This window comes from Humulus lupulus, chromosome 2, assembly GCF_963169125.1.
Source record: "Humulus lupulus chromosome 2, drHumLupu1.1, whole genome shotgun sequence".
NCBI lineage: Eukaryota > Viridiplantae > Streptophyta > Magnoliopsida > Rosales > Cannabaceae > Humulus > Humulus lupulus.
The window spans coordinates 89,158,842-89,230,930 of NC_084794.1; the positions used below are offsets into that span (position 1 = coordinate 89,158,842).

At 36.9% G+C, this 72,089-nt stretch overlaps 1 protein-coding gene and 1 long non-coding RNA gene across 2 annotated transcripts; both read right to left on the reverse strand.

Annotated features, from left to right (window-relative positions):
* Nucleotides 1–16,628: 16,628 nt before the first annotated feature.
* LOC133816169 (uncharacterized) lies at nucleotides 16,629–25,320 on the reverse strand. Its single transcript, XR_009885049.1, has 3 exons — nucleotides 24,470–25,320; nucleotides 21,303–21,364; nucleotides 16,629–16,928 (listed from the first exon to the last, which is right to left on the reverse strand). It is a non-coding gene; the product is annotated as an uncharacterized LOC133816169 (long non-coding RNA).
* Nucleotides 25,321–33,171: 7,851 nt separating this feature from the next.
* Nucleotides 33,172–34,646, reverse strand: LOC133816170 (structural maintenance of chromosomes flexible hinge domain-containing protein GMI1-like). The gene is made up of 2 exons (XM_062248811.1): nucleotides 34,533–34,646; nucleotides 33,172–34,167 (listed from the first exon to the last, which is right to left on the reverse strand). Exons 1-2 carry the CDS (start codon nucleotides 34,629–34,631, stop codon nucleotides 33,922–33,924), a joined length of 345 nt encoding a protein of 114 aa, XP_062104795.1. The 5' UTR covers nucleotides 34,632–34,646; the 3' UTR covers nucleotides 33,172–33,921.
* Between the last annotated feature and the right edge of the window lie 37,443 nt (nucleotides 34,647–72,089).

Below are 72,089 nucleotides of genomic sequence, written 5' to 3' on the forward strand. Positions count from 1 at the left end.
AAGTCCTCTCATAAATCTCCATACTTTAGTTGATTCGGTACTAATCAGATCCAGTGCGAATATGCATAAGTGATCAAACTTCCTGGTATATTCCTAAACACTCAAATTTCCTTACTTCAGAGTCGTATACTCTACCACCTTGTGGTCAATCACGGTACGGCTGTAATACTTAGATTTGAACAAGACTAGGAATTCTGGCCATTCTATTTTGACCACATTATGACCCTTCTTTGCAGCATCCCACTAGATGCAGGCATCTTTTCTCAACATATAAATTGCACAAACCACCTTTTCATGCTCAATAATTTTGATGAAATCGAAGGTCCTTTCTAATATGCTAATCCACTCTTCTGCCACCACTGGGTCAACAGTACCTTCAAAGCTGGGTGGGTTCTGGCGACCAGACCGTTCAGAGATGGGTTTCTATTGGGGAACCCTTCAGTGTCTCAACCTATGGTTCAATCCATGCCCCACTAGTCGGTGGATCCTGGTTCACTACTTCAACCACAACTACTTCTAGTTCGTTCCGGTTGTTAGACGAGGCTGCTGGGAGGCGTTGGAGTAATGTTTGAAACATCTCTGTTTGGCGAGCATCAGAGTCCACCTATCTCTTATAGCCCTTCTCAATGTGATCATTCTAAACTTCAATGTCCCTACAGATCTCCTCTAACTGAGCAGCAAGGTCAGGTCCTTGATTCAGCCCCGACCTCGACCTTGGCCCTTCACTCGGCCTCAACCTCAGCCTCGGTCTCTACCTCGACCTTGGCCTCGGCCTACTGGAGCTTATGGGTTCATAGCCTATTTCTCTACTGGGTCTTGTGTATTATCAGCTTGACGGCCTGCCCTGGCTCTAGAATTAGGAGCCATGAAAAGTTCCTACATATATATAGACAACAATGAGTGATTACTAAAAGTAACAAGCTAGTAGCAGCATAAGCATGCTACTCGTTACAAGTGATCAACAACCAATCATATAACTCAACGATTAGACAAAAGATTGCATTTAAACATATCAAACCATAACATAGTAGTTGTAGAGTCCCAGAATTTACTTAGCTAGTTAGATAGTAATAGTAGTAGTAGTAGTAGTACTAGTAGTAGTAGTAGTAGTAGTAGTAGTAGTAATAGCTAGTATTAGTTATAGTATGTTCATTACTATGGATTTTGGTTCAAGCCGGGACTTAGTTGGAAACTCCTAGCAATAGTTATGGATTTTATAAGTTTAACCTATAGTTTAAGAATATTAATTATAACATAAGGTTTGATTAATATTGCTGGTTATTAATATGATAATTATTATAACCTAAGGTTTAGATAGAGCTAATAAGAATATGACACTTGTCATGAGCATGGTTATTCCTAAGGTTATGATTATTAAAGAATTATTATTTTAATGATAAAATAAGAGAAATATAAGACTTAGTCTTCACCAAAATCTGAGAGGAGCATGATATTTGTCACAATTTTATTTATTTGTGGATTAGGATGTAAATAGATTTTTCGTAACTTTAGGGTACTGTAACTTCCGACCTGTTTTTGACCCAGTTATATTATGAATTTCGAAAAATATTATTTTTTAAAAGTTGTAGATAATTTAATTAGCTTTCTAACGGTATAAAGAGAGTCTAAATCAGAGTTCTACAACTCCAGATATGTTGATTTTACTGAAGGGGAGTTTAGAGTTACGAGATTTAGGGAGTTAGAAGTTAGGATTCTATTTGTTTTTATTATTTTAAAAATCAAGCTTTGAATCCTTAAATCTTTCTAAAATTTTTGACCAATTCCTAAGCCTTTGGCTGAAGGATATTCAAATATTTTCAATTAAATTTATTATTTTTATTCAAAGCCAAAAAGAAGATTTTTATTCCTAAAACTCTATAAATAGGACCTAGCACCAAGTCTTTTCATTCATTCTTCAAGCATTGATCAGAGCCTTCCATGTGCTAGTGAGACTATAGAGTGATAAACACTTGGATTGGGGTTATAAACTTAATCATTATAAGCTTAATAAACACTTGGGAAGTAAGGTTATAGTGTATTTCAGTTTCGAGGTATAGTTCGGTCATAGAAGCATTCAAGGTATTCCTAATTCTAGTTCCTTTCTGTATTGATTCTTATAGTTCTTCTCTACTCAAATCCTAACTCAGTCTTTTCTATTCTTAGGCATCTAAGTTCTTCGAACTTAAGGTTTTCATTGATAAGTATCGTTTCAATGGTGTAGTTTATTCTTTCCATCTCTTTTCTTTAGTATACTCACCTCTATATTATGGTTTTTAGGAGTGTTCCAAAATCCCGACTTTGTTCTCACCATCTCGGTATATTGGTAAGGAAAATAGGATAGGATTTATGTGTTATATGATTTTATATGTTATCTTATGAATATGTGTTATGAAAAATGCTATGTTAAGTATGTTTGTAGACTTGGGCATATGACCTATACAACTAACAAGCCCCAAATAGATTATGGGCATATGACTTGCTTAGCTAGCAAGACCCCACTAATCTAATGAGCATATGACTTGTTTAGTTTATGGGACCCCAAGTAATAATGGCCATTATAGTATGTATGTGACATAAGTGTTATGATATGTTTTATGTTACGTTATGAGATTTATGTGTATGGTTATATGTTAGATTTTCCTTGCTGGGCATTAGGCTCACTCCTTTTTGTTTATATGTGCAGGAAAATAGTTTTAGTGGCGGGGAAGGTTCTTGGAAGCTTGGGGAATGTGTATTGAGGCGGAATGGATTCAAAGAGCCGAGAGTTTCGATTCGAGGATGAAGTCTTTATTTATGGTTTATGTGTATTTTTCCGCACTTATTTATGTAATCTCTTTTTATTATTAAGTTATGTTTTTCCTTTTTAAAACAATGGGATCCCATATCCTAACTTAAATTTTATGTAAGTTTGACCTTTGTTTTTACAAGTTTTAATAAAGTTATGATCTTTTCACTTGTAAGTTCTATTAAGGATTTAGGGTCTATGTGTAGTTTTCATTAATGGTCCAAAGTCTAGAGTACTTGGGTCATTACAGCAGTCAACGGAAAGCTTGAAAGGAGTTACAAGGTAACTAGGAAGGGAATCTAACCCTAGTCGGGGCTCAGGGTTTCTAGCATAGAACCCTTAATCAAAAGTGATACAAAACAGTGAAATTTGAAAACCATAGTGTTTTTCACAAAAAATAATAAGACGAACGATCACTATCCTAATCGACATGCATGTCCCCATCCAAATCCTCATCTGAACTCTCAGGTACTTCCCAATCCATGCCATTCCCAGCTGCCTCGTGTTCCTGGCCCTCAGCCAGATCCTCATCGAGGTCTTCTTTGGGATCTTCTTCTTCTAGTTCAACTTCAGCCTCCATGACCACTCCAGGGTTTTGATCTACCACAACCCTATCCTTAAGTTATGCCCATCGATCACCCTCTACTGCGTTATGAATGCGTTGCACTATCAGACGCTCACATAACTCCACATACCATGTTGATACGTCATCAAATGGTCCAATTGCAAGCTCAATGGATGCCTGAAACTCTAGCCAAGAGGTAATGGCCAGTCTCAGATGCCTTATCTGAAACCATCGAAAAGCCTCATCTCGCTGGTAAAAGCTGGCCAATCTCACCATGAAGCTCAGAGGAATCTCCATTTCCTCAAAGATGATTGCCAGTGAATGAGTCCAAGACCAGTCGTCATGTCAACTTCCCCAGTGAATATGCAGGGACGAGCGCTATGGAAACTCTGATAAAATCACAGTTTTTGCCCTAAGGTATATATTATAAGTGGATCCTCTAGGAAGAGGTTATCTACATCGGGTTGCTCAGCCATGCAACCTAAAATTTATAGAATTCAACTAGGTATGCACATAGAAATCGCATGAACGAAACTTAAGACATTACTTATAGTGAGTGCTGGTCTATCTTTGCAAATGTACATGTGGGTTTATTTACAGAACTAGTTTAGCCTGGTGCTCTAATACTAACTGTAACGTCTCGTAAAATATTTTAACATAATTTGCGAAAAAACATAACCATTTTCTAAAATAAGGTAACAGAAAATTCATATAAAAACATTTCAAAACATGAAAGAGTTCGAAAGTATGCGCATACTTAAAAGTAAATTATAGTGTCACAATTTTAACACATTCAACAAGCCCAAAATAATTTCTTAGTTATCATATGGGTTCTAGTCCCCAAAACATAAATTCCCAAAAGTTCGGTTAACATGTACATCCTCGCAGATAAACTCCAGCGCTCACTAATCCACTTTGCCTTTGAGCTTACCTGCAACACGAAACAACTAGGTAAACGAAATGCTTAGTAAGAACAACTTAACAAACATAACCACATAAACGAAGCAAGAACTTAAACTAACTATAACTAGGAAAATAACCAACCAAGAATAGGATTCTGATTAAACCGAACCCTAACATACAATTTAAGAACATGTGAACGTCCTGGAAAACTTATGGCCATGCATCATACCTAAAATTCATATCCTAAAGGTACAGCTGCACGCAGAAATACCCAAAGCATACATATAGTCTTAACTGGCAACATACATACTTACTTACTCAGTCATATCTCAACATACATACTTACTTAATCATTCATATCTTAACATACATACTTAGTCATTCATATCTTAACGTGCATACATACTTACTTAGGGTTTTGGAGGAACCTTCAACATAACTTAACATATATTCACATATCTTAGCATAGCTTAACATATCTTAGTACATCTTAACATATCTTACCATAGCGTAACATATCTTAGTACATCTTAACATATCTAACCATAGCGTCAATGGGTGTAAACTGTTGGGGTTTTATGCCCTAATTAAAACCCAATTTCTTTGTAATCTCATTTTATTATCAATAAAAGAATAGAAATCAATTTTTGAAATGGTCAATCACTTTGCTCACATGTGTTTATTTTCATGATTATTTGTTTAATATAACTTCTATTAAATCCTTATCATATAGCTAATCATATTTATAGTGACGTAATCACATTGGAATATAAATGTGATTATATGTTCAAAATAAGTTAGTCCTAAGAATAGTCAATGCACAAGATTTAAACTGACTTGCCAATCTACGATATGATCTACTTACACATCACAATGTTATGTTCTTACCAGAACATTGGCAAAGTAGAAAAGATCGGATGTATTTGTTACATCAGATTGGACCGATGTTGACAATTGATAAGTTAACTTACCATTATTATCTATTCTATTCATATCATATAGTTGACCTTAGGTCAATTCAGTCTCAATTATGAGTGGTTAGTATTCTAATTGATTGTATTATTTGAGTTTTTTAACTTGTTCGTTACCGGCTTACCCTACGGACTAGCCCATACTTACATCTTGGGAACTCGGTAGTATAATTGAATGGGAGTGTTAATCATAGATATGAACATCTATAGCTTTTGATGAAGAAGTGAAATGATGGTTTCCTTTTATTTTGGTTCAAGGTGCTAAATGATAGAGATCTCATTTCAGTAATTAATATTAGTATACTGAAATATCATTTCCAAAGAACTAAGAGTTTTAAGGATAAAATACAATGATGGGTAAAACTGTATTTCAGTCCCACCTTTGTAGACCCTCTATAGAGGATTGAGTGACAATTAGGGTTGTAACAATGGTTAAGTAATAATGTATCTATATTGCTTATAGTGTGTTCTATGAATTCAATAGTGCAATTCTGAGTCTTTAGTGGAGTCACGACGAATTAATAATAAGTTAGTAAATTTATTTGTTAAATTTATGATAACTTATTGGAGCTTGATTTCATAGGCCTATGGTCCCCATTGTACCTTGGATAAAATCATCTAGATAATCTCAATTAATTGATTTAATTATCAAGTAGAATTATCAAAGTTGACCAGGTCAATTTTGGATAGTCTCACAGAGCTATGTAATTTAAAGAAGAAAAGAGAATGGCAGATTTATTAATTGAGATAAATTGATATCTAAATTAATAAATAAGTTTAAATCAAGGTTTAAATTATGCCCTTATAAGTTATAAAGGGCCCACATGCAAATCTAATACTCACAAACATGCATGTCACATAGTCATATAATCATATTAATCATGCATCTAAACATTTAAATCACACATATACCAATTATGCCCTCCTGGCACGCTAATCAAGGCCCTTAAGCCTTATTAGCAATTTTGGGTCGTTAAAAATCTGGTAGCCATGCTCGAGTCCATTCGCATCATTTTATCCATAGCAGCTACTCTCGACTATGAGATCTGGAAAATGGACATCAAGACAACTTTTCTTAATGGGAAGCTTGACGAAATCATTTATATGGATCAACCATAAAGATTTAAAGTAGCTGGACAAGAAGGAAAAGTTTGCAAGTTGAATATGTCTATTTATGGACTTATGGAAGCTTCTTGTTCCTAGAATCTAAGGTTTGATGAAACAATCAAAACCTATGGCTTTAAACAAAATATTGAAGAGCCTTGTGTTTACCAACTGAAGGCAAATAAAATGGTGGTATTCCTGGTTCTTTATGTAGATGATATCTTACTCATTGGAAACAATGTTAAGAAATTATTAGATGTGAAGAATTGGCTGAGCACTCAATTCCAGATGAAGGATTTGGGTAATGCAAGTTATGCTCTATGAGTCCAGATCATTAGGAAAAGAAAGAACAAACTCTTAGCTCTATCTCAAGTAGCTCACATTGATAAAGTGCTTGAACGTTTCTCAATGACAAAATCCAAGAAAGGACGTCTACCGTCCCGCCATGGAATTCATCTTTCAAAGAAGCAGTCTCCCCAGACTCCTGAAGAGGAAGATGTAATGAGAAAAGTTCCTTACGCATCTGCAGTTGGAAGTCTGATGTATGTTATGTTGTGGACTAGACTAGATATCTGCTATGCAAAGGGAGTAGTGTGCAGGTATCAGTCAAACCCAGAACCGGAACATTGGATAGCAGTTAAGCATATCCAGAAGTATTTAAGGAGAACTAGGGATTATATGTTAGTCTACAAGGGTGGTGTTCTGAACCATGTAGGCTACATCGATTCAGATTTTCAGAATGATATCGATGATAGGAAGTCTACTTCTAAAATGGTGTTTACTCTTGGGGTGGAGTTGTGGTATGGAGAAGTGTAAAGCAGTCTGTGATCTCAGATTCCACCATGGAGGCTGAATACATAGATGTGTCAGAAGCAGCTAAGGAAATAGTCTGGCTAAAGAAGTTCTATTTAGATCTTGGTGTTATTCCATAAATGGATAAATCGCTTGTGTTGTTTTGTGATAACACAAGAGCGATAGCCAACTCGAAAGAACCTCAAAGTCACAAGTGGAGTAAGAATATAAAAAGGAAGTATCAAATAATTCGAGAATATGTGGCTAGGGGAGATGTGAAGGTTATGAAGATTACATCTGAAGATAATCTTGTAGATCCGTTTACAAAGACACTACCATAAGCTACATTTGATAAGCATATCAAGAAAATGGGATTAGTAGAATTAAGGCATTAGTTTCAATTAGTGCAAGTGGGAGTTTGTGGGGTTTTATGCCCTAATTAAAACCCAATTTATTTGTAATCTCATTTTATTATCATTAAATGAATAGAAATCAATTTTTGACTTGGTCAATCACTTTGCTCACTTGTTTTATTTTCATGATTATTTGTTTAATATAAACTTCTATAAAATCCTAAGCATATAGCTAATCATATTTATGGCGACGTCATCACATTTGAATATAAATATGATTATATGTTCAACATAAGTTAGTCCTAAGATTAGTCGGTGCACAGGATTTACATTGACTTGCCAATCTAAAATATGATCTACTTACACATAGCAGTGTTATGTTCTTTCCAGAACATTAGTAAAGTAGATAAGATCGGATGTATTTGTTACATCAGACTGGACCGATATTGACAGTAGATGATATAAGTTAACTTACCGTTATTATCTATTCTAGTCATATCATATAGTTGACCATAGGTCAATTCAATCTCAATTCTGAGTGGTTAGTATTCTAATTTATTGTATTATTTGAGTTCTTTAACTTGTTCATTACAAGCTTACCCTACGGACTAGCCCATACTTACATTATGGGAACACAGTAGTACAATTAAGTGGGAGGGTTAATCATAGATATGAACATCTATAGCTTCTGATGAAGAAGTGAAATGATGGTTTCCCTTTAGTTTGGTTCAAGGTGCTAAATGATAGAGATCTCATTTCAGTAATAAATATTAGTATATTGAAATATCATTTACAAAGAACTAAGTGTTTTAAGGATAAAATACAATGGTGGGTAAAACTGTATTTTAGTCCTATCTCTGTAGACCCTCTATAGAGGATTGAGTGACAATTATAGTTGTAATAATGGATCATTAATAACATATCTATATTGCTTATAGAGCGTTCTATGAATTCAATAGTGCAATTATGAGTCTTTAGTGGAGTCACGACAAATTAATAAGTTAGTAAATTTATGATAACTTATTGGAGCTTGATTTCATAGGCCTATGGTCCCCACTGTACCTTGGATAAAATCATCTAGATAGTCTCAATTAATTGATTTAATTATCAATTAGAATTATAAAAGTTGACCAGGTCAATTTTGGATAGTCTCACAGAGTTATGTAATTTAGAGAAGAAAAGAGAAATTATGGCAGATTTATTAATTAAGATAAATTGATATCTAAATTTATAAATAAGTTTAAATCAAGGTTTAAAATATAAATAATTAATTTGATAAATGATTTAAAATAATTATTTAATTAAGTAATCAATAGAAAATAATACGGGTCTTGATTTTAAGTCCAACGGGCTTATAATTAAATGGGAAATTTCACAGGCCTAAAGCCCATGATAATTTTGACCATTAGCTAATATTATCTATTATTTTATTGATTTTTAATTAAAATAAATGACCTAACTGAGCCTATAAAATGAATGCTAAGTGAGAGTTGAAAATAGATGTTTGAGATTGCAGAAAGACCATCTGACAGAAAATCAGAAGATCTATTCTTGATGCTCTAGTGTTTAGATTCTCTCTACAGCACAAGTCATTTTCTAAGCCTCAATATTCTTTTCTCTTCTTCTCTCTGTATCTATCTCATGTGTTGAGAATCGCCCACTCTAGTCTAGGTGATTCTAAGGAAACTTTGGAAGGCCATGAAGAAAATTGAAGAATGGTTCAGTTTCTTGGTGATACCCCGCGACATAAAGGATACAAGGGTTAGAGAAACTGAAGGAATGACTCAAATCATTCTGCTGCGTATAATGTAAGTGTTCTTATCATTATTTCTGTTTGAATTCAATTTTAGAAACATGTTCTAGGTTTTCTTATATTAATTTGTTTAATATAATATTTACATGAAAATAAACTAGATCCTGTATAAGATTTTCCCAACATAAACTAGTTGCACTGGTTACCCAGACTCCCAGAAGAATTCGACATACTTTCTTAGTCATAGAGATTTGATTCTGGAACTTACTTACTTACGTGTCATGGGGTTTAACCGGACTCTTATGTCACAGGTGTTAAACTGGACTTCTTACATGTGTAGGAAATACATATAACAAGATCTTTGTTTGTTTTCACTCAATTTACATAATATCAAACAAAGATGCAAATTCATAGAACATGATTCTATGAAATTGATACAAATAAAGAGTAAAGTAAAACACATACATTATGCAGCAAAAGTGGAATAACTCCATCCTTCAATCGCTCTAACCCTTGATTCCTTTCTAAAGTAGAGTATTATCAAGAGATTGAACTAGATCAACAACACAGTCTTCATCACCAAGCATTTGATCAACTTAGACCTAGTGTGGGCTGGTTCTCAACACATGAGATAGAGATCTAGAATAGAAGAAGAGATAGTGGTTAAGAATGAATTAGATTGTCTAGGTTTTCACTTACTCAATGAATCAAGTGAGATTGACTTCTGAAGCCCTAGCTATCATATTCCTTATATAGGCAACTTAATAGGATTTATTTAAATTTAAATTAATTAAAAATAATAAATAAAAATAAAAGCCTTGGGCTGCCATAAATAGACATGGACTCAATCTCTTTGTTTTGAATTTAAATTCAATTGGGCCTAAAATCAAAACTTTTTTTATTTATTTATCTTTTAATTAATTAAATAAATTCTTATTCAAATTAACTAATTATAATTTGAAACTTGATTTAATATTATTTATTTATATTGACACCAATTTATCAATATTAATAAATTTTCACAAAGATTCTCTTTCATTCTCTAAATCTCGTATCTCTGTAAGATTTTCCAAAATTGACCTAGTCAACTTGAAAAAATCCTAATTGATAATTAAATCAATTAATTGAGACATTCTAGATGATTTACTCAAAAGTTATGTGGGGACCATGGATGTAGAGCACCAAATTTATTTATTAAATTGTGTTTTATTTAATTTAATTGTTAAGTGTTGTGAATTATTTTATTTATTTGTTTCAATTAATTGTTGGAATTGTTTGGTAGAATTTTTTGAATTTAATTATTAATTGTTAATTGTTAATTTATTTTATTTATTTTTATTTTGTGAATAAAATGAGTTTAGATTGAATGCATCAAGGTGCATGATATGTAGTGATGCACCCTAGTGATTGAATGTGTGCATGTGCATTGTTTCATGGTGCACTAGAATGGAATTTTCTACACACTCTTGTTTTTCTTTCATTATAAATATTTTTTAGATAATCAAAATGAAAGAAAAAAATAAGAAGAAGAAATAGCTTGGGCGTGTGAAGCATAGTGGGGAATAGAGTGATTCTATTCCTATTTTATTTGGCAATTAAATTGAAGACAATAGCTATAAAGGGTATGGGAGGTTGTCATCTTTGTTTCCTACCAATTAAGTGAAAATAAAATTAAATAAAAATTAAAAGAAAATAAACACAATGAGGAAACTTACCAATTTTTCCCTTAGGCAATTATTAGCTAGGATTAGATAAAAAGGGAAGAAAGAAAATAGAGAGCCATTATGCTCCTTAGGCTAGCGTGCAAGAGAGAAGAGAGAGAGAGGGAGAGCACAAGAACTAGAGAGAGAGAGAGAGAGAGAGAGAGAGAGAAGAGAAAGAAGGAGAAGATAATAGGAGGATTTTGAATGTTTTGGGTAAGTGTTCTTAAGTTTATGGTTTGAATCCTCTAAAATATATCTTTATTTTCTTGATGCTAAGAACTCCCTCCTTCTCTTTGTTTTGATTTTCGAAATCCTTAGGAGAGCTTGATCAAAGGTGGTGGCCATTGTTTTGGTCCTTGAGTTCTAGCAAGAGAGGTAATGGGTAAACCATTTTTTGGTCTTATGGTTTTGTTGTTCTTATCTTTTGTTTCTTGTGATTTGAGAATATTTTTTGAGAATGATGATATATTGTTTTGTTCTCCTTTGATTGATGGTTGTTTGTTAGTTTTGATTTATGTATGATTGCCTATAGGGATTACGGCAATGCATGTGCAGGGGATTCAATCATATTTTTTTTTCATGTGCTATGTTGGATTCATGCTCTAGGGTTCTTGTTTTCTCATAAACTTTGAAAATCACACCTTTGGTTTTGAGAGATGATTATTTTTTTTTAAATCATGATGAGTTTTAATAATGAATCTTGTTGTATGTTCTTGATGTAGACCTAATGATTTGGTTCTTATAAGGCATGAGAATTTGGTGATATATTTTGTTGATTGAATCCTAGGTGTGTTTCGGCCTAGGGGTATGTTTAGGGATTGTGATATTTTTTTCATGATCTTGTAAGATGCAAAAAGAAAACATGAGATGATGATGAGGGATTTGGCTAAAAGGGTGTAATGCATGATGAGTTGTTTGATTTTTGAGGCACCCATGCATATTAGGAACATGCTAGGGTTTGTGATTTATTTGTATAGATTTAAACATGTATGGTTATTATGTAAATCTTGTGAAGCATGATGTAAAAGATGAATTCTTGATTTGTTAAGTTTGCTGATTTTGGTGTTTAAATGGTTTAGAATATGATGAAAATAATGATTTTGCATGCTTAAATGATTTTGCAAGTGCTGTGATGTTTTTAAGAAATTAAAGGAAATTTTAATATACATTAAAATGGTGTTTTTTTTACTCAAATGAATACCTACATGTTTTTTTATATATTTTTAGAGGAAATATGAGATTTTAATTTCAAGATGGTGATTTTTTAGAGTTTATTTTGTTGCTGGAATTTCGGTAAAAATATTGGAAAGTCTTTTAATTAAAAGGAAAGTTGTGTGTTTGTGAAATAATATAACACCTAAACTATGTAAATATTAAAAATTATATTTTAAAAGTAACCATGAGTGTTCATTTTAATAGATATGATTTTCTTTATTTTAATTAAAAAAATGTTGAGATTAATTCACTTGTGATTTTTAAATAAATTAAATGGTGGTTGAAAGTTTAGTTAATAAGTTAAAATTAATTATTTGATTATCAAATATGAATTTACACTACTTAAAATTTATTCTTAAAATAAGAAAAGCAAAATATATTTTTCTCACTTCTAAAATTTATATTTTTCTCACATCAGTTTGTAATTTTATTAATTTAAATAAAATTGTTATTTTATAAGGAAACATGATAATTATAAGTATTTTAAATAATTTCAAACCTTTATTATTTCTATGTAATTTAAAAATAATAAATGGATTTATTATATTTTTAAATAGCTAAATAAATTATTTTTATGAAATAAAAATAATGTTTTAAGAGATTTAATCAACTCAGTGATTTTAAATAGATAAATAATGGTAAGAAAGTACGTTGCTAAATCCTTATTTTGAAAATGATAAAAATAAGCACGTAGGAATTATCGTTTTTAACAACGTTCCCACGTATGCATGTCGCATGCAAATGCACATTTACGTTAAAAAATATGTCTAATATTCAACCATATGATTTTTAATTAAAATCCAAGCATGTAAAATGGGTATAGTTTGCATTATTCTTTTGGTAATTTTATGTGTAAATATGCATGTTTGGAAAATATGTGTAGTTTTCACCATGTGTGCATGCCCATGCACACATGGGGTATATGAGTTGGGCACAAGAAAGTCTTATGTGATGCGAAACAATGCTATTTGATTATGGTTATAGGCTCATTGTGAAGTTTGTCAATTTTTGTTTTGCTTGGACTTGAGGTAAGGAAGTTAGATAGAATTCTATTTGTTTATGCTATGAACGGTAAGCTTAGCTTGTATAAGGATAAATGATATATATATGATGATGTACCATGTATGAAATGCTATTTTGATATGATATGATGAATGTAAGAAATCATGTATTTTTCCTTGGCTTTGATATGACTGGATTGCATGTATTTATGTATGTTAAATGATATGTAATGGTTGTTAGCGTGTTGAACGCGACACAACAAAGGGGTTACTAAGGATATGAAGACGTAACCCGTGTTACTAAGGATATTAAGACGTAACTCATAGGATCGACACGCCGAGGCACTACAAAAAAAATACTTTCAATAAGACCAAAAAAGTATTATCAAATATATACCATAACACTTTTTGATGTGTTAAGGAAAGTGGTGTTATAGTAGGTCGGAGAACTTTGCATAACACTTTTCCATGGTTATAGACATATGTTATGGTATAGCCTACGATAACACTTTTGTTGTGTTATTTTAATAGTTAGATAAGTATTTCATTATGCTATTTATAAATTGATTATATAACACTTTTTTGTACTTATAAAGTAGTGTTATGATACACTTTATAATAACACACTTTCTGCATTATAAAAAATAGTTTGCATAACATAATTTTATACTATAAACCAGTGTTATTGTAAAAGATACAATAACACATTTTTTGTATTATTCTAATATTTGGATAAGCTTGAATTATTTTTATATAAACCTGTACATTATAATTATTTTTTATTGCTTTAATTCAAACCCGCTTCATTTAATATACTTAAAGACACCCTTAACATTGTACAAATATATTTTTGAGTACCAAGTATATGGTTCATAACACATATAACCAAATAATTGTGTCAAAATACATTCAAGATTATCTAAAAAATAATCCAAAAGTCTTAAGATATTCAACACTACCTAACTAACATAAACAAAACATTCTCACAATAGTCAACAAAATAGTCTTAAATAGTTGCATATTCAAAAGTAAAGGTAGGAATTCATGATCTTCCAAATGTCAGCACACCAAAGCCTTCCAAATCATATTTCTTTTGCACTTCACCTGTTGAATCCGATAAATAAAACAGAAAAGAAAAACTAATGAGGTCATGAAATATCATACCATTCATCTAAAATAGTCAATAATATCATGATGCATAACCAAATTTACAATAATTGAGTTTGAATAATAAACAAGTTATTATATTACACACATTACTACAACTATCTATACTCAAGTGACCTTAGAACTTTAATTAAATGGTGCATAATATTAATTCAAATTGGCCCAGTTATCATTTTGTCTTTCTCATCTTCCCTATCAAATCAATCAAATAATACTATCATAATCTTGGATTGCATATCGATTAATGTTGAACAAGCATTTATATAACTTGTTAAGATGGATCCAAGTTTTATCCATCTGCATATCATAAGCATAGATATAAAAAAGCTAATCACAACTTATATGTATAATGTTTTATCATTCAAACCCTAAGGTTGGGGGCGTGAATACTACCCTTATTCACACCCCAGGTGAGATATCTATCAATATAATCAAACCCATTCAAGAAAACACAATTTATTTGTAAGAAGATAATACATAATTCTATGTAAAATCTGACATCTTTCCCATATAAAAGTTACTAACCATCTATCAATACCAAGTAAAAAAATTCAAACAACACACAATAATTTTTCTTCCTTATATCACCGCAACACACAAAAAAAAATTCCAAAACCTACTTCTCTAAGACACACAAGTTTTCAACCTTCCGTAATCACCGCAACACACAATTTTAATCTCGGAACCTAGTTCTCTATGAAAGAATATTAAAGATATTCAAACTCCTCTAACATTTGTATGATATTAATAAAAAAGTTCAGAAAACATATTTTTGTACCTCTTGCAATTAATAATCAAGTTACTTAACTTTGAAATGCTCCTTTCCAATTCGATCCACAACCTAAAGAATATAATCAATACCTAAAAGATTAATACAAAATTAAAATTAAATGATACAATAAGTACAAAAATTCTTTATATATTAAATTTTGGGCAGATATGGTTATCATATTATTAATTTTTCTCTTAATATATATTTTGTAAGAATATATTCCATGGTCATATGTTATCATAAGCACAAGGCTTCGTTCCTTGGTCGTTGGGCTTGTAACAGTAAAAAATAAAAAAGGAAAGGATGATGAGTTAATAAAATAATTAGCAGTGGCCGAGTGTGTGTGGATGACACTCTGTGAAGCTCTTAATCCTTCTTAATGCTGGGCCCACAGAGATTCTTAATCCTTCCTCCTCTTTTCTCTCTTTCAAACATATCCTTGCTGCTCCCCACCCTAACTCACTCTTTCCTATGTATTTTATTCAAAATTGAATTCAAAATCGAATCAGAATCAGAAAAGAGCCAGAATTAGAATTCAAAAGAGAAAAGGAAGAAAAGCTAATCAAAGAACTTAACTGTAACGACCCAAATTCGCTAATAAGGCTTAAGGGCCTTGATTAGTGTGCCGGAAGGGCATAAATGGGATTAGAGTGAATATGATTGACTTAAATGTGTGAATATGTGATTAATAATGATTATATGATTATTAATGATATTATGATATAATATGAAATATTAATGTGATATATGTGAGAACCACATTATTATGTGGGCAGGTTCTTAGAGCACAACTCGAGACGATCCTAGGGTCAGATAGCGAGAAAAGTCACAACGAGACTTAAGATATGACTTTGGTCAAGTCAGGGGTATTTTAGGTATCGGGTAGCGATTTAGACTATCGGGTCATGAAAATAAATATATGAAGATATATTTGAGGTTAGGATGTCTAGGCGGGAATATTGGGGGATTTTACCATTTTGGCCTCGGGGACGGTTCTGGCATCCCAAGCCTTGGGATAAACTTAACGAGTAAGACAAACCTAGGAAGCCTTTAGAAAGAATTAGATCGATATTATTTTCTACTCAGTTGGTTACTCTCTCTCTCTCATTCTCAAGGGAAGAAACATTCAAAGGAAAATTGGGGAATTAGAGCTGAAGAATTGCTGGAAACTTAGAGGAATTCAGGAGCAACTTTGAGGATTAGCTCAGTGGACAATCAAGGGTTAAACCAGGGCTAAGGTAAGCATGAATTTCTTTCTTTCTGTGGTTAGAACTTGAGTTTCAGCTGAGTTATTGAGGTGTGTTCAATTGATGGTTAGGCTGGATTTGAGCTTGGAAGATCCTTGGAATCAGCTGGGTTTTCAGCTTGAGGAATGGTTCTATCAAGAAGGTAAGCTTTGTCTCATGAATTGGTGATTGGAGTTTGAGTTCTGAGTGGTTAAATTAGGTGTTTATGTTCTTAGGATTTTAAGAATTGAAAGTGAGATTTTGTAATGACCCAATTACTCTAGACTTTTGGACCATTAACAAAAACTATACATAAACACTAATCCTTAATAAAACTTACAAGTGAAAAGACCATAACTTTATTAAGAAACTTGTAAAAATAAAAGTTAAACTTACATAAAATTTAAGTTAGAATATGGGATCCCATTGTTTTAAAATCAAAACATGACATAATTAAAAAGAGATTACATAATAAAATGCGGAAAGATACATATAAAAACCATAAGAAAACAAAAACTACATCCTCGAAACCGAAACTCTCGACTCCTTGAATCCATTCTGCCTCAATACACATTCCCCAAGCTTCCAAGAACCTTTCCCGCCACTAAGACTATTTTCCTACACAAATAAACAAAAAGGAGTGAGCCTAATGCCCAGCAAGGAAAAATCTAACACATAGTCCATATACATAAATTTCATAAAAAAACATAAAACATAACATAACACTTATATCACATACATACTATAATGGCCATTATTACTTGGGGTCCCATAGACTAAACAAGCCATATGACCATTAGATTAGTGGGGTCTTGCTAGCTAAGCAAGTCATATGCCCATAATCTATTTGGGGCTTGTTAGTCATATAGGTCATACGCCCAAGCCTACAAACATACTTAACATAACATATTTCATAACATAAAAACCATAGGATAACATATAAAAGCATATTACACATAAATCCTATCCTATTTTCCTTACCAAAATTACCGGGATATGAGGACAGAGTTGGGACTTTGGAACACTCCTAAAAACCAATTGTAACAGAGTGAGTATATTGAAGAAAAGAAATGAAAAGAATGGAAGGACTATACCATTGAGAATATACTTACCAAAAACTTATGTGCAAGTTCTTAGATTTCCTAACCAAAATAAAGAATAAGGTTAGAAGGCTGAGTAGAAGACTATGAGAACTTAAATAAAATAATATCAATTGAACTAGAGTGTGGAAATACCTGAAGACTTATAAGACCAATCTAAACATTGAACCGAAATGCTATAAAACCTTACTTCCCAAGTGTTTGATAAGCTTATGATGATCAAGCTTAAAATTCCCAACCCAAGTGTTTACACTCTCACACTCACCTAGCAACTTGCAGCCTCTGAACTTAGAGTAATAGATGAATAAATGGCTAGGTACTAGGTCCTATTTATAGAGTTTAGGAATGAAAAGATCTTCATTTCACTTGAATAAAAATAATGGCTTTTTAAGTGAAAATAATTTGAATTATCGTTCAGCAGAGGCTGAAGACTCGTTCAGAAAGGTCCTGGACTTATCAAGAGGTTGAAGGTTTGAATGGAGAACGATTTCAAAAACTTTCAAAATGTGCTGAGAGGGGAGATATATCGCCCCCTGTAGGCGATATATCGCCTGGGCCAGTATTCCTGAGGCAATCGTGCATCGTTTCGTGTTTTTCGTATCTTCGTGCTGCGATATATCGCCCCCTATAGCTGCGATATATCGGCATACGCTGATTATTTAAACACGAAATTACACATTTTTAGCTTAATTTAAATTGAGTAAACAGCCTTGACTAAGCCCTCTAACATTTTCAAAGATGTTGACTGACCTTAGAGTATTCAAATTTTAACCTTAATAAATTTAATCCTCAAAATACTTAATCAATAATAAACCCATACATAACATGTGCTATTATCCTATTGGTTCTTATTTAAACCTTATAGTATACTAAATATTATCCTCAATATCAGTTATATTAATCAAACCTTAGGTTAAAATTAATATTCCTAAACTATAGGTTAAACTTAGAAAACCTACAAGTACTACTACGAGTGTCCAAATAAATCCCGGTCTGAACCATAAATCCACAGTCATAAAGATAATACTATTATTACTATTATACTACTATCTAACTTAGCTAAGTAAAGTTCTTGGACTCTACAGATTTCTATGGGTTATTGAGATGAATTTCTGTTGAATGGTGTAGCATAAGTTGTGTAATAAGTTATGGTAATGTTGGGTGTTGTATTAGGGAGTTTAGGGGTGGTTTTGGCTGAGGTTTTGAGCCTTGAAATAGTGGGTTTTCTGGGTTGAATGGAAGGGCCGCGGCTCTGTTCTAGAGGGCTGGGGCCCTAGGATGAAAAAGGGCCAAGGAGGCTCGGCCAAGGGTGGGTGCCGCGGCGCCCAAAGCAAGGGTCGTGGCGTGAGTCTTTGTTCAGGTTGGCCTTAGTTCTGTTTTGAGGCTAGGGTCATGGCTAAGCTTCAAGGGCTGCAGCCCTTGGTTGTGCACATGAACTTTTGAGGATTTTAGGCATGGGAAGGTGGTCTAGTTTGCTCGGGATTGGTTTCACCACCGTGCTTGGTGGGATTCGGATTCCCGGGAGTTAGTTTTGTGACCGGAAACCCTAACTTGAGTTTTAATGAGACCCTATACTTTGGTTGTGACTAGGTGAAAAAGGCTTAGGCTTGGGATCAAATCGTGCTTGAGGGGCATTGCTCATAATCCAAAACCGTACAGACTAAAGGTAAGAAAACTAGACCCCGTTGAATGTTTGAGCGGGACTAAGGGCTCCCTGATATATATAAGACTGAAAGAATGGTATTATGCCATGTAAATTGTAAACCAATGGCCTAAGCGTGCCACGGTTAACTTGTGTAATTGGCACAGCTCAGACACTGGTATCCGAGGATAGCTTATTATGCCCTGAGCTCGGTTTAAGCGGGCCGAAGTCAGTGGGTTAAACAGAGGGTGCGGCCTAAGGTGTCGGCCCTAGTATTTGTGTAAATTGAATATTGTTTTTGGCTATAGATGAGATTGTTGAATAATCTAAGTGTAGTTGAGGTTGTTTGTACCTTGGGGTATGTTTATATGCTATGGATTGAATAATTGAGCATGCTTACTAGAATGTCTGTTTGAGATTGTTGTATATGTTGTGTATGTTGTTCTCTTGCTGGGCCTCGGCTCACGGGTGCTGCGTGGTGTAGGTAAAGGCAAAGGCAAGATTGAACAGCCCTGATTGGAGAGCTCTACAGGGTGAATGTACATGGCAGGTTGCTCAGCCGCCACGGTTGAGGAGGTTACAGGGACAAGAGGACCAGAACCTTGTATTTTGCCTTAGTATGGCTAATGTTTGTTTTTAACTGTTGAGTTTTGCAAACCAGTTTTTAAACTCTGATCTTTTGGGGATCCCTTCTGTAAACTTTTTATAATTTATAAATGTATCTTTTGAGACCAAAACGTCTTTTAACCCTAGAACACTTAAACTAATGACATGTTTTTAAACTAATGACTTGATTAGCAAGTCTTGCACTTTATAAGTACACAGTGTAGCAGTCTTGGCTATCCAGGGTGTTACATTAACCATCTTGAAGTTCATATTACAAAAACACTAGACATAAAAGTGAGCACTTTAAATTGCCAATCCTATTTGCTTATAATGTCTGTATAGCTAGTACTTCTGGTCTAATTTTCTTTTCTTCTTCTTCTTTTTATTTTTATGTACAGTCAAAACAAATAAGGGAACTTGATCTTGCTAATATACATTTGCAACTTGAGGACACAGGACCATAGTCAATCCATACTGCTTTAGAGGTGAGAGAAGTTGAATTAAAAAGTCTACAAGAAGTCCTAGACATGCTTTGCTTTGGAAATAAATCATATAAGATAGGAGCTATGGAGTGGGGCTTATTAAATAGAGTAAAAACTCACATGTCAATTATAGCAAAGTGTAATGAGATATGGAAGAGTGAGTAAAGAGCATCAAAATTCTACTCTGCTGATACCATTAAAACCAAACACATAAAACACCATCTCCCCTGTTTGGTCCTAAATCTGATTATTATTTTGCTGATAAATTGAACCAGTGACTAATACAATTAAAGAAGAACACATATATACTAAAATGATCAAGTCCTATCATTTTTTATGACTTTGCAGTCAAAAATAAGAAGTTGAATTCAACTGGGGGTCAGAAACTCTGAACTTGTTAGATTAATTAGAGACCAAAATAAAACAAAACTCATCAACTATTATATTGACCAGTTATAATAATATGAGTATGAACGATTCAAAGACTCCCCTGTTTGGTCCATATTCATTTATCAATATTTCATGTGGAAAAGAAGAAATAGATGATGTTCAATATGGCTGGAAAAATATGGTTGAGGTGGCTTTATTGACTAGAATTGTTCAGAATCTATACAAAGGTATGTCACTGCATGCATCACACTATTATACTTGGATTTTCTACATGCATAGCGATCTTTCATTCATGAAAACATGCATGATGGATGGTTCTTATTTTCTAAACAAGCTTCAAAACATTTGGACGTCATTAGTACTATTTTCTTGCTTGATATACATGTTAAAGTTTTAGTTGGTCTTGTTTGAATGATGTCCCTATTATGTATTTTTTGCTCATTTTATTATACTTGGAAGTTCTTTCGAGCTTTGTAATTAAAAAAGAAAGAGGTAAAAAATAATTAGAGACCAGTTATAGCTAAAAGGTAATACTTTGTCTCATAAGAAAAATATTTCATTGCCCCAAAAAAAGGTAGAGATTAGCTAAAAGCTAACCTACTAACTAATTCCAATAAAATATTAGAAAATCTAATTAGCTAAGCAAGCTACAAATCAATTCAAAAATAAAAAAAATAAAGGCAGAAAATAATGTATGACATATATATTGATATGTATATTCAACATGACAGTGCTTTTATGCAAGACATAAACTAGTCATAAGTGTACTTACTTCTCATGGAATATGAGAATTTCTTACAATACTACCATGATCCAGATTCGTGGAAATTGAACCTACAAAAACCAAACACATCAAAGTTAAGTCAAGAGATAAAATAAATCCAATATCCCAGAACTCAAAGGTAATGTGAAATAATAGATAAAAGTGGAAGAGCCAAAACAACAAACATTATGAAGACTAAATATATACATAAATCTTAGATTTACATTTTTTCTATATTTGAAATAGAGGGGGATCCATAACAATAGCAAAAAATACATCTAAGTACAATATCTGTGAATGTAATGAACTAGCATGAGCTTTTTTTTTACCTGTAATACAGGACCAGAGTAAGAGAACAGTATAACTAGCCTAAAAAAATTCAAAGCTCCACAAATATACAATATATAAAGTCACTTTTAAAAACTCCATAATCTTTAATATTGTCTTAGTTTAGACAAAGTTCGAGCAAGTTTATCTATTATCGAGAGCCATAAACAGAGAAAAACTAGGTGTTTTATATAGGCGCATTAAAGATTATGCAAGTGGTGGGAATGAGGTACACGCAACACACACAAGAGACTAGGAATCACTAGTACAAAAATATATTATACTATTTTGAACAAAAGCAAAGCCTATATATGATGCAAAAATATACTATACTCAAACTAAGATATGGACAAATGAATATTGATGTTCAAATTTGTTTACAAGACTATACGATAAAAAAAATATAAATACCAGAGTGATAAATACACAAGGTGGGGAAACTTAAACAACTAAAATAATGTTCATTCTAAACATGCTAGCTTCTTCCATTCTTTTAAGGATGTAAAATTTGAGAGACTTAAATATCAAGGTTAATGCATGTGTTAATTTAGAGTTGTTCAACTTATTCTTTAATATAAAATTAACTAGTAATGAGGTAACTAACTAGGCGTGGAAGTTATAAAACTTAGTTGAATCTATCCGTAACTTTTGATGGGCACAACCATAATTCTTTTTTTTTTTTTTTTTTGCCATTTAAGAATTTGTTGTTTAATGAAAACAAACCAAACTTGCATATATTTTTTTAAACATCTTTGCCTTCTAGAAGACTACTTTTCCTAGGATATGTTATCACTACTACCACAATTGCAGCAGAAACAAAACATATGGTTGACATTAGTCCTCCTCATATATATAATTACAAGCCTTCACTTAAAAATAAAAAAATAAATCCCAATAAGAAAATAATTTTTTTGGCTCTAGCAAAGAAAGATTGAACTAACAATAGCAAAGTATATGTCAATGAACATATTCAAATGCAAAACAGAGTAACATTGGAAGTTAACGAAAGATGCATATAAGAAACTCAAAGATTTTTCTATGGTAAAAAAATATGGAGATAAGATAAAGATAAAGAAAAATCTGATTGTAGTGAAATGAGACTGAGATTTGTATAAATCTGTTAGAGCTTAAGCACTTCTTTAGCTCGGAAGAAAGATCTCCATTGTTGTTTTCTCATTCTTTTTCCTATTGAAGAGTTTTGTGAGAACTTGGAAAACACATTTAACTTGTTTTCTGAATTTTCTATTTTTTACAACTCAAATTTTAAAATTTGTTTTGAGAGAACAAAGCCAAACACTCCATGTTGTTCTCTAAGAACTTCTTTTTGTATTTTAGAAAGAAAAAAAGTTATAAAGACAAACAAGCTATTAGTTAATTTCATGAAATTGAAAAAGTTATAAAGACAAACCCCAGAAAAAAAAATAAAGAGAAAAGGAAAAGACATGGTTGAAGCAGACAAACGAAATTAAGGCTCAACAGGATTGGAAGAAGTCCCTCTCATGTTTATGGATTAAGTAGAAGAAGATGAAGGATCATCTCACCTGGTTGTTAAAATTTACAAATAAATTTCTTTTTATGTTAGTTCTCTTCTAAGAAACGCAGAGAATAATTCCCAAAATATATGATATTCAAATATATATATAGATGGGTTATTGTAATTTTATGCTACATATGCAACCAGATATTCCTTTGAGTAATGATTAAGTTTTTTTAATTCATTTTTTAAATTGTTAATGATTTAGATTTTCTTTTCAGATTTTGTCTCACTCGTTATCTCATTTTCTTTCTTTTTTTTTGCCTGACTTTCAATAAGGTATTTTTTAAAATGGGGTTGAAGGAAGCAAAGAGGTTAATCAAATTCTAAACCAAGTGGCGAATTCAAATGAAGTCAAAATAGCAAATTTACTACAATGTTTATAGATTAATCTAAAATTAAAGGTCCACAACCAAATGTTCAAAGCAAATCCTTAAACCAAAACATAAACTCCATCAAAGTAAACTCAAAACAGCAAATATAGCATCAGAAAACTTAAAACAGCTAAGTTTCCTACTTCAAAGTTGTGATAATTGTGACTTTGGTTTATCTTCAACACTAGGTCTAACTCCAGTATTTCTAATTTGATGAACTTTGTTCATATTGGTTTTTCCAATTGTTGGGTTGCTCTTTCTTTTTGTTTCAGGCTTACTCCGAGAACTAGTTCTATAAGTAATTTATATATAGGGTCATTTATTAATATATTTGGTTGTTTCTAATCAAGTGTTACAAAGATTTTAGCAAATTAAACAATCTGAACATGTAATATTATTCTTATATATTGGAAGGCATGTACATATTATTCCAAACATGCTATCATCTACAAAACAAAAGTCTTAACTTTCAACTATAGACCCCACTGTAAAATTTATATGTGGCTTACACTTAATCAGTATATAATAGAGCAACTACTTTTTTTTTTTTTTTGCATCACAGCAAAATGAGTTTAAATAGCATTGTTTGTTTAGAATACGGGCATGAATGTCCGCCTTCACATTACTGTATCAATCGAACTATTAAGGACATGTTTACCATCTTTATTCTTCTATCTTGGCCACCAAAAATTATCAATCTATTAGTAAACAAGCATGAGTTTACTTTTTTAATTTTGTCTCGTTGAGTCATTTTATCAAACAACAAGCATGCAATACTTTGTGACTTCAATTACAGATGTGTATGTTTCTTTGTTGGGGACAAACAACACAACATGGATGAAGACAGCAGTTCTAGTGGAATGCATGAGAAATTTCCCCAAAAATAGAGGCCAAGTTTCTCGGATCAAATACATAAAAATCAGAAGTTTCGAGAACTTTACCTAAATTTGAAGTCAAATTTTCTAACTCGAATAGTTCCAAAGCGATGAACTTGAATTAGTAGCATAGAAGCAAACCATAGGAGCTTCCCTTTGCTTGAGGATGAACCATCGGCGGCACTGATTCTCTGCGGGTCGACGGCGGCGGACGGCATAGTCTGTGATGACTAATTAGTGTGAGAGTCAATCAGTGAGAGATTGCCTAGGAGTTTGTTTTTGTTTTAGGAATTATAATATTTTCAAGTACTGACTCTCCATTTCAAGATAATGCATTTCACCTGTTGAACTAAGCTCATCTAGGTTGTAGTACAGTTTGTATCTTTGTAATCGCTCGGTGAGATTCGGTTTAAGGATGAATAAATTAAAACCCTTACATTTCCCAAATGAACAAACAATGAAACAATGAGAGATATTACAAACCCAAAAGTGACAGCGACTAAGAAGATGACAAAAGTGAGGAATTAATGATTTAGGGTTTTTTATTTTTTTTATTGGGAGGGAAGAGTGAACGAAAACAAATTGGGGAAAAATGATTGAGGGAAAAGTTAACATATAATTTGTTGCTTATATTTTTATTTGCCGCTTATTTTTTTAGTTAGTGTATTTTACCGCTTTTTCTTTCTTATACCAATTATAATACATTTTTAATAAACTTATATTTATTTGTTGTGGAAAGTAGATTTTTATGTAGTGAGCTAATTCAAGGACCAGAGTCTCCTGTTTACCTTAAGAAGTGGCATGGACAAGATAGGTGGCATGCTCACAAAGGCATGATGATGATGATGCTTATGATGATAATGTTTATGATGATGATGTATGATAATGAAGTTAAGTATGATGTGTAACAATGTATGATTGTGAATATGTTGTGTTGCGTTTACTTGTGTATTGTTTGTACTTCCTTACTCGGCTTTTAGCTCACCCCCTTACTTTCCCTTTCAGGTAACAAATAGGATTTCTCTTTGGCACGCTTGGTGATGTGGGGAGTTCCGACGTCAGGGTGTGTATGGCGTGGGGGTATTCTATGGGCAAGCAAACGATCAGCTTAATGCCAATTTTTATAGAATGATGTTATGTCTAATTTTAAATGTTTTGGAACTTATCAGTGGGACTTGAATTATAATTTTTTACGTTGCATGAGAACTTTTATTTTGTTTTTAAAACTATTGGGCCTAACTTGCATGTTTTAGCAAGGCCCCACTGGGATTTTAATATAAGAAGTGGTTTCCTTCTTTAAGCTTATGAGCATGCAAATGTTTTATAAAGTATTAGTTTAAGGGCGTTTTACAAATGGTATCAGAGCTGGTCATCCATGTTTCCAAGGACCCTCCCCATACATGCTAAAGACGGGAAAATCTCACCTCATCGCGTCGTAAGTATTTGTTTTATGTGCAATTACTTGTTTCCATTTTATTTAATTTTATATTCTTATAATTGTAGTATAGTAAGGTGCCTCCCGTTTTGAAAAATACTACGAAACAACTACTCAAGGAAATTTGCGCAATACCCAAGGTCCAGCTTGAGGAGGACCCTTACGATTGGAGGATTGCGGTGTTAAAAACAAAAACGGTGATTTGCGATCGTATTCAAGGAATCATGAACGAAAGAGGAGCATTGCTATGGCCTAGAGAGCAATATTAGGTTTTAAGGGAAGCATTGTCGATGTACTCCGAGGCCCTTCTCCAGTTGGATAGAGCACGACACGACATCGTTCAAGATGACCTGGAGTTTAGCACCATAGAAAACATAATCTACGATCTTATGGACAACTACAATTTTAGTCATGAGGAGCTAGTTTTGGTAAAGACGGATAACTGAGAGATAGAGGAGCGCTTGGAGACATACACGATGTGGAAGGAGCCTTGGCATGTCAGGAGGTAACTCATGCCATACCACGAGAGACCGCTAGGATGAGGATGATGGTGAGCGCTCCCGACTACTTTCACATCCCAGAGGACATCTTTGATTACAGGTCAGGAGACGAGTCCACGGTTGAGGACTAGAGTCCATCACGTAGATCGTTCCATGAAACATTAATGAATAAGATGGGATTTTTTTGAAAAAGGATCATTAGGATTTATTTTTTTGGTTATTAAACACTTTATGAGTTGTTTGAATACTTGGAATAATTTAGAACACTTTGAATGCTATGGTTTGATATTTTTCCTCTTGCAAACTCCAAAATGATGTGGTTTTCAATGTATGATTTTCACGAATATCTATCAAACCATTATGCGATTTTTCCTTCCTTATGATTTTCTTTTGATGCCTTAGAATATCATAATGCCGACTAAAGGAAGAGGAGGCAAAAGAAGAGGAAGAGGTCGAGGAAAGGGTGTCTCCACAAGGTCTAAGGCCATGACCACCCCTGACATAGGAATGCCATCAGTCCAACCTGCAGCTCCACTGCACCATCTGTGGACCTAGCCGTAGAAGTAGCAAGGTTGAGATAACAACTAAGGTTGAGAGATGCAGAATTGACACATGCTAGGCAAGCACCCCAACCACCCCAAGTGCCCCAAAGGCCCCAAGTGCCTCAAGTGCCAGTGGCGCAGCCTCAGCAGCCAACACCACAACCTACACCACTGCCTGTAACTTATGGGTTTGAGTCAGTGTATGAACGTTTCATAAAACAAGTCCCACCAACCTTTGAAGGGAAAGTTGATCCTATAGTGGTAGAGGATTGGTTAAGATCGATCGAAGCCATCTTTGATCATATGGAGTTAAATGATCGGCATATAGTCTCATGTGCAGTCTATTTACTCAAGATGAATGCACGAATATGGTGGGATGTAATTAAACAGACCTGTGATTTGAATACCATGACTTGGGTAGAATTCGTCCAACCTTTTAGCAAGAAGTATTACAGTGCGGTTGTGCTAGCAACCAAAGTAGATGAGTTTGTAACTTTGGGACAAGGAAACCTATCTGTCACTGATTATGCACAGAGGTTCAATAGGTTGCAAAATTTGCTCCTAAAGTTGTACCAACTAAAACTCTGCGAGTCCAAAGGTTCATGAGGGGACTCAAGCCGATGATTTCTAGGGACGTTATGATGACTAGTGCTTAAGTGGTCAGTTATGCGGAAGTACTTTATAGGGCACTTGAAGCTGAATATTTGGAAGATCGGATATGGAAGGATAATGCTGCTAGAAGAAAGACCTACTGAAACAAGGGCTTCAATAAGGGTAACAAAAGGAATGCTAATGAATGGAAAACCAGTGGCACTGATAAGAGACCAAGACCCCCGGCCACGAATAACAACAGTCACAACACTCAGAACCACCATAAAAACCGCAACAATCGCTATAATGAAAAGTAGTGGGTTTTCGAACACCCATAATATTGGCACTGGAAGCATGGAATATGATGCAACATGGTTGTTCAGCATTTCTAGCTAGTGTGGTGGAGAAATCCAAGGAGTCAGAGTTAAAACCGAAAAATGTGCATATTGTTTGTGAGTTCCTAGAGGTGTTTCTCGAGGAATTTCCAGGATTACACCCAGACAGAGAAATCGAATTTGTGATCGAACTTGCACCAGAAACAACACTGATCTCTAAAGCACCCTATCAAATGGCACTTGCAGAGTTGAAGGAACTTAAGAACCAGGTACAGGAGTTGTTGGACAAGGGGATCATAAGACCTAGTCATTCGCCATGGGGAGCACCAATCCTATTTGTGAAAAAGAAGGACGAGAGCGTGAGAATGTGCATCGATTATCGATAACTCAATAAGGTCACCATTAAGAACAAATATCCTTTGCCTAGGATAGATGACCTTTTTGATCAACTGCAAGGGGCGGCAGTTTTCTCAAGGATTGATTTGTGATCTGGATACCATCAGTTGAAAGTGAAAGAGGGAGACATTTTGAAAATGGCTTTCAGAACTCGCTACAGACAATATGAGTTCCTAGTGATGTCTTTTGGACTCACTAACACCCCAGCAGCATTCATGGACATGATGAATAGGGTATTTAAGGACTATTTGGACAAGTTTGTGGTAGTGTTCATAGATGATATCCTTATTTACTCGAAGACTAAGGAGGACCCTGAGGAGCATTTGAGGTTGGCCCTTAAAAGACTACGAGAACATCAGCTATACGCTAAGTTCTCTAAGTGTGAGTTTTGGTTGGAGCAGGTAACTTTCCTAGGGTATATAGTGTCCAAGAATGGGATAGCAGTAGATCCATCAAAGATCGAGGCCATTAGAGACTGTCCCCAGCCAAAGAATGCCTCAGAAGTTTGAAGCTTCTTAGGATTGGTGGGTTACTATAGGAAGTTTGTCAATGGTTTCTTAAAGATCGCCACACCCTTGACCAACTTATTCCGCAAACATCATAAGTTTACATGGACTGAGAAATGTAAAGAAAGCTTTCAGACCAAGAAGGATAAGTTGATTTCCGCGCCTATTCTTTATGTTCCCACAGAGGGCGGGAAATTTGTGGTGTATTGTGACACATCAAAGAACGGCTTAGGGTGTGTGTTGATGCATGATGGGAAGGTAGTAGCTTATGCTTCCATCTTATGCTTCCAGACAACTCAAAGACTATGAGCAACGATATCCCACTCATGACCTTGAGTTGGCAGCAGTGGTGTTCGCACTAAAGATATGGATACATCACCTATATGGGAATAAGTGTGAAATCTACACTGACCACAAAAGTCTGAAATAATTATTCACGCAAAAGGAACTGAATATGAGGCAATGAAGGTGGTTGGAATTAGTGAATGACTACGATTGTGAAATTCTATACTAGCCAGGCAAGGCCAATGTAATTCCAGATGCATTTAGTAGGCGGAGACATGGGAGTGTTTCAGCACTACATACAATAGAGATGCCTCTTCAGAAGGAGATTATAAATTTCGACATTAAACTTGTGACAGGAAGCCTAGTGAACCTCACATTACAATCCTCCCTACTGGAACAAATTTGAGAAGGACAGGAAGTGGATGAAGTCCTAATGAAGCAAAAGGCTTTGTGTAACGCCCCACGTCACTATGGTTGCTTCCTGGAATGACGACTGGCCCTACAAACCAACACGAGTCTTTCCAGCGTGCTTTGTCCTCACTCGCACGCTTCCTGGGAAGGGAAAACTTCGTAGGAGTTCACCAATCTTAAGATACTAACTATCACACTTTGGTACAAGAAAGTGGTAGCAATGACTTTGCAATGTCCGACGGTGGATATCTTCGATACAAAGATAGGATTTGTGTGCCTGATAATGTTGTGATTAAGGAAAGTATTATGAAAGAGGCACATACAACACCCTATTCCTTACACCCAGGGTCCACGAATATGTACCAAGACCTTAAGGCACTATATTGGTGGCATGGAATGAAGAGGGATATTGCTGAGTTTGTTGCCAAATGTTTGACATGCCAGCAAGTCAAAACAGAACATCAAAGGCTAGCAGGGTTACTTCAACCGCTCTACGTTCCAGAATGGAAATGGGAGGATATAGCAATGGATTTTGTGGAAAGGTTACCCAGGACCACCAAGCAGCATGATTCTGTGTGGATAGGCTCACTAAGTCCACCCATTTCCTGCCAGTTAAGACCACATACTCGGTGGACCAATATGCAGAATTGTATGTAAGTGAGATCGTGAGACTTCATGGGGTGCCAAAGTCGATAATTTCTTATCGAGAGTCAGTATTCACATTGAACTTTTTGAAGGGGGCTACAGAGAGCTATGGGATCAAGGCTAAAGTTTTGCAACGCGTTTCATCCCCAGACCGATGGCAGTCGGAGAGAACTATACAAATTCTAGATGACATGTTGAGATGTTGTGCTTTGTACTTTTCAGAGTCTTGGAACTGATACTTACCCCTAATGGAGTTCTCTTATAATAACAGTTACCAATCTACTATTGGGATGGCTCCCTATGAGATGCTTTATGGGCGCAGGTGTAGGTCTCCTTTACACTGGGATGGAGTTAGGGAGAAGCAGATTTTAGGCCCTGAGGCAATTATGGAACACTACAAGAAAAAATGCTTTTAATAACACAAAAAATGTGTTATCAAAACATACCATAACACTTTTTGATGTGTTAAGACCGACTATGTTATCGTAGGTCAGGGTACTTTACATAACACTTTATCATTGTTATACAGATGTGTTATTATACTGTCAACAATAACACACTTTATGTGTTATTTTAATAAATAGATAAGTGTTTAATTATATTATTTATAGTCAATTATATAACACATTTCAATACTTATAAATTTGTGTTATACTACACTTTAGTATAACACATTATTTGTGTTAGATAATGAAGTTTGCATAACAAAATTCTTTACATAAAAAGTGTTATTTTAATAGATATTATAACACAATTTTCGTATTATTTTAATATTTAGATAAGTTTAAATTCTCATTATATATTCATTTATATAACACTAATTTATTCTATTATATTTAAATTTTTTTATATAATTAAAATTAGCTTTATAATATATACTAGCATCATCAAATGAACTTGATTTTCAAATAACAAGAAGTAAAAACATTCAAAATTGTATTAACAATCCACAAATTAGTTTAAAACATTCAACATTGTCATCAACAACAAAATGTTCTTTAAGTATTCAAGTAGTCTTAAATATTCAACATATTGAAAAGTTACTACTTTCAACACAAAATATTCTACAGCTGCCCAACACAAAGCCTTCAAAATTAAGTATCCTTTTCTATTTTGCTTGTCACATCTGGAAAATAAACAAATAAATATTTTATTGTTATTATCTAGCATCACAAATTACTTCAAGAAAAATGCTATGGAAATTATATCCAAGAGAGGACACCACATACAAAATAATGGATTCACAACTACACCAAAGCAAACAAAGAAACCAAACACTAAATTATAAGACATTGGTTATTTTTTTAGTATGAAAATGTACCTCTTGGAATAACTTTTTTAGAAGACCATGCAACTGTGGAACAAACTGCTTCTTGTATTGTAAGCATGGCATTATTAGGGCGAAATAAGTAAGATTCTGGTACAATATCAACATCAACCCATACTTGCATAAAGTCTGGTCCAAGAGGCTTTAAACAGTCAAACCACTGAAGGATTTATGGGAATAATACATAATAGCTTAAAACAATAAACATGACGGAGCATTATGAAAACAAATTTTCTCTCTCTATATGTATAAATCCCATTAGACTAAAAGCAAAACAAAATGAAAGGAGGATATTTTCATATCTTATGTTTAAGCTCTATCACTCAACTATAAACTATATATACTAATGGATGGAGTAGTCTATAGAGAAGGAGACTTAATTGTTGGACCACCACTTTTTAAAGTGTTCTCCATCAACAAAGAAGCGGACAAGAAAATAGATATTATTAATAATAATAATCTCAGAGCATTTATTTCCATTTGTTATTATGATAATGCTTCATAGAGCGAGAGAGAGAGAGAGAGAGATAGACTCATTAGATGAATGAACCTGGTATTAGTTGATTAGAGATGTGAGTAATTCGAGAGAATATGGGAAGACGCTGATTGTGGTGGAAACTTGTCAATAAATAATCTGTTTCATTTCTTTAACCCCATACTGCAGCTACAGTATATAATAAGCATGAAACAAAGAAGATATGCAGTAAGAAATTGATTGAGCTTTAAATTTATAGGTGAGTTTGATGCAATTTAAAATTAAGAAACAAGCTGACATAACTTGAAAGTCCTGTTAAAAAAATAAAATAAATGAATGCCCCCCACTAAGATGATACTCGTAAAAACAGCAAGTGAAACAAGATGTTAGTTTTAAGAAATTTAAATGCTTAAAACAACTTGAAAATTTAGTGGTAACTGTGGAACAATAAACTAATCTCAGGAAGAAAAATAGCATGCAAAGAAAAAGAAAATACATTAGCTTAGCTTTAGCTTTTAGAATGTTAAAAAAATAATTGCCAATGCCTCTTTAATCTTTCATTATGCTCTAAAGTGTCTTACTACAAGGTTAGTACTTCTTGACTCAAATTCTTATGATTATATGAACCAAATAGGATTGGACTATGTAAGTAGGGGGGAAACTTGTGAAACACAAAACCCATTCTTAAGTTTCACTCTCAAGAACGAAATAAGCATTCATAAACCCAACGCATAAACTAAAGTGATGCCACTATATCAATCAAAGAAGACAAAAACTCTATCAATTAAAGAACACAAGATTTAGTCAATTCCAAAAACTTGGCATATAAATAAGATAAATATATATATCTAATTTCTTAACTATTAGAAAGAAAAAAAAATTAATTCCTAAAAATTATTTTTAACTAGCATGTTATTCTTTTTCAGTTCATTCTAAGAAATACTTGTAACCTGAAATGTTCAAGAAATACATGCATGATTAGAAATGAAATATTTTTTTAGTTCTATGAAAAAAGCATTCATTCGCTATTTAATATTAACAATATTAGTCCATTGATGCATTTTCACTAACACCTACATCATCCTATAAAAGTATCACTCACTAAATTTAACAATATTAGTCCATTGAGACATTTTCACTAACACATGGTTTGCATTACAAGAAAAGAACCCAATAAATATCTTAAAAACAATTAAATCTGTTAAGCAAGCTTAAGATTAGTAAGGTCAAAGAGTTCATAAATCCATGAATATAATAATCAGGACAACCAAACCCAGTACAAAGTTAAAATACACACAGTTAAAGCCTAACCAATGCAGAAATGAAATCATAAGTAAATGAAGCAAAAATCTGCCAATATATTATAACCTAAGACTAAATAAAATACCTAAGACTATAATAATTATAAAAGCAAGGTTAGATTAAATAAAATACCTAAGACTATAATAATTACAAAAATAAAAGTAAGTGAAATGCAATATCAATAAGACAAACAATTAAACAATTTATGAACTACACTCCAAAACGACTCTTAAAAAACTGAGTATTTACAAGATAAGACTTCCTAAATTTTGACTTTCAAAAACAAATATTCCACGACTGTTTTATATTATACCATTGGACAGAAACAATAAACCTATAAAATCCAACTCAAATTTGGGTTAGAAAAAATCAAACAAAGGATAAAAATAAGGATGATGGGTTCAATTAACATAATCAAACAACATATCCCCTAATTTACTAGCCTAGCAAACTGTCACAATCAACACAAACAATTCAAACAAATCAAACAACACACAGGTTTTCATCCATATATCACCGCAACACACAAAATTCTCAGAACCTACTTCACTAAGACATGCAAGTTTTCAACCTTCCGTTATCACCGCAACACACATAATTCTCATAACCTACTTCACTACGGATGAATATCTAAGATATCCAAACTCCACTAAAGTTATACAATTTATATTAAAAATTGTGAAAGATTTAAAAAAAAAAAAGAAAAATCAAATACAACATACCTCTTGCAAGCCAAGTACCAATCCAATGCTTTAAGATCAAATTATATTACAACTCACAGGAGAGAAAGACCCGAACATGAGGTGGTCTGAGGTACGTCTTGAGGCGGTCAGGTTTAACCCAAACATGCTGGCATAAGAGCATGAATAAAACTGCATTACCACTCATAACTAGAGATCTACAAGTCCAACTTAACAGAGATAAAGCTCTCAGGTAAAGACACTTACCATTCTCTCCATAACCGGCTTTTACTTTCAAGAGACCACCAAGGACGACACATCCGTCAGAATCCACCTATATTTAACGAATTATTATCAATATGATATGCATTTAGGTCCATTTTAAGAACTAAAACATTAAAAGTAATTAAATACTTTCTTCCAAGGAAAAATAAGCTATGGTAATTTCTTTTCTTTTTTTTTTTTTGAAAAGAAACTTCTTTGTCTTATTAATAATGGGGAAGAAAAAAAATACAAAGAATAGAGATCAAGGGACTATCTCAATAAGCTAAAATATAGCTTGAAACAGAAAACAGAACATAGTAAAACCAATAATAAAAGGGTGAGCCTGTATTATATGCTTCATACTAAACTATTAATCTACAGTAACTATATGCTTCATATTAAATAATTATGCAAGAAATGTACAAAGATACTGACCTTACGCCTGGGGCCTAGTTGATCTAGCATCTGAAATCCCTGTACATCCACCCGAACTTCATAGCCTTCCATAACATGATTACCATACGCATCCAACATCTGGAGAGAAGAAAATATAAGACACCTTGTTAACAAAGTAAACCATTAACTAAATATCTTCAGAGCCCACTGTTGATTAGCAAAATTGATTGGTATACATAAGCGGAGGCTCAATATTCTCAAACATTTTTCCAGTAAGAGATTAACAGTTATATATAGATATATAGATGTATCATGTATGTGTGAGTAGAGTGTATATAATCTAAAACTTTAGGAGAGAAACTATTACTGCATATGCAGAGTGAGAAGTGTTTGCTAGCTCAGAGCCCACTGTTGCAGTCACTAGGTTTCAATCAATTAACTAAAAATCTAGATCAAATATAACCATTAGACCTTCTCTAATTAACAAAAGATTCCTCACTTGTTTTAATTTTCCTCTTTGTAGCTTCCACAAAAGAAGAAGTTGAAAAACAGCACTACTCAATGCAAAAATAAAAATCATAGTCATAAAATGCATTTAACACTATGGCAATGATTAGACTGTAATGCACAACAACAACAAAAATAAAAATTGGGTGAAAACAGTACTCTAACTTATATTATATAATAAAAGATAACTAACCTTTGTCATCAGTTTCATCATCTTCATCGTTTTGGAGTGTTGGAACTTGATCAGCAGGTTCATCACTGGTATTTGCAGCCTATAAAGTCCCATTTTAATCAGATGGGTCATTTGGGTCCCACCTTTCGTCTGCCATCAGCAAAAGTGCCTAAACATAATGCACACAACAATCATCAAAGGAGAAAGATCATGAAAAATACACAAAAGCATGAAAATAGATTAGTTGCTATCATGTTTCCAAAATGTAGTTTCAAAGAATATTAAGAAGCAATGATAATTTTGACTGGTACCATTCATCGTCAAACATTAGTTTCAAGAGTTTAAGCCAAAAATATATAGAGAGAGCCAGGGAGAATGATTTATTGAGAAAAGTGTTGCCTCCACAAGTGTAAAGAACGCCCTAAACTAGTACTTATAAAACATTCACATAACATTATTTATAAAAGAATACCACTCATTATCAAGGTCTCAATGAGGACTTGCTTAAAACCATGCAAGTTGGCGCCATTAGTTTTAAAAGAAAACATGAATTTTTATGCAAAGTTCAAAAGAAACAAAATTTAAATAACTAAGTCCCACTGATAATTTGGAAAGTCTCTTAAAACATAACATAATTTAAATGGCGTCCTAAGATGATCGTTTTTCCATCCATAGGATGCCCCACGCCATACACCTCACGACGATAGAACTCCTCACGTCACCCCGTGTGCCATAAAGAATCCTATTTGCTACCTGGAAGGAAAGTAAGGGGGGTGAGCTAAAAGCCCAATAAGGAAGTACAAACAATAAGCAAGTAAGGATACAACAAATATGAACACTAACGTTCATCTAACACATCATGGCATATCATAACATTATCGTAACATACCATCATAGCATATCATAACGTTTCGTAACATATCATCATAGCATATCATAACGTAATCGTAACATATCATCATATCACATTTTTACAGCATACATGATGAGCATGGCCTGCTAGTTGTCCATGTCACCCTATCAGGTAAACAAGAGTCTCTGGTTCTTGAATAACCTCGGCGCGTCCGCCCTAGGAGTTACGTCTTTATATCCTTAGTAACTTGGGTTACGTCTTTATATCCTTAGCAACCCATTTGATGTGTCGCGTTCATCATGCTAACATCCATTCATAAACATATCATATTCATACAAGCCACATATCATCACATTATGGCATTCATAATTCATAACAATTCATTCATACAACAGTCTTACCATTCATAGCATAAAATCATAGAATCTATATCTAACTTCCTTACCTCAGGTCCGAGCTAAGAAATTTCACAACCTCTCAACGAGCCTATACCATAACCAACACAACATTTCTTAGGTTCATAAAAATTACTATATTGCCCTTTCATACAACTCATGTGTGCATGGGCCATTCACACATAATAAGAGTTACACATGCAATTATTCTTAACTACACATAAAGCCATAAAAGAATAATGCTCACTTTACCTATTTTACATGCATGATCTTTCTATAAAAACCACTTAGTTGAATAATAAACATAATTTTGGACGTAACAGTGGATTTGCATGTAACATGCATACGTGGGAACATTACGTAATTGAGACGTTTTAAAAACGATAATTCTACATTTCTTACTTTTATCGTTTTAAAATTAATAGACATATAACATGCTTTATTTTTCTTAAAATATCTAGGTTGATTAAATTTCTGAAAACATTATTTTATTTTATAAAATAATTTGATTTAGCTTTAAAAAAAAACATGTGACAATTTCCTTTATTATTCTCAATTTACAAAGAAATAACAAAAGCTTGGAATTTAATTAAACTACCTATGATTAATATGTTTCTTTAGAAAAATCAAATTTGATATTGGTTAATTGTGTTACATAAATGATGTGCGAAAAATATATTTTTAAATGTGGGAAAAATATATTTTATTTAAATTATGTAAGACTTAGTTTTATGTAACATAAATCCATATATGACAATTAAATAATTATTTTTAAACTTTTTAAACCAAACTTTCAGCCACTATTTAATTTCTTTAAAAATCACAAATAAATTGAATCTAAATATTTTTCTCAATCAAAATAAAGAAAGATCATAACTTGTCAAAATATGCATTCATACCATATTAAAATACCACTCTTAATATTACCATAATTTAGAGTATTAATTTTATTTCAAACACTCATCAAATTTATTTTATTGAAACACTTCACATTTTTTACAAAAATTCCAGCAACCATTTTTATCTTTAAAAATCACCATATTCAATTTAAAACCTCATATTTTTCTAAAAATACAATAAAAATTCTGTAGGTATTTATTTGAGTAAAATATCATTTTATTGGGACTTAAAATACTCTTTTTAATTTCATAAAATTAACATAACATCGAGGACATTACTTATGCATGCAAATCTTTTTTTTTTTATCAAACTTTTACCCAATTACTTACAAAAATCAGCAAGCTTAATTTCTCATGAAATTCATCTTTTATCCCAAAAATTTCACATAAAATCATACATGTCCAAAATCTCATCATACTCTTATTATATACATAATTCTAAGAATATTACTAACATATTCACATGCAATCTTATAAAACCCATTTTTTTCTATTCCATTGAATCTACACATGAAATCCAACAAAATAACAATGGCAATAACATACCTTAATTCATAAACACCATATTTCACACTTGCCTTTATAATAACCCTAACATATTTCTATCATTTCTCCTTTTATGCTTATTGACCCAAGATTTGGCCAACTAACACGGAGTCAAAACGTGATTGATATGGACGAATGTATAGAGAAGAACGCAATGACAAAAGTAAAGAAAACACAGTAATTTATAGTGGTTCGGCCCCAGGATCTGGTAATGACCTACGTCCACTTAGAATAATATTTATATAAAATCAGAAGGGTGATCAAAGAACCAGGATTCAATGAGTTTCACTCTCCTCTAAAGAACAATACAGATTTACTTGGAGAATTATTATCGTTCCCTACGATTCCAAAGCCCAAAAAAAGTCCCCTCCTTTGAGCTATCTCTTCTTATTTATAGGCTCAAGGAGGGTTACAAGAGATTGTTACAGATATTCTTCCCTGAATAATCGGATATCCAGAAGATTGTATGAGATAAATTCGGGATTCATAAAGATCTTCCCACAAATGTTGCCTTGTACGCGGAACTACCGACCAGACTGGTCGCAGGTAAGACAGGCTTGCCCTGCTTCTACTGTGTCTCCTGGTCGATACTCTAGCAAACGCTTCCAGGTATCAGCCACGTGCCAAGAGATTATTTGCCACGTCACCAATGCTAATTTATTGGATAACATTTTCCCCCCAAAGTTTATTTACTACGAACAGTAAATAAACTTTGAACGAATGACTCTTCGGTAACCCCTCCTGACGTGTCAGAACCCTTCGTGTGTTATTGAAAAAAGCAACCCACTTCTGTCTAATCATATCTTTTCAGTTCCCCAGAAACGATTTCGACGGCCATCACGTTCCCCCATACTTTGAAAAAGGAAAACTAATGATGACACTTTTTTAATATCAGAGACAAACTTATATAAGACCGTCGGAGCCTCTTCTTTCTTTTTACGCACGCCATTTTCTTTGCAGAAAACCCTATAAACCAAAGCTTTAATCTTCTCCGGAGACCGTTTTCCTGCACTTCCAAGACTCAGACCGCGGACTCTTTAATCTCCGAAGACCTTTCTTCCACCTTCACGATCACTTTTCTTGGTAAGTTTTCGAAACCCCATGCTTCTAATTTCTCATGATGCATGCTTCTGGTGGTATACTGTTTAAGTCTTTCTGTTTCTGGTTTAAATGCTTGTAGACAGAATGTTTTGTAGGCGTAGTAGAGTTACGATTTAGTTTAAAAATCCAGGATCATGCTTTTTAGGACGTAAAACCAAAGTAACATTTCGATTTTTAAGCCAGTTGAAAAATAAATTTTTCCCGCCCTAAGGGGAGTTGAAAAAGCTTTCATAGAAAAACTTTTTACTTTCACCCCTTGATCCGCTTTTCAAACTGTTCGTGTAGAAAAACTAGCTTTTTGATAGAATGTTGTTGTATAAAAGCCTAACTTTTATGCTCGACCAGCGTTATTCTAAAAAGCTTTTTAGAGTTCTATTTCCTCACCTCCCCATTCTTCTGTTTGCAGACTTTAATGCCAGATTTGTGGGGAGGTGAAAGACCCATCGACGACGACCTTCTTGCCCAGCTGCTCGAGGGGGAAGAACAACCAGCTGTACGTGTCCACGAGATTCCTTTCTCGCGATCCTCTTCCAGAACCCATCCTTCCTTTCCAATGGCCCGCTCCAAGTCTTCTGGCAAGAAAAGGCCCGAGTCTGAAAGCAACCCTACTCCTCTTGCCCAGCCTGATTCGCAGGCTAGGGCTCCCTCGACCAGCGGTCGAGAAAATCTTGTTCCTGACCCTAATATCCAAACTAGGGCTCATCCTCGTCATCGGAATCCGCCTGATGTCGAGTGGTATACTCCCCCAGTCAGTTCAGTGACCCTTCGAATGGTTGCTAACTGCTTCAGGAAATTCCCCCTCACGGGGGTAACCATTATACGTCCCACCGTGGACTAGAGGGCTAACCGTTCAGGAGGGGCGAACAGCGCCTGGTCCCGGTATCACATTGAGGCAGGAGCTTATCTCCCTCTTCATCCCTTCTTTGTGGGGGTGGCCAATTATTTCGGCGTCGCTCCCTTCCAAATAACTCCAAACGGATATAGGATGTTGGCCGCACTCTATGTCCTGTACAAACTTAACAAATGGCCAGAACCTTCACCCAACGAGGTCAACTATCTTTTTGACCTCAAGTCCAACCCACAGCACAACGGGACGGGCTTTTTCCACTTCTACCACCAGGAGACCGGCCGGACGTTCTTGAGTGGTACTACCCATATATCAAACGTGGGGCACTACAATAAGGAGTACTTCTTTACTCCAGACATAACCAGTAACAACTTGGCCTTCGCGAGAGGAGGTATAAACTTGTTTTCGTCTGGTCGATACTTTAACATAGAGTGTTTCCTTTCATTTTTTCTCAAACTTAATCTGTTTTTCAGGCCATTGGTTACGTCCGACCCCAACACCAGACATGGTGTTGAGGTCTAACAATCTGGCCAGGATGTCTGATGCAGCAAAATGTGTCAAGACCCTGACACTCGAAAAGAACTTGAGGTCGTCTGGCCTCCTGGCTCCTCGCCATGAAAATAGAGAGTCCGTGGTGGACGAAGCCACTGCCGAGGGGGTTCCCGAGCAGCAACCTCCTGTGCCTCCTCCTAGGAGGAGGCCAACAGGAGTTACGATCAGGGAACCCACGGGTAGCCCTTCCGTAGAAAGGCCTTCTGCTCCCCAAGGCAAGGGGAAATAAAAGGCCAAAGAGCCTATTGTTGACTTGGGAGAATCTTCCGATGATAATGGTAAAGTTATTTCGCTTTTAAATGGTTTGCCGATTCCTTGTCACTTGTTTGACGGGGATGGTAACTTTACATATGCTCCAAACTTAGGGTCAGACTTCTTCATGCCAGATAATGAGTATATGACTAATAGAGTCAATAGTGTAGCGACCAGTAGTTGTAGCTCGGGTATTTACTTTGTTACCTCCTTTCAATTGTCTAACTTACTTTCACCTGCCTCCTTATTATAAACTTGCTATGTTTATCTTCATGCAGATATGTCAACTCCCAACATTTTTGACATGTACCAGGCCGAGGAGGAAGAGGAAGTTCCTCAACTCCAACGGAAGCCTAAGAAGAGAACTAGTGAATCCAGTCGAGGCCCTCCAGCCAAGAAGGATCGATCAGAAGATCCTCCTCAGGGTACGCCTACTGGGCAAAGTCCTGCGCCAACTGGGCGAACTCCTACTCCTCCTCCAGCTCCTTCTGAACAGCAAACTACTCCTGTTCGGCCGAATCCTCCAGCTGCGCCTGCCAGGGAGCATCTTTCTCGTGAAGAGGCTCATGGGGCCAGACTCATGAGCCATGCCATTCGATCTGCCAGGGACCGCCTCGATCGTATAGGCAAAGGCGAGCGTGTTAGGGCTGCAATGGTCCAAGCTGAAGAGCTTCCAGTCGACCAGATCCTGAACAGGGCTCTGAACGAAATCTCCAGCGTAAGTGTTTCTTTATTCTTCTAGTCTTTATTTTTTCAGTCCTCGTGATAAGTTCTAACTCCTTTTTCTTTGTGCACAAGCCTTACTTTCTGCCACTACTGCTCGTACCCGAGCCCAGGCTTACATCGAGCAGGCCGAGGCAAAAGCCATCGAGAGGTATCAGGTGAAGGCGGCCGAGGAGCTTTCGGCTGCTGAGGCTAAGCATGCTAAGGACTTGGAGGCAGTGATCCGAGAGAGGGATGCAGCGGTGACTAAGTTATCCAAGGCTGAAGCTGCAAAGGAAGCAGCGGTCAAGTTGAGGCAAGAGTACCGGGAGTTCAACAAAACCCATCTCCGCGAAATCAAGCATCTGGGGGAGGTACTCAAGACCAAGGATGAGGCTATTCTCTCCCTCGAGGGCAAAGTGAAGCAGTTGGAGCTTGACAAATCCAAGAATCTGGAAAAGTACAAGAGGACAACACTCCGATGTTTCTAAAATTTTTGGAAACACAATCAGGGTGCTGACTTTAGCTACCTTTCAGAGGAAGTCAGAACTGCGGAGCTGGCCTGATGTGCTGCCCAACTGGTCGAAGAGGAGGCAAGAGCCGCGACCCCTGCCACTCCAAGCGTCGCTGGTTTGGAAGAAGAAGATGTTGTTGAGGACGTGACTAACCAGGATGCTGCCCAGAATCTTCCAGCCCCGAATGCCTCTTGAATTCTTCTCATTTGTTTTTTCTTCTTTTTGGATATGCGACCCAAGGGTCGTGATGTAAAGACAATAGTTTCTTTTTAAATTTTGCTGCATGAGCAGTAAATCTTTTTACTTGAACAATTACATCCAAGCTGCGATGCTTGCGGTGTAAAAGCTTAACTCTTGGTGCTATAATTATTTATTATAACATTTGTCCATATGACCGGACTTAGCATAGTACTTTGGCATGATTTAACAAAACATAAATTTTGAAAAATACTCTAAGTACTCTAGCATGCTTTCACTTATTTTGTTCATGTATTTACATACCTTGAGAGTATGCTTTGCTATCGATGTGCCTTATGTGCCCCCCAAGTGATCGAGGAGCTTTAGGTCCTTGGTCACTTGCCTTGACCATAACCTGCTCGAACATTCCTATTCGTAGTAAAACTGATACTTGTAATACAGCAAAACAACACACGTAATGAACAAATACTTGCAAATATAAATTCACAAAGGTTGGCAAGAATGACTGGCTGAGCACAGTCCCTTATAACCTCGTATTAAAAATGGACTAAACATGTCTTTACGAGTGATTCTGAAATAGAATCTTACATAGACGAGCAGTTAGCTATACAACGTGGCTAACCCTCTTTGCAAAACATGTAAAAATTAAAAAGAGAAATTTAAACAAGCCAATCCTTTAAGAAGGGATGTTCATTGATAATACTTGCGCAGGTGTTCTCCATTCCAATAGCACGGAACGAGATCTCCGTTTAAGCATGCAAGTTTGTAGGTGCCTGGGTGAAGGACTTCTTCAATCTGGTAAGGTCCTTCCCAGTTAGGTCCGAGCACTCCAGCAGTGGGGTCACAGGTATTTAAGAAAACTCGTCGTAGCACCAAATCTCCGACGTTGAATTTTCTTTCTTTAACTTTGGAGTTAAAGTACCGGGCGACTTTTTGCTGGTAAGCAGCAACTCGGAGTTGAGATTTTTCTCGCATCTCGTCGATCGAGTCTAGGGACTCCATCATCAGCTGGCTATTCACGTCCTGGTCGTAAGTCAAACGCCGATGTGAGGGGGGATCTAACTCGACAGGTAACATGGCCTCATATCCGTAGGCTAGGGAAAATGGGGTATGCCCTGTTGCTGTTCGGTGAGATGTTCTATACGACCAGAGGACTTCAGGCAACTGCTCTGGCCATGCTCCTTTAGCTTCTTCAAGTATTTTCTTCAGGGTGTCCTTAAGAGTTTTGTTCACGGCTTCGACTTGCCCATTCGCTTGTGGATGTGCAGCTGAAGAAAAACTTTTAATGACCCCATGCCTTTCGCAGAAATCGGTGAATAAATCACTGTCAAATTGGGTCCCGTTGTCTGAAACTATCTTCCTAGGTAATCCATACCGGCATACAATGTTCTTGATGACGAAGTCAAGAACTTTTTTGGTCGTGATGGTTGCGAGTGGTTCAGCTTCAGCCCATTTTGTGAAGTAATCGACTGCCACAACTGCGTACTTTACTCCTCCTTTCCCTGTTGGCAGGGATCCAATCAAATCTATCCCCCATACTGCGAAGGGCCATGGGCTCTGCATCTGTTTTAATTCATTTGGAGCTATTCGTGGGATCTTGGAGAACCTCTGGCATTTGTCACATCTTCGTACATACTCCATCTAATCCTCATTCATTGTTGGCCAGAAGTAACCTTGTCTTAGAATCTTTTTTGCCATACTCTGCCCCCTAGCATGATCTCCGCAGAAGCCTTCATGCACCTCCTTCATGAGCTCCTTAGCTTTTTCTGGTGTAACGCACCTGAGCAGTGGCATTGAATATCCTCTTCGATACATAACGCCATCGACCAGTATGTACCTAGCGGCTTGCCTTTGCAGAGTCCTGGCTTTGTTTCTATCTGTTGGTAGTGCACCATTTGTCAGATACTCCAAGTAAGGCGCCATCCATGTATCTTCCATTCGAATTTCCATACTGGACTCAGTTGCTTGTATACTTGGCTTTCTCAATCTTTCCACTGGCACAATGTTCAAAGTGTCAGCGTCCTTCGCGCTCGCGATTTTAGCCAAGGCGTCTGCATTCGAATTCTGGTCTCGCGGGATTTTCTGGAGGGTGTACTTTGTAAACTGGGCTAACAAATCCTTCCTTTTATTCAGGTAGGCCATCATCTTTAAGCCTCGCGCTTGATATTCTCCCAGGACTTGATTTACGACTAGCTGAGAGTCACTGTAAATATAAAGCGTCTTTATGCTTATATCTTTGGCCATTCTCAATCCAGCTAGGAGTGCTTCGTATTCTGCTTCATTGTTTGACGCCGCGAAGTCGAACCTGATTGCGCAGTGAAATCGATGCCCTTTCGGCGTTATCAATATCACTCCTGCTCCAGCGTGGGATTCGTTAGATGAACCATCCGTGAATAGTTTCCACGAAGGAGTTTTGTCTTGAGGCATGGGCGCTTCAGGCTGTTCGCACTGCTCACTGCTTGGGAGTTCGGTGAACTCCTCGACAAGATCGGCCAAAACTTGTCCTTTTATTGCTGCCTGCGGTGAATAAGTTACATCGAACTGCCCTAATTCAACTACCCATTTTAATAATCTTCCAGCCGCCTCAGGTTTTTGGAGGACTTGCCGAAGGGGCTGGTCGGTTAGAACTGTGATAGGATGGGCTTGGAAGTAAGGACGAAACTTCCTGGAGGCAAAAATTAAGCAATATGCTAATCTTTCTATTGGAGGATACCTTAATTCTGCACAGATCAACCTTTTGCTGACATAATAGACTGCTTTATGTATGCCTTCTTCCTCCCGTACTAGTATCGCACTAGCAGCAACTTCGGTAATCGCCAGATAGATATACAAAGTTTCTCCTTCGATTGGTTTTGATAAGATGGGAGGTTGCGCCATATGAGTTTTTAAGGCCTGGAATGCTTGTTCGCAATCTCCCGTCCATTCAAACTTCTTATTCCCCCTGAGTAGATTGAAGAATGGGACGCACTTGTCAGTTGATTTCGAGATAAATCTACTCAGGGCTGCGATCCTCCCAGTTAAACTTTGTACATCCTTAATCCTCTCTGGCGACTTCATGTCGATCAGGGCTCTTATCTTGTCGGGGTTGGCCTCGATTCCTCTTGAATTTACTATAAAACCCAAAAACTTCCCTGATCCGACCCCAAAGGAACACTTGAGGGGATTCAACTTCATCCGGTACTTGCTTAGCATATTGAAGCATTCTTGTAGATCCCTCACATGTCCTTCTGCCTTCTTAGACTTTACCAGCATGTCATCCACATATACCTCCATGTTTGCACCGATCAGCTCCTTAAACATGTGGTTGACTAGCCGTTGGTAAGTCGCACCTGCGTTTTTCAGTCTGAAGGGCATCATTTTGTAACAGTATAAGCCCGTATCGGTCCGAAAGCTGGTGTGATCCTCGTTAGGGGGATGCATGCTGATCTGGTTGTAACCTGAATATGCATCCATGAACGAAAGGATCTCATGTCCTGCAGTTGCATCGACCAGCTGGTCGATCCTTGGGAGCGGGAAGCAGTCCTTTGGGCAGGCTTTATTGAGGTCCGTAAAATCCACACAGTTCCGCCACTTGCCATTAGGCTTAGGGACCAGCACCGGATTGGAGACCCACTACGGATAAAACGCCACCCTGATAAACCCGTTCTCCTTAAGCCTTTCGACTTCTTCTTTCAAGGCCCTTGATCTTTCTTTATCGAGCAGCCTTCTCTTTTGTTGCACGGGTGGAAAGGTTTTATCTATGTTTAGGACATGGCTGATTACTGCAGGATCTATCCCAACCATGTCTTTGTGCGTCCAAGCGAAAACCTCTTGGTTCTTTTGCAAGAATTCCACCAGTGCTTGCTTTATAGTAGGCTCTAAGTTCTTCCCAACCTTTACGACTCTGGTCGGGTCTTTTTTGTCGAGTTGGACCTCCTCCAGGTCCTCGACGAGTCCAACATTTTCTTCAGAATCCCGAAAGCGAGGATCCAAATCTCCATCCTCACTTTGGGCAACACCCTATTTGGTGATTTCACCACCGGATTGGGCTTGCGTGTCTATTGCCATCTACAATCGATCTGAGGTGGTGCTCCTCGATGTCCCACTTTTCGCCTTCGTGATCGAGGTGTTGTAGCACTCCCTGGCTTCCCTTTGGTTTCCTAAGACGCGTCCTAGGCCCTCGTCCGTCGGGAACTACATGGCTAGGTGCCACATAGAGATGACGGCCTGTAGATCAACCAGTATGGGCCTTCCAATAATGGCGTTGTATGCCGAAGGACAATCGACCACTACAAAGGTGGTGAGTAATGTTCTTGTTGTGGGCGCCGTACCCGTCATTACTGGAAGCTTGATTATTCCTGCTGGGGCAAGTCCTTCTCCAGAGAAGTCGTATATGGTTTGATTGCAGGGCTCCAAGTCTTTTACGGACAACTTCATGCGTTCCAGTGTTGACTTATACAAGATGTTCACTGAACTTCCTGTATCGACCAGTACCCTTTTTACCATCATATTGGCCATCTGGACGTCCACGACCAGCGGATCGGAATGTGGGAACCGAACGTGCTGGGAATCTTCATCAGAGAAGGTTATCTCACCCTTCTCTGAGCGAGCCTTTTTTTGTGCACGGTCCTCCACAATCATCATCTCGATGTCCTGGTCGTGACGTAGAGTCCAAGCATATCGTTCTCTGGCCTTTCCGCTATTTCCCGCGAGGTGCGGGCCTCCACAGATGGTTAAGAGTGTTCTGGCCACGGGGGCAGGCTGTAATGGTGGCGAGCGTTGGCGTGTAGACGCCTGCTCGTTGCCACCTGGAGCTTCTCGTTGGGGAGTTCCCGAGGCCCGTACGTACCTTCTCCAGTGTCCTTGCCTAATAAGGAACTCGATTTCGTCTTTTAACTGGTTCCATTCGTTAGTGTCATGTCCGTAGTCGTTATGGTAACGACAGAATTTGGTGGTGTCTCTTTTCGAAATGTCTTTTCGAATGGGTCCCGGTTTCTTGTAAGGCACACTAGAGCTTGTGGCCTGATAAACCTCTCCCCGAGACTCAACGAGGGCAGTGTAGTTAGTGAACCTAGGTTCATAACGAATACCCTTGGCTCGTTTGTTGTCGGAGGTGGAAGGCTCGTTATACGGCCGTTTCCCACCATTTTTGACATTACTGTTGCCGTTTCCGTGGCCTTTGTCGTTGCCATTAGGTTTGGAACCATCGGCGGCTTTGGCAGGTTCGGCGGCCTTCTTACCCTTGTTCGAAGGTTTTCCATCATCAGCAATGGCTTCCTCGAGCTTGATGTAACGATCAGCTCGGTCCAGGAACTCCTGGGTTGTTTTAACTCCTTCCTTTCGGAGACTCTTCCAGAGGGGAGAGCAACGCTTTACCCCTGCGGTAATGGCCATCATCTTGCCTTCGTCTCCTACTATTTTTGCTCCAGCTGCCGCCGCATAAAGCGCTGGACGTAATCCTTCACTGACTCTCCGTCCTGCTGGCGAATCTCGACCAGCTGGTTTGCTTCGGTTGGGTGCACACGACCCGTATAGAACTGTACGTAGAACTCCCTTACGAACATTTCCCAGGAAACTATGCTTGCAGGGGGGAACTTAAAGAACCACTCCTGTGCTGCTTCAGAAAGTGTTGCAGGGAAGATCCTGCACCGAGCGTCTTCGGACACTTTCTGAATGTCCATCTGAATCTCAAATTTATTCACATGCGAGACTGGGTCCCCATATCCATCAAAGTTCGGGAGCGTAGGCATTTTGAACTTGCTGGGATTTTTGGTGTTAGCTATCCTCTGGACGAAAGGAGTACCTTTCCTCCTGTCGTGGTCGATGTAAGAAGTCCTTCCTCTGACCAGCTGCTGCACAGCCTGATTGAGTGCGTCTATCTGGGCTTGCACTGCGGCAGGAATTGCGGTGGCCTCTGTTGCTGGGGGGATGTTCTCGCCGTGCCTCTCGCGACGATCGTTGAGTACATCTCTCAGGTCCTCTTCTCTTCTTCGCTGCTCTCTACCTCCGAGCCGGTTGAAGACATTATTTTGTCTGGGCTGCCCCCCAGCATCTTGTCTATTTGGCTGGTCACCTTGAGGTACTTGGCTCCTGTCTTTACCTCTTTCTCCATTCCTCCCACCAGCATTTCCCTTGCCTGAGTTGGCCTCATTGTATCCGTGGCCATCTCTGAACCTTGACTGGCTATGGTGAGACTGACTGTTCCCTCTATTCCCGTCTCTGGCATAAACGCCCCGAGCGTTAGAGGGTGGCCTGCGCTGGTCGCGGTGTCCCCGTGCATTATCATGCCGTGGGGGTCCACGGACCGCAGAGCCTAGCTCCGAGTCCCTCCTGTTACCAGGAGGGTAGTGACCTCTGTTTGCTTGGTTTGGCCCATCATTCTCATGGCGCCTAGGACTACGAGGCTGACGCTCCGCCCTATTTTGCCTTTGCTGCGCGGGATTACCCCGAGCAGCTTGGGATGGTGGATTTGCCTCAGGGTCCAACGGGACATCGTCATGGGGCGTCTGAGGCTGCTCGAGCCTTTGCTGAATTAGTGGGCTAGGATTGGGACCCTTCTGGGGTGGCCCATTCGCGGGTTTGTCAGGCTGCGAGGCAGGTGCGGCCTGATTTCTAGCCAACAGCAAGGCTGCTTCGAGGGCGGCCATGGCTTCGGTCTGGCGGCGATCCACCTCCGCCTGTCTCTCGCTCAATTCCGCACGTTGCCGATCAATCTCCTGCTGCTGCCGCGCCATAACTTCTGTGGCAGTCTCTTGATTGGCCCTCAGACTAGCCAATTCTTCCTGCAACGTGCCTAGGGTGCTCTTCAGCGTCGCATCGTCCATTTCCTCCTCTTCAAAATCTAGTTGCGGCTCATCTTCCGCCATGCTTGCAGGGGGAGGAGGAGGTGGTGGATTCGACGGTGCAGCGGCGGTTGCCTGCCCAGTTTTCCTTCCTGCTTTCGCCATTGGTTTTCTTAACAGCAACAAATCAATCTCTCAATGAAAGCACCAGAATGTTGACCCAAGATTTGGCCAACTGACACGGAGTCAAAACGTGATTGATATGGACGAATGTATAGAGAAGAACGCAATGACAAAAGTAAAGAAAACACAGTAATTTATAGTGGTTCGGCCCCAGGATCTGGTAATGACCTACGTCCACTTAGAATAATATTGATATAAAATTAGAAGGGTGATCAAAGAACCAGGGTTCAATGAGTTTCACTCTCCTATAAAGAACAATACAGATTTACTTGGAGAATTACTATCGTTCCCTACGATTCCAAAGCCCAAAAAAAAGTCCCCTCCGTTGAGCTATCTCTTCTTATTTATAGGCTCAAGGAGGGTTACAAGAGATTGTTACAGATATTCTTCCCTGAATAATCGGATATCCAGAAGATTGTATGAGATAAATTCGGGATTCATAAAGATCTTCCCACAAATGTTGCCTTGTACGCGGAACTACCGACCAGACTGGTCGCAGGTAAGACAGGTTTGCCCTGCTTCTACTGTGTCTCCTGGTCGATACTCTAGCAGACGCTTCCAGGTATCAGCCACGTGCCAAGAGATTATTTGCCACGTCACCAATGCTAATTTATTGGATAACAATGCTGTAGTGCACCAAAAAAAAAATTTAGATTATTTAAATTTTGTGATTTATTTTATTTAAATGTTAAGTGTGATGAATTATTTTATTTAAATGTTGTTTATTTTATTTAGTTGTTGTTTGTTTTATTTGATTGTTTGTTTAATTGTTAGAATTGTTTGGTATGATCTTTTGAACTTAAATTTGTTAATTGTTTGTTTGCCTAATTAATTTAATAAGTGAATAATTGTGTAACATGTTTATTTTACTATTAGTGTTACATTTTAATAAGTGTGACAATTGAGGTAATTATGTGAGTTATGGTTGAATGCACTAAGGTGCATGGTAGATAGTGATGCACCCTAGTGTTTTAGTGTGTGCTAGTATATGGTAATAGGGTGCACATGTGTAGATTTTCTACACACTCTTTTCTTTATTGGATTTATTTTAGTTAATAAAAAAAATAAAAATAAAAGGAAAAGGAAGGTGCTTGGACGTGTAGTGTGTAGTGTGTAGTGTGTAGTGGGAAAGGGATTGATTTTTCCATTTATTTTTCTAAGGCAATAAAATCAAATATTGGAAGAAACTATCTATTTTAGGATAGGATGTGATCACCCTTTATTCCTTATATCTATTATTATAAAAGAAAATAATAAGAAATTAAGAGAAAATAAAATGGAAAAAGGAAACTTACCATTTTGTGTTGGTGAGGCTTTATTGAGAGAGTTGAATAAAGGGGGAAGGAAAGAAAGAGGAGGGCATTTTTGGTGTGGCTACCGTGACCTAGAGAGAGAGGTAGAGGGAGATAGTGTGGCGTGTAGAGAGAGAAGGAGAAGAAGAAAGAAAGAAAGAAAGAAGAAGAAGGAGAAGAGGAACCAAGTCTAGAGTATGTTTTCTTGTATTTTTGTTTGTCTAATCTCTTTTTCTTGATTATATGATATTGACTTTGTTTATTTGTTGTGTGTGATTGGATTCTTTCTCCTCCTCGTGGTGGTTTTCAAAAAATAAAACCCTAGGCTTGAACAAGGGGTGTGAAGTTTGGGTGTTGATCATATTGTGTTCTTGATTTTACAATCAAGAGAGGTAATGGTCTTTCTTAGCCTATATATTGGCTTTGATGGGTTTGTCTTTGAGGTTGTTGATGGTGATGCTAGTGGTTTATTATTGTAGGATTGACGATTATGATTTGTATTTTTAAGAGAATATGTTTTGTTTAAAAAGGGCTCATGGGTATGATTGAGAAAATGGATCTGATAGGATTTATATGAGGTTATATTTTATGTTTATATTGCTATGGTTTTTTTTTTTTAAATCTTTGATTTATGTAAGATGGCAAATGATGATTTTAGAAATATGATAAGAAGTATGTGATTTTTGTGCTAATGAATCTTGATATGCATAAAAGGAGGAATGATAAAAATATGTTAGGGTTATTATAAAGGCATGTATATGAAATATGGTGTTTATGAATTTATGTATGTTATTGCCATTGTTATTGTTGTTGGATTTCATGTGTAGATTCAATGGAATAGAAAAATGGGCTTTATAAGATTTCATGTGAATATGTTAGTAATATTCTTAGAATTGTGTATATAATAAGAGTATGATGAGATTTTGGACATGTATGATTTCATGTGGAATTTTTGGGATAAAAGATGAATTTCATGAGAAATTAAGCTTGCTGATTTTTGTAAATAATTGGGTAAAGTTTGATAAAAAATGATTTGCATGCATAAGTAATGTCTTTGATGTTATGTTAATTTTATGAAATTAAAAAGGGTATTTTAAGTCCCATTAAAATAATATTTTACTCAAATAATTACCTACAGAATTTTTATTGAATTTTTGAGAAAATATGAGTTTTTAAATTGAATATGGTGATTTTTAAAGATAAAAATAGTTGCTGGAATTTTTGTAAGAAAATGTGAAGTGAGTTTTACTAAAATAAATTTGATGAGTTTTTGGAACAAATTATTTTCCTAAGTTATGGTAATATTGAAAAATTGTATTTTAAAATGGTATGAATGCATATTTTGATAAGTTATGATTTTCCTTTATTTTGATTGAGAAAATATTTAGATTCTATTTATTTGTGATTTTTGAAGAAAATAAATAGTGGCTGAAAGTTTGTTTTAAAAAGGTTAAAAATGGTTATTTAATTGTCACATATGGATTTATGTTACATAAAACTAAGTCTTAAATAATTTAAATAAAAATATATTTTCCACACTTAAAAATATATTTTCTCACATCATTTATGTAACACAATGATAAAATTTATTTTTCTAAAGAAACATATTAAACATAAGTATTTTAGTTAATTCCAAGTTTTTTGGTTAATTCTTTGTAATTTGATATTAATAAATGAAATTGTCACATAATTCATTTTTAAGCCAAATCAAATTATTTTATTAAATAAAATAATGTTTTGAGAAATTTAATCAACTTAGAAATTTTAAGAAAAATAAAGCATGTTATATGTCTATTATTTTTTTTAAACAATAAAAGTAAGAAATGTAGAATTATCGTTTTTAAAACGTCACTATTAGGTAATGCTCCCACGTATACATGTTACATGCAACTCCACTTTTACGTCCAAAATTATGTTTATTATTCAACTATGTAGTTTTTATAAAAAGATCATGCATGTAACATAGATAAAATGAGCATTATTCTTTTATAGCTTTATGTGTCGTTAAGAATAATTGTGTGTTATGTGAAACTGTTATTATGTGTGCATGGCCCATGCACACATGAGTTGTATGGAAGGGCAAAATAGTAATTTTATGAACCTAAGAAATGTTGTTTTGATTATGATATAGGCTCGTTGAAAGATTGTGAAAATTTCTTAGCTTGGACCTGAGGTAAGGAAGTTAGATAGATTCTATGATTTTATGCTTTGAATGGTAAGACTGTTGTATGAATGAATTGTTATGAGATATGAATGCCATAATGTGATGATATGTTGAATATGATATGTGTATGGATGTTAGATACATCAAATAAGTTACGATGTTAGATACATCAAACAAGTTACGATGTTAGATACATCAAACAAATTACGATGTTAGATACATCGAACGAGTTACTATAGCTAAAGACGTAACTCCTAGGGCGGACGCGCCGAGGTTATTCAAGGACCAGAGACTCCTGTTTACCTCATACGGTGACATGGACAACTAGCTAGCCATGCTCATCATGTATGTTGTATGATTGTGATATGATGATATGTTAAGATTATGTTATGACATGCAAATGATGATATGTTACGATTACGTTATGATATGCAATGATGATATGTTACGATTATGTTATGATATGCCATGATTTTTTAGATGAACGTTAGTGTTTGTATTTTTGTATTCTTACTTGCTTATTGTTTGTACTTCCTTACTGGGCTTTTAGCTCAGCCCCCTTACTTTCCTTCCAGGTAGCAAATAGGATTTCTTTATGGCACGCGTGGTGACATGAGGATTTCTATCATCATGGGGTGTATGGCGTGGGGTAATCCTATGGACGGAAAAAACGATCATCGTAGAACGCCATTTAAATTATGTTTTGTTTTTAAGAGACTATCCTAAATTATCAGTGGGACTCAGTTATTTAATTTTTGTTTCTTTGAACTTTGCATAAAAATCTATGTTTTCTTTTAAAACTTATGGCACCAACTTGCATGGTTTTAAGCAAGTTCCCACTGAGACTTTGATAATGAGTGGTATTCTTTTATAAACTATGTTATGCGAATATTTTGTAAGTATTAGTCTAGGGTGTTCTTTACAAATGGTATCAGAGACAGATTGTCCATGTTTCCAAGGACCCCCCCCCCCCCCCCATACACGCTAAAGATGGGAAAATCTCACTTCACCGCGTCGTAAGTATTTGCTTATGTGTTATTACTTGCTTCTGTTTTATTTAATTTTCTATAGTTAACTGCAGTAGTAAATATGCCTCCTGTGTTAAGAACGACAAAGAAACAATTGATTAAGGAGATCTGCGCGATTCCAAAAGTCGAGCTTAACGAAGACCATTACGATTGGAAGATAGCGGTCTTAAAGACGACAAAGGAGGTTTGCGATCGTATACAAGGAATAATGAATAAGAGGGGAGCCTTGCTTTGGCCCATAGAACAATTTTGGGTGATGAGTAAAGCTTTGTCAATGTACCCAGAGGCTCTTGAATAGTTAAATCAATCATGGAATGACGTTGTTCCATCGATATGCAATGTTCCTTCCTTATGATTTTTCCTGTGATTGCCTTAGAACTTCATCATGTCAACCAGAGGAAGAGGAGGAAGGGTAAGAGGTAGAGGCAGAGGAAAGGGTGCCTCCACAAGCTCTGAAACTACGGCCATCCCTGATGTGGAAGTGCCACTATTCAAACTGCAGCTCCAGCAGCGCCAACTGTGGACCTGGTTGCAGAGGTGGCAAGGTTAAGAGAAGAGTTGTGACTAAGAGATGAGGAGCTAGCACAAGCTAGACAAGCACCACAGACATCCCAAATGCACCCCATACCTTAAGTACCAGTGGCACAACCTCAGCCGCCAGTACCACCACCCGCACCACTACCTGTAGCCTATGGGTTCGAACCAGTATATGAACGCTTCAAGAAACAAGCCCCACCGACGTTTGAAGGGAAAGCTAATCCAATGGTGGCAGAAGATTGGCTAAGGTCTATTGAGGCTATTTTTGATCATATGGGGTTAGATGATTGCCAAAGGGTTTCTTGCACAACTTATCTACTTAAGATGGATGCACAGATTTGGTGGGATGTGACTAAACAGACCCGTGATCCAAACACCATGACTTGGGTGCAGTTCGTCTAGGCATTCAGTAAGAAGTATTACAGTCCAGTGGTGCTAGCAACTAGGGTTGATGAATTTATAACTCTGTTTCAAGGGAACCTTTCAGTCACCGAATACGCACAGAAGTTCGATCGATTGACAAAGTTTGCCCCTGAAGTGGTGCCGACTGATGCAATGCGAGTCCAGAGGTTTGTAAGGGGGCTCAAACCGATGATAGCAAGGGATGTTAGGATGACCAGTGCTAAGGTGGTCAGTTATGCAGAGGTATTGGATAGAGCTCTTGAGGCTGAATATTTGGAGGATCAAATATGGAAGGATAATGCCGCTAGAAGAGAGAACCACCGCAGCAAGAACTTCCATGAAAGCAACAAGAGAAAGGCTATCGAAGGGCAGAATAGTGGGGTTGATAAAAGACCTAGACCTCCAGTAATGAACAACAACAACCACAACTCTCAGAACCATAGCAACCGCAATAACCGCTTCAATGACCAGAACCGTGGGAACCAACAGGGCAACCGAGTCGAGTATCGTACCTGCCCTAAATGCACAAGGAAACACCCAGGAGAGTGCCAAGCTGGTTCCAAAAAATGCTTCAAGTGCGGCCAGACAGGACATTTGCAGAAGAATTGCCCACAATGGAAGGCGGGACAGAATAACAATAACAATCTGGTGCCAGCAAGAGTCTTCGCCTTAACTCAGAACGAAGCGGCCAATAGCAACACCGTGGTTACAGGTCAGCTCCCTATATCTGGTACAATGTGTAGAGTCTTAATTGATTCTGGAGCAACTAATTCCTATGTTTCCATGAATGTGATTGATAGACTGAATATGCCTTATAAGATGTTTGAACATAACTTTAGTACATTGTTGCCATCGGGAGATATGATGTCGTCAAATAAGTGGTTACCGTCAACACCTATAACGGTAGAAGGTAGAGAGTGCCCAGCAGATCTCATAGAACTGAGTATACCATATTATGATGTCATACTCGGCATGGATTAGTTATCCAAGCATGGGGCTACGATAGACTGTCGAAAGAAGATCGTAGAGTTCAGGCCAAAGGAAGGAGAGGTTTTCTCCTTTAAAGGTGTAGTAGCAGGCCTTCGAACACCCATAATATCTGCACTGGAAGCACGGAATATGATGCAACATGGATGTTCGACGTTCCTTGCCAATGTAGTGGATAAGTCCAAGGAGTCAGAAAATACATATGATTGAACTTTTTACCCCTAGGCCTAAACATTTAAGATCCACCATAAAACATCACAAAATTCCCATCTACCTTCACATAAAACCTAGTACGCATCTATCATCATTTTTGCCATTTTACATAAATCAATGATTAAAAAAAATAATAACCATAGTAATATAAACTTAAAATATAACCTCATATAAACCCTATCAAATCTATTTTCTCAATCATTCCCATGAGCCATTTTTAAACAAAACATATTCCCTTTAAAAATACAAATCATAATCATCAATCCTACAATAATCAAATCATTAACATCACCATCAACAACCTCAAAGATAAACCCATTAAAACCAATATATAGGCTAAGAAAAACCATTACCTCTCTTGATTGTTGAATCAAGAACACTCTAGCAAGAAAACCTTGTCACCTATAGAGGATTTCCAAACACCATACACCCAAAGAAAGAAACCACAAAATCAACCTTAGATTAGAGAAGAGGAGAAGATCCAAATGCACATATGTGAAACACTAGTTGATAGATTCTTACCTAGGGTTCGAAAAATATGGCAGCCCTTCCTTTCTTTTCTTCTTCTTCTTCTCTGGAAAAATATGGAAGCCCTTCCTTTCTCTCTCTCTAGCTCGCCTCCCTCTCTCTCTATCTTCTCTCTAGGTCACAGCCAAATGGCCTAATCCCTTCTTAATCCCCTTTTTAAATTCTCATTTCCATAAAGCCACCATCAAGAGGAAATGGTAAGTTTCCTTTCTTCTCCATTTTCCTTTAATTTCTTTTATTTTTCTTTTATTATAAAATATTAGAGTCAAATGGTGGTTTCCCAAAATGACTATCCTCATCCAATTAAATTTTATTCCCTTAAAAGAAAAATGGAAAGATATCAATCAATCCCCCTAATATCCTACAATACACGTCCACACCACTTGCCTCTTTGTATTTTATTTATTTATTTTCCTATTAATTATATAAAACTACCCAAAAATATCAAGTAAATGGCAATTATAAAATGTGTAGAAAATCCACACATGTGCACCTTATTATCATATACTTGCACACACTAAATCACTAGGGTGCATCACTATCTACCATGCACCTTAGTGCATTCAACCAAATCCCACATAATCACATCAATTGTCACACTTATATAAAATGTAACACTAATAGTAAAATAAACATGTTACACAATTATTCACTTACTAAAATAATTAACCAAACAAACAATTAACAAATTTAAATTCAAAAGATTATACCAAACAATTCTAACAATTAAATCAAACAAATCAAATAAAACAAACAACAACTAAATAAAAAAAACAACATTTAAATAAAACAATTCATCACACTTAACATTTAAATAAAATAAAACACAGAATTTAAATAATCTAAAAAAAAAATTTGGTGCACTACAACAAGCCAACATGACCCAGCTTTCACCAGTGCACCCACCAACCACCCTGTCTCAACAAATAAATGTATTTTAAAGAACATTTATATATTTAATGAAAAAACCATTATTTATCAAAGAAATCAAGAAATAAATAAAAAATACCTGCTGCCACCATCTACTACAGCGCCGCCGCTGGAGCCGAGAACCCCAAGAGCCACCTCCGTCTGCAGCAGGTTGGTCAAGAACCCCAAGATAATCTTCTGGCACACTTGCAAAGGAACACAAGAAAATGGAACAAAAAAAATGAAATCTCGTTGCCCCTACAAAGCTTCAATCAATCTCCAACAAGACAAGCTAACCAGGCCAGAAAAAGTCTATTGATACCAACATGATAGTTACAAGAAAATATGACTAAGGTACTTTTAGATTAAACATTTTCAAATATGTTAAAAACTTTAAAAACATAAATATAAATAGGAATACAATACATCATAAACATAAAGAATAAATAAATAACTGAGATTTTATTAATGAAAGAAGCCTTTTAGAAATGTGTACATACATATAACTACATAACATAATTTGGAAGCAAATGGATTCTATCTTACTACAGCAAAGAGGCGCTTTATTGAATATGCAATTATGATCATAATGACAACCCATCACATAAAATTGTGATTTTAGATCATAAAAAAACAATAATTCTAGCTACACACCAAATTTAATCTTGGATTGGCAAAACTCTTTATCTAATGATTTGGGGACCAACCAATTAGAAGGTTGAACCAAGGATTTATTACTACTGTATGGCCAAACAAAACACCACTAAGGCTAAACTCAGTACAAGGCATTAACCTAAATCTTCCTATATATTTTTCGTCCTCTGTTACTATACTCAAAAATTGAAGAAATAAAAACATGGGAAATTGAGGTTTCAAGAGAGAGATTAAGGTTTTGAGAAGTTAAAGATTTAAAAGGCAGCAGGAGAAAGAAGATGGTATGTATTACGATCAACCTTCTGAACCTGATTATGTAAATTGCAAACCCTAATTCTCCATGTTTGAACAAAGTCAACCATACCGATACACAAATTTGAACATAATATTTCACAGAAAAATGATAGCAGCACAATCCACAAACTCATAAACACAACACCATAAACAAAGCAGCAGCACAAAATCATAAAAATATTTCACAAAACCACTAAGGCACAAACTTGGTGATAACAAAAATAAATAAGTAGACAGATGGGTTCATGAGAATTGATACCGATGCCCGTATAGCCAACAGTGGCGAACTGGTTGTGAACTGGCGACGAACTGGTGGCGACGGTGGCAAGAAGCTGGGTCCGTTTGCAGGTCAGCGATCAGATTGGCGCGTGAGGGATCGTGACATATAGAGGTCACGAGAGGGTGAGATGAGACTTGAAGAAGAAAAGTGCGAGTGTGTGAGATGAGAGCCTGAAAGAAGAAGACGATGCTGATGTTGATGATGACCAAAGAAACGACTGTAAAAGATTAGGCTGAGAGGAAAAAGAGGGAGAGAGAGAGAGAGAGAGTGGTGCACCGTATGGAGTGACGAAGGAAGAAAGAGTGAATTAGGGATGGAGGAGACCGAAGCAGGATTGAATTTGGAGACGTACTGTGCTTAGCCGAAGAAGAAAATGGGTGAGTCCGAAATTGGAAGGAATTAATCTGAAAAAATGTATAAGTGGCGGGCTCCCAAAAAAATCACTGCCTTTTTCATTAACTTTGCCACATATATAATATTTTGCATAATACTTTTTCATTCGTATTATATTCATGTGTTATAAAAAGGGGTATTTGGTGTAGTGGAAGCCATTGAGGCGATCAAGAAGATTTGCCAAAGGATGCTTACCGCGCAGAGTAGGCAAAAGAGTTACGCTGACCTGAAGAGAAAGGACATCAATTTTTCAGTGGGCAAGTTTGTATTCTTGAAAGTCTTGCCGATGAAGGGTGTTATGTGTTTTAGAAAGAAAGGGAAGTTAAGCCCTAGATGTATAGATCCATTTGAGATTTTAGACAGAGTAGGGCAAGTCGCTTACCGTTTAGCACTGCCACCAGCACTAGCCGAAATGCATAACGTCTTTCACATCTCGATGTTGCGTAAGTACATGTCAGATCCCTCTCATGGTTTGAGTTACGAGCCATTACAGCTGAAGCAGGACCTAAGTTATGATGAACAGCCAAAGCGTATTATTGAAAAGGGAATCAAGGAACTAAGATCCTAAAGGATTCCACTAGTTAAGGTCATATGGAAGAATGGTACGGAATGAGAAGCAACATGGGAGTTGGAGAAGGACATGAGAGAAAGATACCCTGAATTATTTGGTAAGAAATAATTTCGGGACGAAATTCCTTTTAAGGGGGTATATTGTAGTGCACCAAATTTTTTTCATTTATTTATTAAATTTTGTGATTTATTTAATTTAATTGTTAAGTGTTTTGAATTATTTTATTTATTTGTTTAAATTAATTGTTAGAATTGTTTGGTAGAATTTTGTGAATTTAATTGTTAATTGTTTATTTATTTTAATTTTATGAATAAAATGAGTTTTAATTGAATGCACCAAGGTGCATGGTAGGTAGTGATGCACCCTAGTGATTGAGTGTGTGCATGTGCATGGTTTCATGGTGCACTTGAATGGAATTTTCTACACACTCTTATTTTTCTTTTATTAGAAATATTTTTTATTTAATTAAAAAGAAAGAAAAAATAAGATGAAGAAATAGCTTGGGCGTGTGAAGCATAGTGGGAAAGAGAGTGATTCTAGTCCTCTTTTATTTGGCAATTAAATTGAAGACAATAGCTATAAAGGGTATGCGAGGTTGTCATCTTTATTTCCTACCAATTAAGAGAAAATCAAATTAAATAAAAATTAAAAGAAAATAAACACAATGAGGAAACTTACCAATTTTTCCCTTAGGCTATTATTGGCTAGGATTATATAAAAAGGGAAGGAATTAAATAGAGAGCCATTATGCTCCTTGGGCTGGCGTGCAAGAGAGAAGAGAGAGAGAGAGGTAGAGCACGAGAACTAAAGAGAGAGAGAAGAGAAAGAAGGAGAAGAGAAGAGGAGGATTTTGAATGTCTTGGGTAAGTGTTCTTAAGTTTATGGTTTGAATCCTCTAAAATATATTTTTATTTTCTTGATGCTAAGAACTCCCTCCTTCTCTTTGTTTTGATTTTCGAAATCCTTAGGAGAGTTTGATCAAAGGTGGTGGTCATTGTTTTGGTCCTTGAGTTCTAGCAAGAGAGGTAATGGGTAAACCCTTTTTTGGTCTTATGGTTTTGTTGTTCTTATCTTTTGTTTCTTTTGATTTGAGAATATTGTTTGAGAATGATGATATACTGTTTTGTTCTCCTTTGATTGATGGTTGTTTGTTAGTTTTGATTTTTGTATGATTGCCTATAGGGGTTTCAGCCAAGCATGTGTAGGGGATTCTATCATATTTTTTTTCATGTGCTATGTTGGATTCATGCTCTAGTGTTCTTGTTTTCTCATGAACTTTGAAAATCACACCTTTGGCTTTGAGAGATGATTATTTTTTTTAAATCATGATGAGTTTAAATAATGAATCTTGTTGTATGTTCTTGATGTAGACCTAATTATTTGGTTCTTATAAAGCATGAGAATTTTGTGATATATTTTGTTGATTGAATCCTAGGTGTGTTTCGGCCTAGGGGTATGTATAGGGATTGTGATATTTTTTTTCATGATCTTGTAAGATGCAAAACGAAAACATGAGATGATGATGAGGGATTTGGCTAAAAGGGTATAATGCATGATGAGTTGTTTGGTTTTTGTGGCACCCATCCATAAACATGCTAGGATTTGTGATTTATTTGTATAGATTTAAACATGTATGCTTATTGTGTAAATTTTGTGAAGCATGATGTAAAAGATGGATTCTTGATTTGTTAAGCTTGCTGATTTTGGTGTTTAAATGGTTTATAATATGATGAAAATAATAATTTTGCATGCTTAAATGATTTTGCAAGTGGTGTGATGTTTTTAAGAAATTAAAGGAAATTTTAATATACATTAAAATGGTGTTTTTTTTTACTCAAATGAATACCTATAGAATTTTTTTTTATTTTTAGAGAAACTATGAGATTTTAATTTCAAGATGGTGATTTTTGAGAGTTTATTTTGTTGCTAGAATTTTGGTAAAAATATTGGAAAGTCTTTTAATTAAAAGGAAATTTGTGTGTTTTTTAAATAATATAACACCTAAACTATGTAAATATTAAAAATAGTATTTTAGTAGGGACCATGAGTGTTCATTTTATTATATATGATTTTCTTTATTTTCATTAAGAAAAAAATGTTGAGATTAATTCACTGGTGAATTTTAAATAAATTAAATGGTGGCTGAAAATTTAGTTAATAAGTTAAAATTAATTATTTGATTATCACATATGAATTTATACTACTTAAAATTTATTCTTAAATAATACAAGCAAAATATATTTTTCTCACACCTAAAATTTATATTTTTCTCACATCAGTTTGTAATTTTATTAATTTAAATAAAATTGTTATTTTATAAGGAAACGTGATAATTATAAGTATTTTAAATAATTTCAAACCTTTATTATTTCTATGTAATTTAAAATTAATATATGGATTTATTATATTTTTAAATGGCTAAATCAACTTAATGATTTTAAAGAGAAATAATGGTAAGAAAGTATGTTGATAAATCCTTATTTTGAAAATGATAAAAATAAGCGCGTAGGAATTATCATTTTTAATGTCACTTTTAACAACGTTCTCACGTATGCATGTCGCATGCAAATGCACTTTTACGTTCAAAAATATGTCTAATATTCAACCATCTGATTTTTACTTAAAAACCATGCATGTAAAATAGGTATAGTTTACATTATTCTTTTGGTGATTTTATGTGTAAATATGCATGTTTGGAAAATATCTATAGCTTTCACCATGTGTGCATGCACACATGGGGTATATGAGTTGGGCACAAGAAAGTCGTATGTGATACTAAATAATGCTATTTGATTATGGTTATAGGCTCGTTCTGAAGTTTGTCAATTTTGTCTTTGCTTGGACCTAAGGTAAGGAAGTTAGATAAAATTCTATTTGTTTATGCTATGAACGTTAAGCTTGGCTTGTATAAGGATAAATGATATATATATATATGATGATGTTCCATGTATGAAATGTTATTTTTATATGATAGGTGAATGTAAGAAATCATGTATTTTTCCTCGGCTTTGAAATGACTGGATTGCATGTATTTCTGTATCTTGTATGATATGTAATGATTGTTAGCATGTTGAACACGACACAACAAAGGGGTTACTAAGGATATGAAGACGTAACCCGAGTTACTAAGGATATTAAGACGTAACTCATAGTGCGGGCACGCCGAGGTTATTCAAGGACCAGAGTCTCCTGTTTACCTCATGATGTGACATGGACAAGATAGAGGGCCATGTTCACAAAGACATGATGATGATGCTTATGATGATAATGTTTATGATAATGATGTTTATGATGATGATGTATGATAATGAAGTTAAGTATGATGTGTAACGATGTATGGTTGTGAATATGTTTTGTTGTGTTTACTTGTGTGTTGTTTGTACTTGTTTACTGGGCTTTTAGCTCACCCCCTTACTTTCCCTTCCACGTAATAAATAGGATTTCTCTTTGGCACGCGTGGTGTTTTGGGGAGTTCCAACGTCAGGGTGTGTATGGCATGGGGGTATCCTAGGGGCGAGCAAATGATCAGCTTAACGCCAATTTTTATAGAACGATGTTATGTCTAATTTCAAATGTTTTGCAACTTATCAGTGGGACTTGAACTATATTTTTTTTACGTTGCATGAGAACTTTTATTTTGTTTTTAAAACTATTGGGCCCAACTTGCATGTTTTAGCAAGGCCCTACTTGAATTTTCATATAATAAGTTGTTTGCTTCTTTAAGTTTATGAGCATGCAAATGTTTTATAAAGTATTAGTTTAATGGCATTTTACAATGGATCCATGAAATCAAGCTACAATAAGTTTTTTTTTTATCAAGAAAGGAATATTATATTGATCAACCAACAATTACAAGCAAAGGCTAGAGTAATTAACTCCCCCTCAACAACAAACTAGAGAAAAAACTGTAGCATCATTTTCTCCCTTAAGTTCAGTTTTTTACATCTATGGCTAAAATTATGAACTCTAACTTTAACTGAATCTCTAATAAGACTAGCAATATATGCCACAGAAAAACAGCTACTCTCCAGCCAACACTTGTTTTTGTTAATCTAGATAAAATATACTGAGGCAGCCAATGTTGCTGAAACAACCCTGGACAAGACATCCTTCCTGGGTACATTAAGCCAGCAACACCAGTTCTGGTAGTTCTCGGGCCAAGCTAAAGCACCCAGCCAATTGGAAACCACTTGAAGAACTTTCCTCGAAAACCAACAGTCAAAAAATAGGTGAGCATGACTCTCCAAAGCTGACTCACAAACCGGACAGCATTGGGTGATAACAGGGATATGGCAGTGATGCAGAAGGTCTTTGGTGAGGAGCTTCTGATGAGCAGCCAGCCATAATATGAATCGATGCTTGGGCTGAGAGAGTTTGCACCAGATAAGCTACAATAAGTTATCGTGACTTTATTTACGAATAATTTCACTACCTTATTAATTCCTCTTTACTCAACTATAGACACGGAATTGAACTCTTGAATTCATAGAACGTATTTTCCAAACCATAAATACGTTATCCATTGTTATAACCAATACATTCAGTCAATCCTCTATCAATGACTTACTAATGAGTCAGGTGCAAATTACCGTTTTACCCCTCATTTGTATTTTATCCTTAACTCACATTAAGTCCCATGTAAATGATAAATTTGTGAATTTAATCACAGATATATGCACTCAATCATTTACCTTTTTAGAATAAGCTATTAAGGAAGTCATTTTTTTACCTCTCATACAAATGCTATAGATTTCATATCTATTATTAATACTCCCACTCAATTACACTACTAAATCTTCAAGATGTAAATATGGGTTAGACCATAGGGTAAGCTGGTGACGAACAAGTCAAAAGATTTAAATAATATAATTAGCAGAATATTATCACTCAGAATTAAGATCAACTTGACCTATGGTCAACATTGTGATATTGATTAGATTCGATAACAACGATACTTATTTATCTATCAACAATCAATATCAGTCCTAGTCCAATGTACCCATATACATTCGAGCTTATCTACTTGTTCAATGCCTTGGATAAGACATCACACCCTTAATGTGTAAGTAGAACATATCATAGATTACGAGATCATTAAAAATCAAATGCACTGACTTAATCTTAGGACTAGTTCTTTTAAACATATAATTACAATTATAATCTACTGTGACCTAGTCACTATAATTGTAACTATTTATATTCTTAGGATTTTATAAATATTTGTATTATTCCAATAATCATGTAGTAAAACAAGCAAGCAACACGGTTGTCATACTAAATGATTTCTACTACTTTTACTGACAATATAAAATTGTGTTACATGTCCAACATGGCTTTATAAGGGCATAAAACCCAACAAACTCACACTTTCCCTTTTAAAAAAATGGAACATGTTTCTCAAAACCATTCATTCTACATGTTTCACAATTATGCTCTTTTCTTAGATCTTTGTAAAGGGATATGAAATATTGTCTTCCAATGCTATCTTCATCACCTTCACATTACGCCTTCGCCACACATCCTCGATAATGTGGTACTTTCTCTCCATATGCTTTGCTTTTTTTGATGCTTTGAGGTTCTTTCAAATTTGTTATTGCCTCATTATTGTCACTAGACAAAATGAGTGGTTTATCCATTTTTGGAATATAACACCGAGATCAGTATAGAACTTCCTGAGCCTGGCTATTTCCTTTGTCGTCATAGACGCAACTATGTACTCAGTCTTCAAGGTGGATTTTGAAATGGCAGATAGCCTAACGCTTCTCCAAATCATAGCTACTGAGATGGCAAACAACCAATCGCTCCTCCTAATCATAGCTCCAACCCCAGGAGTAAACACATTTTTCAGAAGTAGACTTCATGTCATCAACATCAGTCTAAAATCTTAATATGTGTACCCTGACAGGTTCAAAGATCCACATGAAAAGACTAACATATAGTCTCTAGTCCATCAAAGATACCGACCTCCATATATTGTCCATTTCCAAGGTTTTACTGACACTTGCTCACCACTCCCACTGCATAGCATATCTCCACTCACAACACAAAACATAGCATGCATTAGACTTCTAATTACAAATACATAAGGAATTCATTTCATCTTTTCTTTCTCTTGAGGAGTCTATGGAGACTACTGCATAGAAAGATAAATTCCATGTCAAAACACTAAACATCCTTTCTCATAATTTATTATAGAGCAAAGCCCAAGCACCTCACCTATGTTATAACACCCTACTACCCAAGGACCATTACATTGTGTATTTTAAATAGTGATAAACTCGCTAAATGAGTCATTTGGCCATAATTGTGTAGCTAAACGTGATTAACGATTTAGGGTTAAAAATTTTGGTCAAAGATACAAACGTATCACTAAAACGTTTACTGTACACATGGGATCCCAAAATACATTTAAAAGGATTAATTACAATAAAAGAGTTACAATCTGCCAACCTAAGCGGCAAAATAGGGTTTAACCCTAGTTCCTCTTTAAACCCTCGGTCATGGTGGTCGAGCAGTCACATATGTACACATCGTCACCTAGGCTCTCCAACTCAATGATGGTCCAGCTTTCTTTTCCCTTTACCTGCACCACATAGCACCTGTCAGATGAGGCTCAGCAAGAAAACTTAAACATGCTCATAAGCAATTAATAACATGTCACCAAATCATAATAAGCATGCCTAGCAGTAATAACCCTACTCATGCATGCATACAGGTACAAATTAATGATTATGGAATCATTCTTGCTCAATTCTCTAGGATATGGGAGTAATAAGTCACATTGGGGCCCTTTACACTATCCTCTGTATAACTAGCTTTGGAGCTGATCTAGCGTACTTTGCGCTAAGTTGTCTCTAACCAACACATCAGTCAAGCGTATGATGCGCTCCTGGTTAGGCTAGATCATATGGACCATCACTTAGCATGCTATTACCCTGCTTGACTAATAAGTCAATGCCTTACGACCAGCATTCAGTGTGTTATTGTCGTCCTTGACTAATAACTCAGTGTCTTACGACCAACACTCACCATGCTAATGTCGTTCTTGACTAATAAGTCAATGCTAGGATATGTGACTATTAAGTCAACTCAGGTCTCTTAGCCATATCCTCTGTATAAGCGTACCTGGTGTTGACCAGCACTCCACGTGCTAAGGTCATTTTTTACTAATAAGTCAATGCTAGGATATGTGACTATTAAGTCACCTCATGTCTCTTAGCCATATCCTCTGTATAAGCGTACCTGGCGCTGACCAGCACTCCACATGCTAAGGTCGCTCTTGACTAATAAGTTAACGCTAGGATATGGGACTAATAAGTTACCCTGGGTCCTGGCGCTGACCAGCACTCCACGTACTAAGGCCATTCTTGACTAATAAGTCAATGATAGGATATGGGACTATTAAGTCACCTCAGGTCTCTTAGCCATATCCTCTTTTATGTGTACCTGGCGCTGAACAGCACTCCATGTGCTAAGGTCGTTCTTGAGTAATAAGTCAATGCTAGGATATGGGACTAATAAGTCACCCTGGGTCTCTTAGCCCTATCCTCTATGTAAGAGTACATGACGCTTCTGATTCGCCTAACCATAACGACCAGCGCTCAGTGCTATTGTCATTCTTGACTAATAAGTCAATGCTTTTTTACCAGCGCTTAACACTATTGTCGATCTTGACTGATAAGTCAATGCTAGGATATGGGACTAATAAGTCACCTTGGGCCCCATTTCCCTATCCTCCATATAACCATCTTTGGAGTTGATCCAGCGTGCCTAGCACTGAGTTTTCAGCATAACCATAATGACCAGCGCTCGGTGCGCTATATCCGTCTTTGACTAATAACTCTAGCCTTTCTCAATAAGATAATGCAAACAGTCATATATCATATGTCAAATATCCAGATACAAAGCCTTCAGCATGCTTAATCAATAATCACAAGCATAATCATAATCATGCACATTTACAAAGACTCAAGCTCTAATCAATTACATATTCATCATTCAGGCCATGCCATAATCACATGCATCACATACTGGGTGCAATTTTCTTACCTCTGGTTCAAGCACAGGTTACCAATAAACGACAATCGAGCAAGATCCTGATTCTGAACCCCTAGCGATAACCTAGTCACAATCATAATATAGAATCCCATCAAAAATGAGTAAATAAAGGCTTCCAGACCGAGTCCTAGCCTCCGGGACGTCGAATCCTACCAAACCGGGTAGTAGGATCGATCCCGAGCCCTTAGGTTTAAGTTCCCACGTCTAAAAACCCAACCTGGCCAAAAATTCACTAGGTCGCAGCACGCCTCCCAAAAAAACAGCCTTCCTTGGCTGGAAAGGAGACATGGACTGCGACTTTCCCTTGAGGGTCGCGACGCGCCTCCTAGGCAGAACCCTCCTGGTTCTGGGTTCACACAGGTCACGACCTAACCTCGAACCCATCCATTTTCGTCATTTTTTCCCATTTAAAATCCTCAAAAAAAACCTATCCAAACATATTCAAATCCCAAAAACAAAGTTCCCAAACATCCCAATGGCCCAAAACCATCAAAACCTAAGCTTTAAACAACTCAAAATCTCATCAAACATAAAATCCAATCAAAGCTTAAAAACTTGAAAACTCAAAATTTAAAAATTGGATTACCTCTAATTGAGTCGTTTCCCAGTTAAATCCTCTGGCTAATAAGCTTCTAATCTTTCCTAGAATCGTTATGACCTTAACCTTGCTTGAACCCGAATTATAATCCTAAAACTCGAGTTTCCTTCGAAAATGCGAACGCGCATCAAAAAGGGATAGCGGGAGTGTTGACGCGGTTCTTCGGCAACAGATAATTAAGAGAAGAAGAGAAAGAGATTAGTACTAAAAGTAGAACCGCCACAGATATGAAATCTTTGGGAAAGAACTAGGTGACTCAAGACACGTTTTTAAGTGGTTCGAAGGTTAAAATCCCTCTACTCCACTAGTCAATATTATTGATATTCTCTGGGTATTTGGTTTACAAAGTATATAGTTCTTCAAAGACTATTTTTTCCAACCCCTATCAACTCTCAGGGTCTCCTTATTTATAGGAGAGGGCACCTGGAAGTTGGTAGGGAGGTCATCCCGTGACCTTACCATTTGTCATATCAAATCTGTGACATTCATGATTAATTCCTAAACCTGACACACAAGTGTGGTCTAATCAGTATGGAAGGAGATAATGGGCCGCACGGCCCAACCCGTCCGTGGGTGTCTGAATACGCACGTTCCTGCTGCGTGTCCGAGAAGTCAGGGGGATATCGGACACGTGATGGCAGGAATATGCACGTTTATCTTGCGTGTTGACTTCCCATAGGGTCAGAGCTTCCTGAGAAGCTCGCGACCGGAGCAGTTCATAACCCGAGCTGCTCCGTCCGTGGCCTTCGGATGTCATTCTCAGCTCCTGGGGCAACAAATGCGAGCTGGAAACAGGACCCCCTCGAGATGACAAGGGCCCGTCCTGGAAATAGAGCCTCCGGCCTGTGGGAGCCTCGGACTAAATCAGGTTTAGTCCGAGGCTCGCCCTGCTAAAAAGCCCGTGGGAAAACCAGGGCGTACATCTGCCCCCCAAGCTCCTGCTCGTGGTCTATGACGTCAGATACAGGAGACCACAGTAGGGGCTTCTATACTTCCCCCACAACCCTTCGCATTCCATTCTTTTCGCAGGCGTCTGATACGTGGAACGCCGTGGGTGGCGACGGTACACTCTATGAGAACCGCATTAAATGGCCTAGCCTACTGTCCAGCCGTCGTTTCACATTTCGAGTGGAGGGTCTCCCAAGAGCCTTTTACACGTGATCCTTCCCTTGTATAAAAGGGGGTGGTCATCCCACGCACGGGCCACCTTATCATTCAAAAAAAATTCCCAAATTTCCTTCTTCTTTCTCTGACCTTCCAAAGAACGAAACCCTCATCTCTGCTGTTCCCATCTTCTCCGTTCACGAAGCTTAAGCGTGCGAGTTTCTTCAAAGCCTTGGAGGTTACTGTACAAACGAAGTTCTTACCAGCGCAGCAACTTCACTCACCATCCAGCCACACACTGTAAGTTCTTCTGATCCTGTTCACTTTGAAAGCATGCCACTGTAGCTTAGGTAAAAAAAAAAATATTACTGTAGCCACATGCAGGGGTTTTCTGAGTTGCGTGAATACAGAGGGTGACAGCCCTTCTTAGGTTAGGGCACGCCTGCCATGGGACACCGTTTTAGAGTATGGGCTTCATGGTGTTTCTTCAGGAACAATTTCTGGGTAGGACCTTTAGGAATTTTGGGTGCAAAAACTGGGTAGCTTAGGGAATACGCCTCAAAAGCGGTTTTGCCACGCTTTGCCTGTTGAAACTTTCCCCCCAAGGCAAATTTTTACTCTGAGCCCTCTGACACACGAATTCTGAGTAATCTGGGATCTGTTGAGGGCATAGGCGCGTGTTCCTTGGAACGCGTGGCACCACTCTCCACGGGCTGGGCTTACCCCAGCTCGTGTACTTAATACTTGCTTCACTCTCCTGCTTGGGTCGCCTTTTCTAAAGTGTTTTCTTTTGTTCGATAGGCGACCAGATGACTCCAAAGAGAAATCTGCCACAGAAGAACGTGGGAAGTTCGTCTTCCCAGCAGGATAAAGGAAAGGCGGTGGTGGCCAGCTCGCCAATTCCTCACTTTGGGCCGGCGGTGGAGAAGCAGGCCGAGGTGGCCCCTGACACGTTTTTCGAGGCGGAGAGAATCGTCTCGAAGATAACCGACCAGACAAAGGTCACCAAAATCTTCCTCAACCACAACATTCCCTTGGGGATGGCCTCCGTGATCGCCCGACCTGCTGCGGATGGGGAGCGGAGCTGCACGCCGCTCGACGAGTCGTTCGCGGCCTGGAGCGGTGAACACTTCAAGGCAGGGGCCTTCCTCCCCCTGGATCAGTATTTTGCTGATTTCTTGAACTATGTGGGGTTGGCCCCATTTCAGCTCCCCCCCAACTCATACCGTCTGCTGGCGGGATTGAGGTATTTGTTTCAAAAGCATGAGTGGGAGGTCCCCACTCCTGCTGATATTCTATACTTCTTTTGCCTCAAAGCCAGCCCAGACCAGCGGGGGCGAGGCGACGGGTTCTATTATTTAACCCCCTTCCCTAACACAGCAGCAGTCATCGAGCTGCCGAGCCATCCAAACAACTTCAAAGACCAGTTTTTCATGTCAACTGGGTTCCGCAATTGCGACCATCACTACTTCAACCGTCCTCGTAAGTGATCCTTGATTTAGTTCGCCTTTTAAAGGTTATCTTGTTTTAGCTCCTCCCTTATTCCACTTCTGACTTCAACCAACCTTGCAGCCATCTACGCGAGGACCGAAAAGTCTGTGACCCTCGGGGGTCAATACGATACATTGGCGAACTTGCCCCCCAGTGAGAAAGACTATCGCGTGCTCGTGACGGACGAGACGATGGTATTCTGCAAGCTGATTTTCCCAAATCAGACTTTGAATTTGAAAAGGCCCCGGGGGCCTCCCCCAGCTCGCGACAACAGACCGATCGTCGCGGAGGAGGTCGCAGATGACGAAGGCGAGGAGGAAGGTGAAGAAGTTCCTCTCGTGATGAACAGGAAGAGGACCTTGGAGGTCACCCAGGGTATGGGCGAGGAGAGGGTCCAATCCGAAGCAGCCGCGGGTCCTTCCGGCCAAGGTAACCCTTACTTATTTAAGAACATAGATAGGGCCACTGCAGACCCCCGGCTGGTTAGGTTCAATCCTAGGCAGATCGTCCATCATCATCAGAGGAATCCGGACCTGGATACGCTCTTACTCCATTGCGTTGACCAGCTCGTGCTGGACAACCAAGAGAGCCGGCCTAAGGGTACCGTAGTAGTAGATAACACCCTAGCTTTTAGGTCGGTCCTCTTTGAGGAGTACGGGACCAACTTACGCACGTGGCCAGCGCTCCAGAGGGGCATCTATGCTCCGGGGATTAGGCAGTACGTAGGAGAGTCCAGCCCCGAGTAAGATCCGGACCTAGAATCTGCGACAGTTCGCGAGATAATCGTCTTAGGCTCCTCCAGCTCGAGGGGTAGGGCTCCCTTAGTATTCGCTTACTTATTTCCTTTAAACCTTTTGTCTCTTTCTGCATGATTGCTACCTTGTAATAACCATGTTTTTTATTCTTAGCAGAAGAGATGTCTCAGCCCGGAGGTAGTCTACGGGGCGTGGTGTTCGGCGGGAACCCCCCAGCGGGGCCGAGGCTAAAAAGGCTCCGAGAGTCCAAGAGCTCGGCTGGGACCTCCACCAAATCCCCGGCTAAGGAGAAGGAGAAAGCCCCTCCATCCCAGGGCGCGGGGGCGATCCTTCCTGTCGCCAGGACAGGACCCATGCCCCCGCCACCCCAACGATCTCCACTAGCCGTCCAGGACGGGGTAATGGAGATCGGGAATCCGGCCACGACAGTCCCGGATGTGCGCATCCCGGTCGATCACCAGGACCTGGAGAGGATGCCGGAAGCATTCCGGGGAACGGTATATGAGTCGGCGAGCTATGCCGTCAACCATTTCTACAAGCTCAAGGAGAGGGAACTCCGGGCAATTGAATCAACCAGCCCGGTCCGAGTTATGGAATCTTCGATGGACATGACCCTAACGGTAAACTGTTCCATTCCTTTAAAGCTTTTAACATTCACACGCCGCCCCCTTTTTTTTTATAGTTAGTTAATTTGTCCTTCCCTTCTTGCAGGGCATTGCTGCCGCGTACAGAGGCATTGCCAGGACCAAGGCCCAGCTCGAGGGTATGGAGGCTTAGCGCCAGACCGCGCTTCAGGAGGCCCAGGAGGCAAAAGACGCGCTGGCGGCCTCCAAAGCCGAACTGAAGAAGATCCGT

Coding starts and splice junctions, on each gene's coding strand:
- LOC133816170 (XM_062248811.1), bottom strand. CDS start 34,631: ATGTTGGATGCGTATGGTAATCATGTTATGGAAGGCTATGAAGTTCGG. Junction 34,168..34,532: donor AACTAGGCCCCAGGCGTAAG/GTCAGTATCTTT, acceptor CGTTAAATATAG/GTGGATTCTGACGGATGTGT.